Here is a 72,089-nt window from a genome sequence, read left to right as displayed (position 1 = left end):
CTGAGTATTCAGGGTGCGGATTACTGTCCAGTGACTGTGTATTCAGCGTGAGGGTTACTGTACAGTGACTGTGTGTTCGGGGTGAGGATTACTGTACACTGACTCTGTGTATTCAGGGTGAGGATTTTTGTGCAGTAACTGTGTATTCAGGGTGAGGATTACTGTACAATGACTGTGTATTCAGGGTGAGGATTACTGTACATTGTCTCTGTGTATTCAGGGTGAGGATTACTGTTCAGTGACTGTGTATTCAGGGTGAGTATTATTGTACACTGTCTCTGTGTATTGAGGGTGAAGATTATTGTACACTGTCTCTGTGTTTTCAGTGTGAAGAATACTGTACATTGCTTCTGTGTATTCAGGGTGAGGATTACTATACACAGTCTCTGTGCATCCAACGTTAAGATTACTGTACAGATTCTCTGTATATTCAGGGTGAGGATTACTGTACAGGGGCTGTGTGTATTCAGGGTGAGGATTACTGTATAGAGTCTCTGTGTATTCAAGTGAGGATTACTGTACAGTGTCTGTGTGGCTTCAGGGTAAGGATTACTGTTCACTGTCTCTGTATATTCATGGTGAGGATTACTGTACAGTGACTGTACATTCGGGGTAAGAATTACTGTACACTGTCCCGGTGTATTCAGGGTGAGGATTTCTGTACAGTGACTGTATATTCAGGGTGAGGATTACTGTACACAGTCTCTGTGTATTCAGGGTGCGGATTACTGTGCAGAGTCTTTGTGTAGTCAGGGTGAGGATTTCTGTACAGCGTGAGGGTTACTGTACGGTGACTGAGTATTCAGGGTGTGGATTACTGTCCAGTGACTGTGTATTCAAGGTGAGGATTACTGCACACTGTCTCTGTGTATTCAGGGTGAGGATTACTGTACACTGTCTCTGTGTATTCAGGGTCAGGATTGCTGTACACTGTGTGCATTCAGGGTGAGGGTTACTGTACAGTGACTGTGTATTCATGGTGAGGTTTACTGTACAGTGACTGTGTATTCAGGGTGAGGATTACTGTACACTGACTCTGTATTCAGGGTGAGGATTTCTGTGCAGTGACTGTGTATTCAGGGTGAGGATTACTGTACAGAGTCTCTGTGTATTCAGGGTGAGTGTTACTGTACAGTGACTGTGTATTCAGGATGAAGACTACTGTACACTGTCTCTATGTATTCAGGGTGAGTGTTACTGTACAGTGACTGTGTATTCAGGATGAAGACTACTGTACACTGTCCCTGTGTATTCAGGGTGAGGGTTACTGTACAGTGACAGTTTATTCGGGGTGTGTATTACTGTACAGTGACTGTGTATTCAGGGAGAGTATTACTGTACACTGTCTCTGTGTATTGAGGGTGGAGTATTGTACACTGTCTGTGTGTGTTTAGTGTGAAGAGTACTGTACATTGCTTCTGTGTATTCAGGGTGAGGATTACTGTACACAGTCTCTGTGCGTTAAACGTGAAGATTATTGTACAGATTCTCTGTGTATTCAGGGTGTGGATTACTGTACAGTGGCTGTGTATTCAGGGTGAGGATTACTGTACAGAGTCTCTGTGTATTCAGGGTGAGGATTACTGTACAGAGTCTCTGTGTATTCAGGGTGAGGATTACTGTACACTGTCTCTATGTATTCAGGGTGAGTGTTACTGTACAGTGACTGTGTATTCAGGATGAGGATTACTGTACACTGTCCCTGTGTATTCAGGGTGAGGGTTACTGTACAGTGACAGTTTATTCGGGGTGTGTATTACTGTACAGTGACTGTGTATTCAGGGAGAGTATTACTGTACACTGTCTCTGTGTATTGAGGGTGAAGATTATTGTACACTGTCTGTGTGTGTTCAGTGTGAAGAGTACTGTACATTGCTTCTGTGTATTCAGGGTGAGGATTGCTGTACACAGTCTCTGTGCGTTAAACGTGAAGATTATTGTACAGATTCTCTGTGTATTCAGGGTGTGGATTACTATACAGTGGCTGTGTATTCAGGGTGAGGATTACTGTACCGGAGCTATGTGTATTCAGGGTGAGGATTAATGTATCGGGGCTATGTGTATTCAGGGTGAGGATTACTGTACACTGTCTCTGTGAATTCAGGGTGAAGATTACTGGATAGAGACTCTGTGTATTCAGGGTGAGTGTTACTGTACAGGGTCTGTGTGTCTTCAGGGTGAGGGCTACTGTTCACTGTCTCTGTGTATTCATGGTGAGGTTTACTGTACACTGTCTCTGTGTATTCAGGGTGAAGATTATTGTACACTGTCTCTGTGTTTTCAGTGTGAAGAATACTGTACATTGCTTCTGTGTATTCAGGGTGAGGATTACTATACACAGTCTCTGTGCATCCAATGTTAAGTTTACTGTACAGATTCTCTGTATATTCAGGGTGAGGATTACTGTACAGGGGCTGTGTGTATTCAGGGTGAGGATTTATGTACAGAGTCTCTGTGTATTCAGGGTGAGGATTACTGTACACTGTCTCTGTGCATTCAGGGTGAAGATTACTGTATAGAGTCTCTGTGTATTCCGGTGAGGATTACTGTACAGTGTCTGTGTGGCTTCAGGGTGAGGATTACTGTTCACTGTCTCTGTATATTCATGGTGAGGATTACTGTACAGTGACTGTGAATTCGGGGTAAGAATTACTGTACACTGTCTCGGTGTATTCAGGGTGAGGATTACTGTACAGAGTCTCTGTGTATTCAGGGTGAGGATTACTGTACACTGTCTCTATGTATTCAGGGTGAGTGTTACGGTACAGTGACTGTGTATTCAGGATGAGGATTACTGTACACTGACCCTGTGTATTCAGGGTGAGGGTTACTGTGCAGAGTCTTTGAGTAGTCAGGGTGAGGATTTCTGTACAGCGTGAGGGTTACTGTACGGTGACTGAGTATTCAGGGTGCGGATTACTGTCCAGTGACTGTGTATTCAAGGTGAGGATTACTGCACACTGTCTCTGTGTATTCAGGGTGAGGATTACTGTACACTGTGTGTATTCAGGGTGAGGGTTACTGTACAGTGACTGTGTATTCATGGTGAGGTTTACTGTACAGTGACTGTGTATTCATGGTGAGGTTTACTGTGCAGTGACTGTGTATTCAGGGTGAGGATTACTGTACAGAGTCTCTGTGTATTCAGGATGAGGATTACTGTACAGAGTCTCTGTGTATTCAGGGTGAGGATTACTGTACACTGTCTCTATGTATTCAGGGTGAGTGTTACTGTACAGTGACTGTGTATTCAGGATGAGGATTACTGTACAGAGTCTCTGTGTATTCAGGGTGAGGATTACTGTACACTGTCTCTATGTATTCAGGGTGAGTGTTACTGTACAGTGACTGTGTATTCAGGATGAGGATTACTGTACACTGTCCCTGTGTATTCAGGGTGAGGGTTACTGTACAGTGACAGTTTATTCGGGGTGTGTATTACTGTACAGTGACTGTGTATTCAGGGAGAGTATTACTGTACACTGTCTCTGTGTATTGAGGGTGAAGATTATTGTACACTGTCTGTGTGTGTTCAGTGTGAAGAGTACTGTACATTGCTTCTGTGTATTCAGGGTGAGGATTACTGTACACAGTCTCTGTGCGTTAAACGTGAAGATTACTGTACAGATTCTCTGTGTATTCAGGGTGAGGATTACTGTACACTGTCTCTGTGTATTCAGGATGAGGATTACTGTATCGGGACTATGTGTATTCAGGGTGAGGATTACTGTATCGAGGCTATGTGTATTCAGGGTTTGGATTACTGTACACTGTCTCTGTGAATTCAGGGTGAAGATTACTGGATAGAGACTCTGTGTATTCAGGGTGAGGATTACTGTACACTGTCTCTGTGAATTCATGATGAAGATTACTGGATAGAGACTCTGTGTATTCAGGGTGAGTGTTACTGTACAGGGTCTGTGTGTCTTCAGGGTAAGGGCTACTGTTCACTGTCTCTGTGTATTCATAGTGAGGATTACTGTTTACTGTCTCTGTATATTCATGGTGAGGATTGCTGTACAGTGACTGTGCATTCAGGGTAAGACTTACTGTACAATGTCTCGGTGTATTCAGGGTGAGGATTTCTGTACAGTGACTGTGTATTCATTGGTGAGGATTACAGTACACGATCTCTATGTATTCAGGGTGAGGATTACTGTACAGAGTCTTTGTGTAGTCAGGGTGAGGATTTCTGTACAGCGTGAGGGTTACTGTACGGTGACTGAGTATTCAGGGTGCGGATTACTGTCCAGTGACTGTGTATTCAGGGTGAGGATTGCTGTACATTGTCTCTGTATATTCAGTGTGAAGAGTACTGTACAGTGACTGTGTATTCATGGAGGGGATTAATGTGCACAGTCTCTGTGTATTCAGGGTGAGGATTACTGTACAGAGACTCTGTGTATTCAGGGTGAGGATTACTGTACAGTGACTGTGCATTCAGGGTGATGATTACTGTACACAGTCTCTGTGTATTCAGGGTGAGGATTACTGTACAGAGACTCTGTGTATTCAGGGTGAGGATTACTGTACAGTGACTGTGCATTCAGGGTGATGATTACTGTACACAGTCTCTGTGTATTCAGTGTGAGGGGTACTGTACAGTGACTGTGTATTCATGCAAGGGATTGCTGTTCACTGTCTCTGTGTATTCAGGGTGAGGATTACTGTACACTGTTTCTGTGTATTCAGGGTGAGGATTACTGTTCATTGTCTCTGTGTCTTCAGTGTGAAGATTACTGTACACTGTCTCTGTGTATTCCGGGTGAGGATTACTGTACAGTGACTGTGTATTCTGGATTGAGGATTACTGTACACTGTTTCTGTGTATTCAGGGTAAAGAATACTGTACAGAATCTCTGAGTATTCAGGATGAGGATTGCTGTACCGTGACTGCTTATTCAGGGTGAAGTTTACTGTAAACGGTCTCTGTGTATTCAGGGTGAGGATTACTTTACAGTGACTGTGTATTCAGGGTGAAGATTACTGTACACGGTCTCTGGGTATTCAGGGTGAGGATTACTGTACAGAGTCTTTGTGTAGTCAGGGTGAGGATTACTGTACTGTGTGAGGGTTACTATATGGTGACTGAGTATTCAGGGTGTGGATTACTGTACAGTGACTGTGTATTCCGGGTGAGAATTAATGTACACTCTCTCCTTGTATTCAGGATGAGGAGTACTGAACAGTGACTGTGTATTCAGGGTGAGGATTAATGTACAGGGTCAGTGTGTATGCAGGGTGAGGATTACTGTACACTGTTTCTGTGTATTCAGGGTGACGATCACCGTTCATAGTGTCTGTGTATTCAGGGTGAAGATTACTGTACAGAGTCGGTGTTTTCAGGATGAAGATTACTGTACAGTGACTGTGTATTCAGGGTGAGGATTACTGTCCATTGTCTTTGTGTATTCAGGGTGAGGATTACTGTACAATGTCTCTGTGTATTCAGGCTGAGGATTACTGTACAGAGTCTCTGTGTATTCAGGGTGAGGATTACTGCACACTGTCTCTGTGTATTCATGGTGAGGATTACTGTACAGAGTCTCTGATTATTCAGGGTGAGGTTTGCTGTACAGTGACTGTGTATTCAGTGTGAAGCTTACTGTACAGAGTCTCTGTGTATTCAGGCTGAGGATTACTGTACAGTGACTGTATATTCAGGGTGAGGATTACTGTACACTGTCTCTGTATATTCAGCGTAAGGATTACTGTACAGTGTCTCTGTGCATTCAGGGTGCGGGTTACTGTACACTCTCTCTGTGTATTCAGGGTGAGGATTACTGTTCACTGTCTCTGTGTTTTCAGGGTGAGGATTACTGTTCACTGTCTTTGTGTTTTCAGGGTAAGGATTACTGTACACTGTCTCTGTGTATTCAGTGTGAAGATTACTCTACAGACTCTCTGTGTATTCAGAGTGAGGATTACTGTACAATGACTATGTATTCAGGGTGAGGATTACTGTACACTGTCTCTGTGTGTTCAGGGTAAGGATTAATGTACAGTGTCTCTGTGTATTCAGGGTGCAGGTTACTGTACAGTGACTGTGTATTCAGGGTGAGGATTACTGTTCACTGCCTCTGTGTATTCAGGGTGAGGATTACTGTACACTGTGTCTGTGTATTCAGGGTGAGGATTACTGTTCACTGTCTCTGTGTATTCAGGGTGAGGATTACTGTACACTGTTTCCGTGTATTCAGGGTGAGGATTACTGTACACTGCCTCTGTGTATTCAGGGTGAGGATTACTGTACAGTGTCTCTGAGTTTTCAGGGCGAGGATTACTGTTCACTGTCTCTGTGTCTTCAGTATGAAGATTACTGTACACTGTCTCTGTGTATTCAGGGTGAGGATAACTGCACACTGTCTCTGTGTATTCAGGGTGAGGATTACTGTACAGTGACTGTGTATTCAGGATTGAGGATTACTGTACACCGTTTCTGTGTATTCAGGGTAAAGATTCCTGTACAGAGTCTCTGAGTATTCAAGGTGAGGATTGCTGTACAGTGACTGTGTGTTTAGGGTGAGGATTTCTGCACACTGTCTCTGTGTATTCAGAGTGAGGATTGCTGTACAGTGACTGTGTATTCAGGGTGAGGATTGCTGTACAGTGACTGTGTATTTAGGGTGAGGATTACTGTGCACTGTCTCTGTGTATTCAGGGTGAGGATTACTGTACAGTGACTATGTATTCAGGGTGAGGATTACTGTGCACTGTCTCTGTGTATCTAGTGTGAGGATTACTGTACTGTGACTGTGTATTCAGGGTGAGGATTACTGTACAGTGTGTCTGTGCATTGATAGTGAGGACTACTGTACACTGTCTCTGTGTATTCAGGGCGAGGAATGCTGTACAGTGACTGTGTATTTAGGATGAGGGTTGCTGCATGCTGTCTCTGTGTAGTCAGCGTGTCGATTACTGTACAGATCCTCTGTGTATTTACAGTGAGGGTTCCTGTACAATTTTTTTGTGTGTGTGTGTGTGTGTGTGTGTGTGGGTTCACAGTTCTTGATTGGTTAAATCTGGGTGTTGATTCAGAGTTGAAGGAAATGGGTGGACCTAGAAGGTAGATTTGAGATAAACAGGAGAACTAGTGTCATTATTGCACACTCTGAGGCAAATCAAGAGCCACAATCCTGTTAAAATATGGGCCAATAATGTTCAACTTCCAGTGTTTGATTTTAATATTTGGATCTTTCATGGACTGAAATGGTTTCAATCAGAGGGAAAAGGAACAGTGACTTAAAAATGGCTCCTTCAATCATGTCATTACTCCTATGGAGGTTTCAATAAACAAGAACCAATCAGAAATTACATTAGATTCGATTACTTTACAGTGTGGAAACAGGCCCTTCAGCCCAACAAGTCCACACTGCCCCGCCGAAGCGCAACCCACCCATACCCCTAACCTAACACTACGGAAAATTTAGCACGCCCAAATCACCTGGCCTGCACATCTTTGGACTGTGGGAGGAAACCGGAGCACCCGGAGGAAACCCTCGCAGACACGGTGAGTTCGTGCAAACTCCACACAGTCAGTCGCCTGAGGCGGGAATTGAACCCGGGACTCTGGCGCTGTGAGGCAGCAGTACTAACCACTGTGCCACCTTGCCGCCCAACATCCGTGACGTCGACATCCTTATGACACGAGACTGCAGCCAATCAGCCAGACTGTAGTGGTTGGAATGAGGTCAGCCAGATGGACCTTATAGGATCTGAGTTCTCTGACCGGGGCTGTTAACCTGGTGCAATCAGGGAGTGCTGGCTGACAGGGATAAACAGGAGTGTCAACAAAACTGTTGACTGCCTGACTCTGTCTAAGGCAGTGCTTTCGTCAAGGAGTGTTCATGTGTAAATAAACGGTGATGGGATATCGGCCTCTGTGGGGTTATTTCACAGACCTGTGCCTCCTGTTTGATTCACACCATCACGAGAAGGTCATATGTTGGAGATTAAAATAAAGTCACTCTCAATTATCCAGCTTGAAATTTAGAAATCCGGACACTGGAATGCATAAACCAGCTGCATTTCAGGAACTGCTTTTGGTCAGAGTAGATGAGATGAGTTTGTGACTGGATCAACATTGGAGAAAGCTCTCTCTTTCAGCTTCTTGAAGGACAAAGTCCCCAGCGATATCGGAAACAGGGGAGAACCTCGGGCGAATGTTCTGGGGTGTCGATTCAAATCCCACCGTGAAATTTGAATTCAGTTTTTCTTTTCGACAGAAATGAAATGAAAAGCTATCCTGAGGCCACGTGACACAGAAACTAGGAGCAGGTTATGTGGACCTACAAGCCTGTTTCAGATCCATTTGCAGGAAAATCCGTCCGGCTCACTAATTTAGGGAAACAACTATAACTGCTGACTCCCAGCAATGTGGTTAACTCTTCACTGGCTTCTGAGAAATTAGTGTTTGAGTGTCACCAAAGACAGTCAGATCCAAAGAACGAGATAAGTTGCAAATGGCAACACTCCCATCCTGCTCTCTGGTGCAGTCGGGAACATCCTTATCTCTGGAGGGTGAGAAGTTGTGGGATCCAGGCCCCCCTCAGGAGGTCATTGGTATGGAAGGTCTATCAAAGCAGCTGATTATCAAACTGCCCATCTTTCTCAGACTCTCAGTCCATCAGGGCCACACAACAGTTGTAGTGTAGACATCCTCCTCAACTTCAAAGGATTCACAGGTAAGCTTTGTTATGAGCAAACTGCAACGCATTCACAGAATCCCAGAAGTGGCCATTCAGCCCGTCAGGTCTTCACCAATCCTCCAAAGAGAATGCTACGCAGACTCTCCACACCTTATAACCACAGCTCTGGGTGGAGAATGGCTAATCAACTCAACAATGCACGTCTTTGGACAGTGGGAGGGAAACCGGAGAACCCAGAGGGAACCCACGCAGACACAGGGAGAGCATGGAACCCCCACACAGACAGGGACCCGAGGGTGGGATTGAGAACATGGACACCCCACACAGACAGGCACCCGAGGGTGGGATTGAGAACATGGACACCCCACACAGAAAGGCACCCGAGGGTGGGATTGAGAACATGGAACCCCCACACAGACAGGCATCCGAGGGTGGGATTGAGAACATGGACACCTCACACAGACAGGCTCCCGAGGGTGGGATTGAGAACATGGACACCCCACACAGACAGGCACCCGAGAGTGGGATTGAGAACATGGAACCCCCACACAGACAGGCACCCGAGGGTGGGATTGAGAACATGGACACCCCACACAGACAGGCACCCGAGGGTGGGATTGAGAACATGGACACCCCACACAGACAGGCACCCGAGGGTGGAATTGAGAACAAGGACACCCCACACAGACAGGCACCCGAGGGTGGGATTGAGAACATGGACACCCCACACAGACAGGCACCCGAGGGTGGGATTGAGAACATGGACACCCCACACAGACAGGCACCCGAGGGTGCGATTGAGAACATGGAACCCCCACACAGACAGGCATCCGAGGGTGGGATTGGGATCATGGATACCCCACACAGACAAGGCATCCAAGGGTGGGATTGGGAACATGGAAACCTCACACAGACAGGCAACCGAGGTTGGGATTGGGATCATGGATCACCTCTAGCCAAGGCCCTAAAGGAGCCTTCCACATCCATCAAAGTTTTACCTGCACATTCACTAATATCATTTATTGTATCCGTTGCTCCCGATGCGGTCTCCTCTACACTGGGGAGACTGGGCGCCTCCTAGCAGAGCGCTTTAGGGAACATCTACGAGACACCCGCACCAATCAACCACACCGCCCCGTGGCCTTAAATTTCAACTCCCCCTCCCACTCTGCCGAGGACATGGAGGTCCTGGACCTCCTTCACCGCCGCTCCCTCACCACCAGACGCCTGGAGGAAGAACGCCTCATCTTCCGCCTCAGAACACTTCAACCCCAGGGCATCAATGTGGACTTCAACAGTTTCCTCATTTCCCCTTCCCCCACCTCACCCTAGTTCTAAACTTCCAGCTCAGTTACTGTCTCCTTGACTTGTCCAGACTTGGTAAAAACAATGACTGCAGATGCTGAAAACCAAATACTGGATTAGTGGAGCTGGAAGAGCACAGCAGTTCAGGCAGCATCCGAGGAGCAGTAAAATCAACGTTTCGGGCAAAAGCCCTTCATGTCCGGACTTGTCCTACCTGCCTATCTCCTTTTCCACCTATCTACTCCATCTCCTCCCTGACCTATCACCTTCATCCCCTCCCCCACTCACCCATTGTACTCTATGCTACTTTCTCCCCACCCCCACCCTCCTCTAGCTTATTTCTCCACGCTTCAGGCTCACTGCCTTTATTCCTGATAAAGGGCTTTTGCCCAAAATGTCAATTTCGAAGCTACTTGGATGCTGCCTGAACTGCTGTGCTCTTCCAGCACCACTAATCCAGAATCTGGTTTCCAGCATCTGCAGTCATTGTTTTTACCCCACACAGACAGGCACCCGAAGGTGGGATTGGGAACATGGACATCCCATAACGACAGGCACCCGAGGGTGGGATTGGGAACATGGACACCCCACACAGACAGGCACCCAAGGGTGGGATTGGGAACATGGACATCCCATACAGACAGGAACCCAAGGGTGGGATTGGGAACATGGACACCCCACACAGACAGGCACCCGAAGGTGGGATTGGGAACATGGACATCCCATTCAGACAGGAACCCAAGGGTGGGATTGGGAACATGTACACCCCACACAGACAGGCACCCGAGGGTGGGATAATGAACATGGAAACCCCACGCAGACAGGCACCCGAGGGTGGGATTGGGAACATGGACACCCCACACAGACAGGCACCCAAGGGTGGGATTGGGAACATGGACATCCCATTCAGACAGGAACCCAAGGGTGGGATTGGGAACATGTACACCCCACACAGACAGGCACCCGAGGGTGGGATTGAGAACATGGACACCTCACACAGACAGGCACCCGAGGGTGGGATTGAGAACATGGACACCCCACACAGACAGGCACCCGAGGGTGGAATTGAGAACATGGACACCCCACACAGACAGGCACCCGAGGGTGGGATTGAGAACATGGACACCTCACACAGACAGGCACCTGAGGGTGGGATTGAGAACATGGACACCCCACACAGACAGGAACCCAAGGGTGGGATTGGGAACATGTACACCCCACACAGACAGGCACCCGAGGGTGGGATAATGAACATGGGAACCCCACACAGACAGGCACCCAAGGGTGGGATTGAGAACATGGACATCCCATACAGACAGGAACCCAAGGGTGGGATTGGGAACATGAACATCCCATACAGACAGGCACCCAAGGGTGGGATTGGGAACATGTACACCCCATACAGACAGGCACCCGAGGGTGGGATTGAGAACATGGACACCCCACACAAACAGGCACCCGAGGGTGGGATAAGGAACATGGACACCTCACACAGGCAGGCACCTGAGGGTGGGATTGAGAACATGGACACCCCACACAGACAGGCACCCGAGGGTGGGATTGAGAACATGGGAACCCCACACAAACAGGCACCCGAGGGTGGGATAAGGAACATGGACACCTCACACAGGCAGGCACCCGAGGGTGGCATTGAGAACATGGATACCCCACACAGACAGGCACCCGAGGGTGGGATTGAGAACATGGACACCCCACACAGACAGGCACCCGAGGGTGGGATTGAGAACATGGAACCCCCACACAGACAGGCACCCGAGGGTGGGATTGAGAACATGGACACCTCACACAGACAGGCACCCGAGGGTGGGATTGAGAACATGGACACCTCACACAGACAGGCACCCGAGGGTGGGATTGAGAACAAGGACACCCCACACAGACAGGCACCCGAGAGTGGGATTGAGAACATGGACACCCCACACAGACAGGCACCCGAGGGTGGGATTGAGAACATGGGAACCCCACACAAACAGGCACCCGAGGGTGGGATAAGGAACATGGACACCTCACACAGGCAGGCACCCGAGGGTGGCATTGAGAACATGGATACCCCACACAGACAGGCACCCGAGGGTGGGATTGAGAACATGGACACCCCACACAGACAGGCACCCGAGGGTAGGATTGAGAACATGGACACCCCACACAGACAGGCACCCGAGGGTGGGATTGAGAACATGGAACCCCCACACAGACAGGCACCTGAGGGTGGGATTGAGAACATGGACACCTCACACAGACAGGCACCCGAGGGTGGGATTGAGAACATGGACACCTCACACAGACAGGCACCCGAGGGTGGGATTGAGAACAAGGACACCCCACACAGACAGGCACCCGAGAGTGGGATTGAGAACATGGACACCCCACACAGACAGGCACCCGAGGGTGGGATTGAGAACATGGACACCCCACACAGACAGGCACCCGAGGGTGGGATTGAACCTGGGTCTCTGAAGCTAAACACTGAGCCACCATTGCACCCTATAACTGAATGCAACTAATCATGGCTTGTTCTGAGGGACTTTCCCACATACACGCAGTTGTGGCCGTAACTCCAGCGCCCCTGGTCTGAAACTCCGACAATCCCCCCTGTTAAATACCTCTACCGCCCTCTCGTCCTTCTGGATGCTCCTGGTACACACAGCAGCTCCACTGGCCTCAGATCTTCTTTACTGGCTTAGCGCCAAATTCCTAATGGGCCGCACACCTTGGGGACATTCTCTCCATTAAAGGCACCCTAAAAACGTATGCACTTGTTGCATCTGACGCAAAAACCGACACCTCTGGAGAAGCTCAGCAGCATCCGTGAAGAGAAACGCGGCCTCAACACTTCGAGGCCAAATTGAGATGATCCAACCTTCTATTTTAAAAATTAATTCATGGGGAAAGGGCATGATTAGCTGGGCCAGCAACAAGTTTTCCATCTTTGAGAGGTGTGGACGGTGTGCTATCAATCAATGTGCTGCATTTCGGTGAAACACTCAAGGGCAGGGCTTGTGCAATTAAAACTAGGGCCTTGGGTAGTGTTGTAGGTCAAAGAGACCCAGGGGTTCAGGTACAAAGTTCTTTGAAGTTTGTGTCACATGTAAACTGGGTCACTCAGGAGCCATTTAGCATGCTTGCCTTCCTTGCTGAGACCCTTTCGTACCAGAGTTGGAATGTCATGTTGAGGTTGTACAGACAGTTGGTGATGCCTCATCTGGAGTAGATTAGATTCGATTAGATTAGATTCCCTACAGTCTGGAAACTTCGGCCCAACAAGTGCACACCGACCTTCAGTGTGTCTAGTTCTGGTCACCCTGCTACAGGAAGGATGTTATTGACTTGGAGAGGGTTCTGAAGAGATTTACCAGGACGTTGCCGGGAATGGAGGGGTTGAGTTATAAGCAGAGGCTGGATAAGCTGGGACTTTTTCGCAGGAGCGTGGGAGATTGAGGCGTCATCTTTTATAGAGGTTAATAAAATCATGAGGGGTATTGATAAGGTGAATGGCAGGTGTCTTTTCCCTAGGGTGGGGGATTTCAAATCTAGGGGGCATTTTTTTGGGTGAGAGGGGAAAGATTTAAAAAGGACACGAGGGCAACTTTTTTAAACAGAGAGTGATTTTTTGTGTGGAATGAAGAATCGGTGGGTGAGGATGCAGTTACAATGTTTAAAAGATATTTGGATAAGTACATGAATGAGAAATGTTTGGAGGGATATGGGCCCAGGACAGGGAGGTGGGATGAGTTTAGTTTGGGATTATGGTCAGCATGGACTAGTTGGACCAAATGGTCTGTTTCTGTGTTGTATTCAAAATACAACAATATAAAGATAAAATACAAACCGGGTAAAATGTAATCCTGATGACTTATTATTTCAGGAGTGGCATCTTGAAATAAATGCCTTCAAAACAAAAGACAGTTTTCGTGTCAGTTTTGGCTCAAAAGAAACTCAGTGAAGTTATTTTAAAATTAAATTCACACGCAATTCACCATGGGCAATGCATAGCTACTCCAGGTCATTAACGCGTCCGAGTAATGAATTGGAGAGAGTGAGGACTGGCAGATGCTGGAGATCAGAGTTGAAAAGTGAGACGCTGGAAAAGCACAGCAGGTCAGGCAGCATCCGAGAAGCAGGAGAGTCGACATTTCGGGCATAAGCCCTTCATCAGGAATGTCCCTTGTGTTTCTTTGAGGGCTAGTGCTTCTTGAAATGAGTTTGCCAAGGCAGATGGAGGGGCAGTGCAGGGAGTGTAATGAGCTCAGGCAGCTGGACCCTAGAGATTATGAGTTCCCTGATTGGGGCTGTTCATCTGGGATAAAGGGAGGACTGCAGATGCTAGAGATCAGAGTCGAGAGAGTGGCGCTGGGAAAGCACAGCTGGTCAGGCAGCATCAGAGGAGCAGGATGAAGGGCTTATGCTCGAAACATCGATTCTCCTGCTCCTCGGACGCTGCCTGACCTGTTGTGCTTTTCCAGCACCACACTCTCAACTGTTAATCTGGGATGCCTGGAGCCAGGTAAAAAGAGGAGTGTGAGGGATGCTGATGCTCTGATAATTGACTTTGAATAAGGCAGGACTAATGTCAAGGACTGTTCATGCATAAGTAAAGGATGACTCGGTGACAGGATACCAGCCTCTGTGGAGCTCTTTCAGGAGAGGGGAGTGGTGAAGGGAGTGGAGAGAGGGGGGAGGGACGAGAGGAGTGGTCAGGGGAGTGGAAAGGGAATTGACGAGGGGAGTGGAGAATGTGGTAATGAGGGAAGTGATGGGGGGAGTGGGAGTTGTGGAGGGAGAAGGGCTGGTAGGAGTTTTCCAGCTGGGACCAACACTGAAATCAGACGGGAAAGATGAGGCAGTATCTTTATAAAGGCCACTCCATGGCTACGGCATGTTGATGATGGACAGTGTAGGAAGCTCTGAGCAACAGGAAATCTACTAACCCTCATGTTCTAGATACTTGACCGAGGACATCACTGTATCAAAATATCTGCCTGTAAACACCTGCAGTGGTGCTTTCCTAAGGTTTTCCCACATTGGCACCATCTTGAGGCTTGGAATTTTTGTGATCCCTTTCTCAGGGAATGCTATGACAGTGGTGTGGGAGGGTGGGGTGGGTTATAGAAGGGATGGGGAGTGACTAAACATTATTCCTCTTGACATTCAATATGGTCACCGTCATTGAATCCCCCACTATCAACATCCTGGGGGTTACTATTGGCCAGACACTCAGCTGGACTCACCACATAAATGGAGTCATTACAAAAGCAGGTTGGAGGCAGGGAATACTGCAGTGAGTAACTCCTGACTCGCCAGGCTTATCCACCACCTCCAACGCACAGGTCAGGAGTGTGATGGCGTACTCCCCACATGCCCTGGATGGGCATAGCCCCAACAACACTCAAGATGCTCAACACCTTCCAGGATAAAGCATCCCACTTGATTGGCACCGCATCCACTCCCTCCACCACCGACGCTCAGTAGCAGCAGTGTGTTCCATCTACAAGATGCACTGCAGAAATTCACCAAAGATCCTCAGGCAGTACCTTCCAAACCCACAACCACTTCCATCTAGAGAGACAAGGGCAGCAGATACATGGGAAGACCACCCCCTACAATTTCCCCTCCAAGCCACTCGCCATCCTGACTTGGAAATGTATCGCCGTTCCTTCACTGTTGCTGGGTCAAAGTCCTGGAATTCCCATCCTAACAGCAGCGTGGGTCAACCCACAGCACATGGACTGCAGCACATGGTTCAAGAAGGCAGCTCACCCCCCCCACCTTCTCAAGGGGCAACTAGAGATGGACGATCAATGTCCACATCCCATGAGTGAATGACTTAAAACAAAAACCCTCAACCAACCTCCCACAAATGTGCTTCCACTAGGAGCCCATGGGGTTAGCAACTTGGAATGGAAACTTGGTCTAAATTTCCTTTATTAATCTAGTGAGGTTGAGGTTACGTGCAGGGACCTTATCAACAAAGCCAGCTGAGTTACCACACACACAGGGGATCGAGGCAGGGACATTTCCTGTGCCTCAGCTACCCTCTGGGTTACATCAATGCTGACTGCTCCTCCCTCAGACTGCTGATGACACCCACATGAATAATCAAACAGCAAATTAACTATTGTTTCGCTCTAAGAGGTTGGCAATCCTTTTAACTTCAAGACTATATATAACGATTACTCTTAATGACCCTGACAGAAGGTCTGAATCCTGCCAACACACAGATAGCTTCTCTTCTTAATTTAAACTTGCTTAATTTGCAGTTAATTAATTCACAACACAATAATGTGGCAACACCTCCTGCTCTGTTTTATTACCATTCCTTAATGTGAGCTGGGGGACATCAGACTTGTCTGAGGAAAACGATGTCAAACTACCAGCAGCCTGTTTAAAAGTTAATATTCCGCTGTAATGATGGAAAGAATTTGTATGAAGGAAAATTATGACAGACCTGATCGCCTCAGATGTTCTCCGTGCCCCTCCTCCAGATTACACCCCTTTAATAATCCCACAGCACACTTGAGAGTACAGTCTTGAAAGGTCTGAAAGACTGTGAAATCTCAATCACAAATACAGCGTTAACTTGGAGCCACTTCTGGAGGAGAGCATTGCCATCTAGGTTGCGCTGGTGGAAGTGCAGATCGTGGCAAAACTCAACATCATTTAGAGTTTCCAATGAAACACCAATGGGAATCTCAGGGAATGTCAGAAAACCCGCCGATTTGATTTTGTTGAGCTCCCATCAATGTGAAAATTCATTTTCTTTCAAAGGCTATGTTAAAGATAAGCCCATTGTTCATTGCGGGGAGATTTTAGAGGAACTTTGAAGGTGTTGTTAAGCCTGTGGAGTGAAATGGGTTTCAGAACAGGATTAGACTAGATTACTTACAGTGTGGAAACAGGCCCTTCGGCCCAACAAGTCCACACCACCCCGCCGAAGCGCAACCCACCCATACCCCTACATTTACCCCTTACCTAACACTACGGGCAATTTAGCATGGTCAATCCACCCTAACCTCCACATCTTTGGACTGTGGGAGGAAACCGGAGCACCCGGAGGAAACCCACGCAGACACAGGGAGAATGTGCAAACTCCACACAGTCAGTCGCCTGAGGCGGGAATTGAACCCGGGTCTCTGGTGCTGTGAGGTAGCAGTGCTAACCACTGTGCCACCGTGCCACCCACTACTGGGGGATTAGAGTGGTGCTGGAAAAGCACAGCAGTTCAGGCAGCATCCAAGGAGCAGGAAAATCGACGTTTCAGGTAAAAACCCTTCATCAGAAATAGAGGCAGAGTGCCTGAAGGGTGGAGAGAGAAATGAGAGGGACTGGATGGCAAATCCAGTTATTGACCAGAGAGTGAGGATAGCTATTACCTACCTACAGATGCTGCCAGAAATTTCTGGGTTTTTTTGCTTTAAATATTGCCTCCCTTTGTTGTATCACTGTTTTATGATTTTCATTCATTCATGTGGGCCCCCAACAGTTATTGCCCGTCCCTAGTTGCCCGTTGAGTAAGTGGTGGTGAGTTGCTTTCTTGAACTGCTGCAGCCAATGTGCTGTAGGGAGACCCACAATGCTATTAGAGAGGGAATTCCAGGATTTTGTCCCAGTGACTCTGAAGGAACGGCGATATATTTCCAAGTTGGGATGGGGAGTGGCTCGGAGTGGAACTTGCAGAGGTTGGTGTTCCTATTTATCTTTAGATTAGATTAGATTTCCCCTACAGTGTGGAAACAGGCCCTTCAGCCGAACAAGTCCACATCGACCCTTCGAAGAGTAACCCGCCCAGACCCATTTCCCTCTGACTAATGTACTTAACACTACGGGCGATTTAACATGGTCAATCCACCTGACCTGCACATCTTTAGGTCGTGGGAGTAAACCAGAGCACCCAGAGGGAACCCACGCAGACACTGGGAGAATGTGCAAACTTCACACAGTCGCCCGAGGCCGGAATCAAACCTGGGTCCCTGGCGCTGTGAGGCAGCAGTGCTAACCACTGAGCTACCTTGTCCTTCCAGATGGAGGTGGTTGTGGGTTTGAAAGGTGCTGTCTGAGGATCTTTAGTGAATTTCTGCAGGGCATCTTGTAGATAGTACACACTGCTGCTACTGAGCCTTGGTGGTGGAGGGAATGGAGGCTTGTGGATGTGGTGCCAGTGAAGCAGGCTGCTTTGTCCTGGATGGTGTCAAGCTTCTTGAGTGTTTTTTGGAACTTCCCCAATCCAGGACAAGTGGGGAGTAAATATGACCCTTTTTACTTGTGCCTTGAAGATGGTGGACAGGCTTTGGGGAGTCAGGAGGTGAGTTACTCACCACACTATCCCTAGCCTTTGACCTTTTCTTGTAGCCACAGAGTTTATGCGACTGGTCCAGTTGAGTTTCTGGTCAATGGTAACATCCAGGATGCTGATAGTGGGAGATTCAGTGATGGTAACACCATTGAATGTGAAGGGAAGGTCATTGCCTGGCAGATATGTGGCGTGAATGTTACTCACCACTAGTCAGGCTGAATCTGGATAGTGTGAAAGTCTTGTTGGAGATGGTTTCAGTAAAAGTCAGGGAATGACTATGGATGGGTTTGGTCACAATGATAAGAATTCAAAATTAAAATGTCACTGGCCTGAGAGTTCACGTAGATCAGCGAACAGCAGGTAATGGGACAGCAGGGGGTGGGATATGGGAATTTAGCGAGCAGAGCATTGGAATTGTCAAGTCTGGAAACAAGGGGAGCATCAATGTGGGTTTGAGCATCAGCTGAACTGAGACAGGTTGAAGGCATTATTAAAGAGTTGGCCATGGGCAGCGCTGATGGAGCAGAGGGAATGGAGTTCCACACTCACCTTACAATCCACTGATATCGTATTGAAGGAGTCAATGGTTACCACAAGAGTATTCATTTCACAGACTTTTAGAATGAGCTGTGGTCCTTTATCAAAAGGATGTGATACATCGTTGAGTGTAGTAATGAAATTTAATATTGGGGCAATGATACATCTCTAAGAAACCAGTGACATTTCTATTTTGCTTTCTGGTCAGGTTTCCAGTTTCAAAGGGGTGTCTGAGATGAGTGCAGATTGTTTTCAGTTGTTTGTTTATTTTTCTAACCCAGATGTGTTACCATCACCGGGAATGCGGCCAATTCAATATTCACATGGAAAACCCATTCTGGGCAATGCATGCCATCAGATGTTAAGGGGGTGGGGGCGGAGGTGGGTGAGAGAGAGACTGGGGAAAGGTTAAATCAAAATGGAGTTGGACGATGAAATAAGGGACTACACCAACCCCCCACCCCCAACCCACGATGCCCATGTCTCTCTATAGGCATCGAGAGTATTGACGGACACCACGCACTCCCTCTCCACAGACACCTGGGTACGAATGGAACCACGGAAGAGGAGCAGGCAGTTGGCAGAGATGAGTTTGACGTCTTATGCAATTAACTGAGGAAACAAAGCAATAAGCCCCACTGTTTAGAAATAACATGAATCTACATTGCCCAGCATTGTTGTAACAGCACCACCTTCATTGATCATTTGTGCAATTACGACATAATACTTCCCCATATGTAGCACCACGGGCCAGAATGGGGGACAATTACTTACAGAGTAAAGATTTCTTCACATCATGCACTCCAAAATGAGGTATAATAGGCTTGGTAGAAGGTGAATCAGCCGCACTCAGCCTCAACAGTAACCGCAAATGCAAAAAAACGGACTTGAATTAAGACAATGCTGGAATTATTTCTCTTCACCCAATCCAATCATTCTTAGGCTGTAGACATATCACATCAGCAACATTATTGTGAAGGTAGTTGTGCCCATTATTTAAAGTGAGAGGAGATCATTAGCAAGGCCAAGATTATTGGACTCAAAGAGGTAAGCAACTATGCCCTGAAGTGAGAGATATGATCTCTCAATGTCAAATTGGCCTTTTGCCACAGTCCTTATTAACGTACTGATCTATAATCCAGCTGTGTGGCCACTTTTTCCCCCATCATGCAATGTTAAATGCTCCCCCACAATTCCACATCAGGAAGATCTGAGAGACAAAATAAGGCCTGACTCATTGAAATACAGCTGCATTTGTTTTCACCCATGACTGTAGGAGAAATGCAGACAGCCCATGCAGCTGTCCCATTGCTGACAGACAGTGAACTTGCTCATAGAATAAATGCAAAGTATTGCAGTGTTGGAGATCTGAAATGAATATAGAAAGTACTGGGAAAAAACCTCACCTGGTCTGGCAGCATGCATGGAGACGGAAACTGAGTAATTAGTTAGAACCTCTTCATCAGAACTGACACGGGTTGGAAGGGTTGACAAAACTGGGGATGCAGATATTGAGGGTGTCCAGACCAAAAGGTAAACGAAGTGCTAATGAAAGTAGTTTCTCTCTACTCTCCCCCCTTCATCTCCCATCCCTCAACTCCATCTTCTTTCCTCTGCCATTCCCCACCCTTACCTCTCCCCTGACCTCCTTCTTGTCCTTCAAACCATTCGTATGCACCCTCTCTCCTCCCTCCCTACCCATCTTTTCTGATACCCCTTCTATTCCCTCGCTTTCCTTCCTTCCTTACCCACCCTCATTCCTTCTCCTGAATCACTCTCTCTTCTCCCACTTTGACCATCTCAGATTGATCATGATCTCATTATATGCTGGAGCCGACTCAACGGATCAATTTCTGCTCCTATGTCTTATTGACATTTCTGCTTCTATACTAACATGCACGTTAACCAATCATTGTGCTTTTATTGAATGTGTTTTATTTTTCATCATGCATGCACAATTGTGTTCATCAAGCAACCTTGTTCTTAGGTCTTTCAGTTTGAACCCTGATGTATATAAGTCACTTGGCATTTGGAAAATGTATTTTATTTTTATTTTATTTTGTTCACTCAAGGGGCAAGGGTGTTGCTGTCTGGGGCAGCATTTTTTATTGCTCATCCCTAGATGTCCTTGTGAGGTTGGTGGTGAGCTGTTTTCTTGAATTGTGGCAGTCCACCTGCTGTGGGTTGATCCATAATGCCCTTAGGGAGGGAATTCCAGGATTTTGACTCAGTAGCCTAGAAGCAATGGCTATATTGCCAACTCAGGGTGGTGAGTGGCTTGGAGGGGAGCTTGCAGGGGGTAGTGTTCTCATTTAGCTGTTACCCTTGTCCTTCTGGGTGGAAGCGGTTGTGAGTTTGAAAGGTGGTGTCTGTGAGAATCTTTGGTGAATTTCTGCAGTGCTTCTTGTACACAGTACACTGTTACTACTGAGTGTCGGTGGTGAGGGAATGGATGCTTGTGAATGCTGTGCCAAACAAGTGGGCAACTTTGCCCTTGGATGGTGTCAAGGTTGTTGAGTGTTTTTGGAGCTGCATTTATCCAAGCAAGTAGTGAGTATTCTATCACACTCCTGACCTGTGCCTTGTGGATGATGGACAGGCTTTCGGGAGTCAGGAGTGAGTTACTCGCTGCAAGATTCTCAGCTTCTGACCTGGTCTTGTAGCCACTGTGTTTATTTGGACAGGCAGGAGGCTGGAAGAACACAGCAAGCCAGGCAGCATCAGGAGGTGGAGAAGTCGACGTTTTGGGTGCTGTGTTTGACCAGCCCCCTGCCTGTCTACTTTGGATTCCAGCATCAGCAGGTTTCTTTTTGTCACCAACTGTGCTTATGAGGCCAGTCCAGTTGAGTTTCTGGTCAATAGTAACCACGAGGTTGTTGGTATTGACGGATTCAACGAAGATAACACCATTGAATGTCAAAGGATGGTAGTTAAATTGTCTTTTGGTGAAAGGGTCATTGTGTGGCATAAATGTTGGTCACCACTTGTCAGGCCAAGCCTGAATATTGTCCAGATCATGTTGCACTTGGACATGGATTGTTTATAATAATCATTATTATGGTACACATTGAGATTGAATGTCGTGTTCATTTCCTTCAAGCTTTGTGTTCACATTGGATAGGACACATGAGGGGCATTTCCGGTGCCATGGCCACGCCAACTTCCGGTTTGAGGGGGCGGCCATCTTGGTAGGGTGCATGACCCCTGACCCCTGACCCCCGGAAGCGGAAGCGGTGCCCCCAGTGGGTTGAGGGGGGGAAGGAGTCCGGAGATGGCGGATGGGCTGGAGCCGGCGGCGGCGGACTCGGAGCCCCCTCCCGGGGATGGTGAGGCGAAGCGGGGTCGCGGGCGGCCGAGGCTCAGTGACACTGACCGGCTGCAGCGGCGCCTCAACAGCCGCAAGAAGTACGACAACCGGCGGATCTACATCGGGGAGTCGTACGTGGTGTGGGCCGCCCTCCGTGAGCGATACGGCTGGTCCGACAAGAGGCTGGCGCTGCACCTGGTACAACTGGATCAGGGCGGACCCCGGGACCGCCGGCACAGGTAAGGGGCTTCCCGCACTGACCCGCAGGGGCGGGGGGTAAGGGGCTTCCCGCACTGACCCGCAGGGGCCGGGGGTAAGGGGCTTCCCGCACTGACCCGCAGGGGCTTCCCGCACTGACCCGCAGGGGCCGGGGGTAAGGGCCTTCCGGCACTGACCTGCAGGGGCCGGGGGTAAGGGGCTTCCCGCACTGACCCGCAGGGGCTGGGGGTAAGGGGATTCCCGCACTGACCCGCAGGGGCTGGGGGTAAGGGGCTTCCCGCACTGACCCGCAGGGGCTGGGGGTAAGGGGCTTCCCGCACTGACCCGCAGGGGCTGGGGGTAAGGGGCTTCCCGCACTGACCCGCAGGGGCGGGGGGTAAGGGGCTTCCCGCACTGACCCGCAGGGGCGGGGGGTAAGGGGCTTCCCGCACTGACCCGCAGGGGCCGGGGGTAAGGGGCTTCCCGCACTGACCCGCAGGGGCCGGGGGTAAGGGGCTTCCCGCACTGACCCGCAGGGGCCGGGGGTAAGGGGCTTCCCGCACTGACCCGCAGGGGCCGGGGGTAAGGGGCTTCCCGCACTGACCCGCAGGGGCCGGGGGTAAGGGGCTTCCCGCACTGACCCGCAGGGGCCGGGGGTAAGGGGCTTCCCGCACTGACCCGCAGGGGCCGGGGGTAAGGGGCTTCCCGCACTGACCCGCAGGGGCCGGGGGTAAGGGGCTTCCCGCACTGACCCGCAGGGGCCGGGGGTAAGGGGCTTCCCGCACTGACCCGCAGGGGCCGGGGGTAAGGGGCTTCCCGCACTGACCCGCAGGGGCCGGGGGTAAGGGGCTTCCCACAGTGACGCGCAGGGGTGGGGGGTAAGGGGCTTCCCGCACTGACCTGCAGGGGCGGGGGGTAAGGGGCTTCCCGCACTGACCCACAGGGGCTTCCCGCACTGACCCGCAGGGGCGGGGGGTAAGGGGCTTCCCGCACTGACCCGCAGGGGCGGGGGGTAAGGGGCTTCCCGCACTGACCCGCAGGGGCGGGGGACAAGGGGTTTCCCGCACTGACCCGCAGGGGCGGGGGACAAGGGGCTTCCCGCACTGACCCGCAGGGGCGGGGGACAAGGGGCTTCCCGCACTGACCCGCAGGGGCGGGGGACAAGGGGCTTCCCGCACTGACCCGCAGGGGCGGGGGACAAGGGGCTTCCCGCACTGACCCGCAGGGGCGGGGGACAAGGGGCTTCCCGCACTGACCCGCAGGGGCGGGGGACAAGGGGCTTCCCGCACTGACCCGCAGGGGCGGGGGACAAGGGGCTTCCCGCACTGACCCGCAGGGGCGGGGGACAAGGGGCTTCCCGCACTGACCCGCAGGGGCGGGGGGTAAGGGGCTTCCCGCACTGACCCGCAGGGGCGGGGGGTAAGGGGCTTCCCGCACTGACCCGCAGGGGCGGGGGGTAAGGGGCTTCCCGCACTGACCCGCAGGGGCGGGGGGTAAGGGGCTTCCCGCACTGACCCGCAGGGGCGGGGGGTAAGGGGCTTCCCGCACTGACCCGCAGGGGCGGGGGGTAAGGGGCTTCCCGCACTGACCCGCAGGGGCGGGGGGTAAGGGGCTTCCCGCACTGACCCGCAGGGGCGGGGGGTAAGGGGCTTCCCGCACTGACCCGCAGGGGCGGAGGGTAAGGGGCTTCCCGCACTGACCCGCAGGGGCAGGGGACAAGGGGCAAGGGGCTTCCCGCACTGACCCGCAGGGGCAGGGGACAAGGGGCAAGGGGCTTCCCGCACTGACCCGCAGGGGCAGGGGACAAGGGGCAAGGGGCTTCCCGCACTGACCCGCAGGGGCAGGGGACAAGGGGCACGGGGCTTCCCGCACTGATCCGCAGGGGCAGGGGACAAGGGGCTTCCCGCACTGACCCGCAGGGGCAGGGGGTAAGGGGCAAGGGGCTTCCCGCACTGATCCGCAGGGGCAGGGGACAAGGGGCTTCCCGCACTGACCCGCAGGGGCAGGGGGTAAGGGGCAAGGGGCTTCCCGCACTGCCCCGCAGGGGCTGGGGCTAGGGGGCTTCCCGCACTGCCCCGCAGGGGCTGGGGGTAAGGGGCTTCCCGCGCGCCCCCGCAAGGGCGAGGGGCTCCCCGCACTGACCCACAGGGGTAAGGGGCTGTCCATAAAGGGCTTCCTGCACTGACCGGCAGGGGCTGGGAGTAAGGGGTTTCCCGCACTGACCCGCAGGGGCGGGGGACAAGGGATTTCCCGCACTGACCCGCAGGGGCTGGGGGTCATGGGCTTCCCGCACTGACCCGCAGGGGCTGGGGGTAAGGGGCTTCCCGCACTGACCCGCAGGGGCTGGGGGTAAGGGGCTTCCCGCACTGACCCGCAGGGGCTGGGGGTAAGGGGCTTCCCGCACTGACCCGCAGGGGGTAAGGGGCTTCCCACACTGACCCGCAGGGGCAGGGGGTAAGGGGCTTCCCGCACTGACTCGCAGGGGCAGGGGACAAGGAGTTTCCCGCACTGACCCGCAGGGGCAGGGGGTAAGGGGCAAGGGGCTTCCCGCACTGACCCGCAGGGGCAGGGGACAAGGGGCTTCCCGCACTGACCCGCAGGGGCAGGGGACAAGGGGCTTCCCGCACTGACCCGCAGGGGCAGGGGACAAGGGGCTTCCCGCACTGACCCGCAGGGGCAGGGGGTAAGGGGCTTCCCGCACTGACCTGCAGGGGCAGGGGGTAAGGGGCTTCCCGCACTGACCTGCAGGGGCAGGGGGTAAGGGGCTTCCTGCACTGACCCGCAGGGGGTAAGGGGCTTCCCGCACTGACTCGCAGGGGCTGGGGGTAAGGGGTTTCCCGCACTGACCCGCAGGGGCAGGGGGTAAGGGGCTTCCCGCACTGAATCGCAGGGGCGGGGGATAAGGGGCTTCCCGCACTGACCCGCAGGGGCTGGGGGGCGAGGAGCTCCCCGCACTGACTCACAGGGGTAAGGGGCTGTCCATAAAGGCCTTCCCGCTGTCACCCGCAGGGGTAAGGGTCTTTCCCCACTGACCCGCAGGGTTTGGGGTTAAGGGGCTTACTGCACTGACCGGCAGGGGCTGGGGGTAAGGGGCTTCCTGCAATCACCCGTAGGGTCAGGGTTAAGGGGCTTCCCGCACTGACCCGCAGGGGCGGGGGTGATGGGCTTCCCGCACTGAATCGCAGGGGCGGGGGATAAGGGGCTTCCCGCACTGAATCGCAGGGGCGGGGGATAAGGGGCTTCCCGCACTGACCCGCAGGGGCGGGGGGACAAGGGGTTTCCCGCACTGACCCGCAGGGGCGGGGGGACAAGGGGTTTCCCGCACTGACCCGCAGGGGCGGGGGACAAGGGGTTTCCCGCACTGACCCGCAGGGGCGGGGGACAAGGGGTTTCCCGCACTGACCCGCAGGGGCGGGGGTAATGGGCTCCCCGCCCTGACCGCAGGGGCAGTGTAAAGGGTTCCCTGCCCTGACGCGCAGGGGCGTGGGGCGATAGCCTCCCCGCGCTGACCAGCAGGGGTAAGGGGCTGTGCATAAAGAGTTTCCCGCTGTCACCTGCAGGGGTAGGGGGCTTCCTGCTCTCACCCACAGGGGTAAGGGTAAGGGGCTTACCCGATCCCCTCTCCCAAACGGGCACAGATGAGGGGCTTCCCAACTCCCTTGTACTTAATTGAAGCACTCCCCCATTCCTTCCTTCGTCTGCATACTTATTTTCCAGCATCCATCTTTGTTTCCCCCCATCCCCCCCCCCCCCCATCACGCCCAACTTTTAGCCATAGATTCAAGCTCTCCCTAGGAGTGAGAGGCCATTTATATTGACTTTTAAGCTATGTAAACTATTTAGAGATTTGTAATACTTGCAACAGTAGCTACATTTTGCTTTCACTTCGTATGGACCAGCATCTCAGACTTATACTTTTTCTGTAGCTAACCTTTACATGGGTAGTGCCCGGGCTGACCTGCTGCAAGATTCCATATGCATGTGTAACCTTGTTAAACTAATAATCTAAAGTTGATGCTAAGTGACAAGAGAAAAGTGAGACAGCTGGCTAGCATAAGTTCAGAATGATGCCAACGGTGTGGGATCAAAGCCAGTTGTGGTTGCAGTGGGCCTGTATCTGTACCAGTTGGGCACCCCAATGAGAGGGACACACCATGTATTGAAGCAATCGTTAGAGTTGGCAAGAAAATCCAGCACTCATGCAACCATCAGGAGTGGTTGGCACTCTGCTGTTGATAAGGAATTAAGCAAGACAAGTGAACATTTGAGTTTACTCACTGTGACTCAGTACAGTGAAGTCTGATTCTTATCAGTTGCACAAACGCAACTACATCACTGTATCACCATTCCCTAAGTCTCTGATTATGCTACATCTTATCAACCTTGTTTTGAATATTTGCATTGACTGAGCACGCACACTTTAACATCTCTAAACATCCATTCATGATACATATGTATAAAAAATGTATGTGCTAAATTACGCAGTTGTTAGAAATAACGATGAATTGCTAACTGTTTGGGTTGTCTGTCCATGGAGAGATCTGCATTGATCAGTGTATAATGAACTCTTAATGTGGGTGCTTTATGTATAAATTGGGAGCAGGAATAAACTGTTTGCCCCCTTGAGCCTTCTCCACCATTAGTAAGTCCACGGCTGATCTGATTGTGCAATTGTTGTGCTGGATATGGAATGTATAAACTTTTATTTAGATTTTAAATGGGATGGTGTGTTTTTGTAAGGCACATCTTTATTGATGGTGTCATGCAGCTCCCTAAGCAATAATATGGAGGACAGTTCAGCATATTGGTGGTAGATAGTACATTGACGGGAGTGACAAAAGCACCACTGATTGGAAATCTAAAAATCAGAAATTGTTGTCAAGTCTCAGGTCTAGCAGCATCTGTAGATAGAAACCAGAGTTAACGTTTTGGGTTCAGTAACCCCTCGAGCTGATGGTAGCTAGGAAAATGTTATTTTTAACGCAGAAGATTGGGTGGGGGTGAAGGGGTTAAGGAGTAAATGATAGGTGGAGGTACTGCCCGAAGAGAGGGAAGAGCAATTGAACAGGCAAAGGAGTGGATAACAGTCAGCCTGGGAGAATGAATTGCTGCTGATGGGGACAATTAGGGCCTTACGATGGGTTGTTTGTAATAGCAGACTGTGATAATAAAGCCAAACCAAAAGCAGAAATTGGTGGGAAAACTCAGCAGGTCTGGCAGCATCTGTGCAGAGAAAGCGCGGTCAATGTTTCAGGTCCAGTGAGCCGCCTTCAGAACTGATTGTCACTGGGATAATGTTGGAATATATGATGAAAGTGGGTTGGGGAATGGGGAAGGTATAAACAGGTGGAGATGGAGCCCAGAGAGACAGAGAACAGTTGGGCAGACAAAGGAACGAGTAAATGTCCATTAGTAGCTGACAATGGTTTGGTTGCGGTAGCAGTCCACGTGCTGACAGGGCCTGCTGTATGTGGGTGTGGTGGGGTGGGGTGGTGAGAAAGGCATGGAAGAAGGTGCGAGACCCTCACTTTATTGAACTCAATGTGGAGTCATGAAGGTGGCAAGGTCCCCAAGTGCATTGGAGTGACATGTTTGCTGGACTTCTAGCCATTTTAGCAAAGCTCTTCTGAAAACAGAACAAGGCATGAGTTTTAGATGTCGGTTAAGGGCTGAATGATGGGCAGAATGTTGGAGAGTTCCCCTGTTTGTTTTGGAACTACCTGTGCCCATCTCAATAGGCACATTATGCTTCAGGTTAAAAACTTATAAGATAATGTGGAACACCTTAGTGCCAGACTGGTATACCAACTTGGGTTAACTCTTGAAATCTAGGCTGAAACCTTGGTATGCTATGAATAAAAATGATAATTATAATTAAATTATAGATATTTATTCATGTATTGGTGATGTGGTCTGGGTCTTCTGTCCTTCACATTTTTGTTGTTGAATGCATTGTTTGGGGTTTTAATTGTCCTTTATGATTGAATTCAGTAAATTCAGTAAATAATCAGACACCTTGTGGATGGTTGGAAGACTTTGACTCTGCCAAAGATGTAACAAAAATGCAAACTCTATCATGTTCCCTATGCAATTAACGTCACCAAAGTGATACTTACTCCTTATCACTTTACAAGAATAAAATACTGTGGATACTGCACAATTATGCATAAATAAACGTCCATGTACAGACCCTAAAACAATTTAACTTGAAGGCCATAAAAAAAACACTCAAAAAGATGACATCCTTCTGAAGAGAATGTCAGTATTCTGACCATGTGATCAAAACTGAGAAGCTAAAAGAGCTGTCTTCTGGAGGGTAGAGTGGAGGGCATCGTGAAGGGAAATCGACCTGGGTGTAGTTGGATGTAACCGAGCAGTTGCAGGTGAGCTACTACAGATGGCACAAGGGCAAATGACCCTGGCAACAGACCTCCTGGCAGAAGCAGCTACAAGCAGGGCAAACAGACTGGCTGAGATTGAAGAGTTAGCCCAATACTTGAGAGTTTAGAAGGACTTTAGAGGAGATCTAGTTGCGGGATTATAAGATGCTATAGGGAATTGACAAAACAGACAATGGGGCTGTTTCCCCCGGCTTGCTCATCTAGAATGAGAGAATCTGTGGCATTCACGACCCTGTTGTGCAGTGGATGGCTGGGCACACTACTTTTGAGGGGAGAGAGAGAGAGAGTTTTAATTAGTAAAATGGGTCAAAAGGTTATGGAGCGTGGGCAGTCAAGTGGTGATGAGACCAAGATGAAATCAGCCAAGATCGTATTAAATGGAGGCTTGAGGGGCTGAATGGCCTACTCCTATTTCCTAGTTCTTATGTTCTTAAACTGGTTAAAGGCAGAAAAGTCTGGAAATACTCTGCAGTTCTGCAGCCCTTATAGACTGAGAAATCAAGTTAACTTCTTGAGTCAATTATGACTGTCAGACTATGCCGGATTTTGGATTTTCCTAGATTTTGGATGGAACAGGCAGCTTTGTGCCTGGAGATATGGGAAGACTTTGGGAAGGGGTGATACAGATGTTAAAGCATTGCAGTAGATTCTGATTCAGTCCGTAGACAGTGCATCCTGCTTGTCCTTTTTTTACCTTCCCCCATACTTAGTCTTCTGGGACCAGCAGACAGGTCATCCTTGACAATAATATCTGTTTTTCAGATTGCCAAACTTTGGCAATCAACTAATATTGATACTTTTAGAGAAAACATTTGATATTGGTTTGTTGGTGCTGCCTGTTGGAGTGGAGGTGGGTTTGCCTCATGCAGTACTTTGGGAATCACTGTACTTAGGCTATGTTTGAAACAAAAGTGAGCCTGTTCTTGTCCCCTCGATCTGTACTGTCTGCCAACTCCATCCATACATGATCTGTTTGCAGATATTGAATGTAAGATGAATAGGTAAATTTTGCAGCTGTCAAAGTTGTAAAAGGTAATTTACATTGGCTGCTGAAGTTTATGGAAATCTTGTCGCCAATTAATAACATCAATGCCAACACTGGCATATGGCTTGAGCTGATATCTTTGCAGGGCATTTGAAATTTTCATTACATCTGTTTAATGTTTTGAGTATTCCGCAATGACTCAAACAGCACTGATGTAATGGTGAGATTGGCATGGTTTTCCAGGGCCATTGATTTCCCTCCAGACAATCACTGTACTTGATGTGTAGTTGGTATTCTTTGACATTGTTCATAGAAACCCTATGGAGTGGGAATCAAGTCCACACTCACCCCCTGAACACACCCTACCCCACCCCCCCAAAACAAATCCCTGTAACCCTGCATTTCTCAGGCTAATCTACTTAGCCTGCACATCCCTGGACACTGTGGGTAATTTAGCATGGCCAATCCACCCTAACCCACACATCCCTGGACACTGTGGGTAATTTAGCATGGCCAATCCACCCTAATGTGCACATCTTTAGACAGTGGGAGGAAATCAGAGCACCTGGAGGAAACCCACGCTGACATGGGAACATTTGTGAGGAGATCTCAGTTACCTGAGGGTGGAATCGAACCCGTGTCCTTGATGCTGTGCGGCAGCACCACTAATCACTGTGCCATCAAGTTGTGTGGTAACGTCCCCACACTTGTTTAGCTCAACGATGTAATCATTACACAATATGTGAGGCGAAATCTTTTAAGAGCGAGAATATATTGGGCATTACTGAGGTCTGAGTATCTGCAGGATGAAGAACAGGATTAACATTTCTGCTTGATGACCTTGGATCAGAACAGGCCATTGGTCTGAAGTGTTAACTCTGTAAATGCTCCCTCATCTGCTGAGTGTTTGGATTGTATCTCAGATTTTTAGTGTGCACAATATCTGCATTGCTGTAGTCGGGATAATGAATTACAACGTGCAAGAACAGTGAAAGATGCTCTGCCTTCATAACCATTTTTATTTCATTATAGCAAATCCGGTGCAGAGGAACAGAACTCGAAAATTAATTCCTCACAAAAAGGTAAGCCTGTTGATTAGCTGTGGGAGGATGTTTCTCAGTGATATCAATGCAAATTGGAGCTCAATATAGCTACTTAGCATGGCATTTGCAGCATTAATCGCCGGGGGTATATCTTTTTACTTCAGTTAATTTTTACTGAAATTGGCATGTATATAAAGTTGAGAAAATCAATTTTATACTTCCATTGGCACTCACTGGCAATAAATCGAGGAATGTTTAGCACCAGTTTTCTGCCTGCATTTAAAATATTCTGAGCAGAGTTTCCAGACCTTCATACAAATTTTGCAAAAATGCAGCATTTTCCAACTTTGAGTTTTCATTCAGTCAGTTTACAATGTTTTAACCACCAGACTAGAATATCTCAGATGGGATTTCCCAAATCCAGATGTGTTAGCGTATCATGTTAACTCAAACAAATTGGTATGAAACATTCTGGAAGTTGGTAAACTGGTCACCCTGTAGAATTCTTGTATCTTTGGCTCCGTAATTTGCACTGCTGCCTCACAGTGCCAGGGACCTGGGTTTGAATCCAGTCTTGGGCGACTGACTGTATGGAGTTTGCACATTCCCCCCGTGTCTGTCTGTTTTTCCTCTGGGTGCTCCAGTTTCCTCCCACAGTCAAAGATGTGCAGGTCAGGTAGATTGGCCGTGGGAAATTGCCTAGTATCTAGGGATGTGCAGGCTAGGTGTTAACCATGGGAAACGTGGGGTTACAGGGAGAAGGTAAGGGGGTGTGGGTCGACGTGAGATGCTCTTTAGAGGGTCGGTGAAACTTAATGTGCTGAGTGGCCTGTTTCCAATGGGATTCTGTGATTCTACCCTTGGCAGGGTCTCTTTCTGATATTATCTGCTATGTGCATAATTTTTCTTTTATTCATCAATGGGGTGTGAGCATTGCTGGCGAAGCCAACAATTATTCCCCATTCCTAATTACTTTAGTAAACTGTTAGCAGTCAGTGTCATTGTTGTGGGTCTTGAATAGCATGTAGACCAGATGGGTTTCATGAATGCCATTACTGAAAATGATCTACCATCCAAACTTTTTAAAAATTAATTCTGTTTAAACTTTAAGATTTGAACCTCTCTTTCCAGAGCATTGGCTTGTGTGGCTGGATCACTAGTCTAGTGACCATTACCGCTAATTCACTGCATCCCCCATAACACACATGCACCTAATTCAGGTGTGTGTGTTATGGTTGCATTCAAAATGTGCCCATGTGTTACATGACCTGTTTTCCAGCCTGTTGTGGCTTATCAACATTGGGTGTTAAAGGATATCGGTATGGTGCTATCATAGAAAGAAGGGAGGAGTATTAACATTGCAGTCAGAAATGTTATAATCGATTGCACAACATTGCCATATTTCGTTTTCACAATAAAATGCCACTCTTTGCTCAGCCGACGCAGCTGATGTCGGTCAGTGCTTGTGTGAGGCCAGTTTTTTCAGCTCTTCTTCTCTGTAATGGAGGCGGAGGAGCCTGCTCATAAAAGTGACAATCTTCCTTTGAGAAAATTGGCCAGGCCCAAGGTGCACTTTGGGTGAAATGGCCACCCCACTTAAGCTGATAATGCCACATAGAAAATGGCAATCCTCCTGAGAAGAGGATGTGAAACGATAACTCTATCCATGTGATTTTCTCCAGCTGCTTCTGCGAAGGCATGGAACAAACTATTTATTTCCCAACTATTCATGACATGTGGCTGGGCTGGAGGACGGTTAAGAGTCAGCCGCACTGCTGTGGTTCTGAGTAAGGATGGCAGATTTCCTCGTCTAAAAGACGTTAATGAACCCAATGGGATTTTGTAAGAATTGACAGTGGTTATACGGTCATCATTGACTCAGCTTTTTATTCCAGATTTCTATTGGATTCAGATTTCCCCATTTGTGCTGGCAGGATTTCAACCTGTATTGCCATGATATTAGCCTTTTGTTCTGGATTCCTAGGTCAGTGACATTAACACTTTTGCACCGCCTCTGTGTGAGGAAATTTACCTGAGTAATTTCCAGCAATGTTAGCGTGTCTTGGGATTCTCGTGAACAGTAGAGGTGAAAGAAGTTCTGCTGCTGAACATAATGACTGGAGCAAATCCCACTGATCTGTTTCTATAAAACTTGCTCAACTCATCGTGTTTTCCTTTGCACAGCTTGAGGCTTTCACGTTGCTGTTTTGGTCCTGAACACCATCCCATTCTGTGAAGGAAATGATGAATTCACAAGCCACACAATTTTAGTCCTTCGATATTGTTTGTTTAACTGCTTGTCTCTGGCATTATGCAGTAGTGTTTCACCAAATCCTCACTTGCATATCTGTGTCTTTCTGATGTGAATTTGTGACATGAGAGAACTGAGTAAATCCTCCTCTCCGTAAGTAAAGACAAGAATAGCTCTGTGTGGAGGCTAGAGTATCACATTAGAAAGGGCGCAAGTGAGGACTGTAGATGCTGGAATCAGAGTCAAGATTAGGGTTGTGCTGGTTTAGAGTGATTCCTGATGAAGGGCTTTTGCCTGAAACGTCGATTTTTTCCTCCTCCTTGGATGGTGCCTGACCTGCCGTGCTTTTCCAGCACCACTCTAATCTATCACATTAGAAATCTTGCCCTTCATTATGTTCTTAAACACATATTGTTGCAGAAGTCTAGATTCTTAAGTTTGTTAAGTTGAGGCCCAGTTGTCCATTTCAGAACCTTTGCTAAAGTGCTTTGCTACATTTTAGACAATTTCTAGAAATCACCTTGCATTGTTGGGGTTTGCATGGGGGCTTAATGTATTAGCAGAGTTGAAAAATGTGGTGCTGGAAAAACACAGCAGGCCAGGCAGCATCCGTGGAGCAGGAAAATTGATGTTTTGGGCATAAGCCCTCTTTGCTGAAGAAGGGCTTATGCCCGAAACATCGACTCTCCTGCTGCTCGGATGCTGCCTGGCCAGCTGTGTTTTTCCAGCACCACATTTTTCAACTCTGGTACTCCAGCATCTGCAGTCCTCACTTTCGCCTTAATGTGTTAGCATGCTACCTCACAGCGCCAGGTTGGATTCCAGCCTGTTTGTATAAAGTTGGTACATTCTCCCCACGTTTACATGGGTTTCCTCTGGGTGCTGTGGTTTCCTCCTGCAGATTAGGTGGATTGGCCATGCTAAAGATGCCCTGTAGTGACCAGGGATATGCAGGCTAGGTGGATTAGCCATGGGCAGTGCAGGGTTACAGGGAGAGGGGGTGGGGGGGGGGGGGGGGGGGGGGATGGTCTGCGTGGGATGCTCCTCGGAGGGTTGGTATGGACTCAATGGGCCGAATGACCTGCTTCCAGACTGTAGCGATTTTGTGATTCAGTGATTCTTGGGTACTTTTTGGAAATATATACAAGTGAAGATTGTGCTCACAGCTGTGAGGGAATCGATGGTGGGAAATGAAACACGTTCTCACTCGTTTGTATCCCTTGTTGGGTGTAGACTGCCAGTCTGTTTACCTCGAGACCCAGTGGGAAAAAGGAAGACTTATTTTCTTTAAAATTCTCATTTAACTTCAAATGACCAGGGTACAGGTCATTCTGCTATAACGCAACAATTGTATTCCTCGTGCTATAGAAAATCACCCTGTAGAAAGTCGCTAAATCCGTTGAGTAGAAAGTTCCTATTACCCAAACAATTTCCACATTTCGTCAGTTGCTTCATATTCAATTCACAATGATGAGATGCGTGTTATAGCAGAACAACTTGTAACTGCATATAATAAATTAAGCTTGAAGATATTTGGTTATTAAACTCATGTAATAACTTTGGCTTTAAAAGTTTGGGGTTGAAAAACCTGAAGTGAGGGTGAGTTTAGAACCTTGCACTGTGTGAACATAGCTGAGCATACTTTGTTTAGTTATGATGCACCATTACAAAACTGTGGTTGATTCCTCTCTCCTTTCACAGGCTTAATTAGCTTTGACGTAGAAATGGGAAGTCCTGGGTCCGATCCCGACACTTCTTTTCTGAATCGTGTAATTGCTCTCTGCATGATTCTGTGCTGCTGGTTGGGGGCACACTAAATTGGTCATGGTTATTGTTTCTGATTACTGTGCAGCAGCCTGTCTTTGACCGTTGAGTAAGAGCAGAATTTTGGCTGAGTTGTGAAATGGTGACTTGGGCCAAGTTCTGCAGGAGTGATGTTATGAAACTGCCTCACAGCAGATATCCGGGTCTTCAAGAGAAGTTGGGGATACCACTTCTATGAATTAAGAATGTTACTTAGGCTGAATACTTCAATGATACCAACTCTTAGTTTCCTCTTGTCAGAATTGTTCATCACAGTTTCCTGTCAGCCTTTATTGTTGTATGTGATTTAGCAAGTTTTGAGATTTGTAGCTCAAGTTGAGGTTTTGGATGTAGGTTTGCTCGCTGAGCTGGAAGGTTCATTTCCAGGCGTTTCGTCACCCTATTAGGTAACATCTTCAGTGGGCCTGAGGCGAAGCACTACTGATGGTGCCTGCTTTGTATTTATACATTTGGGTTTCTTTGGGTTGGTGATGTCACTTCCTATGGTGCTGCCATTTCCTGTTCTTTTTCTTGGGGTGGTAGATACGATCTAACTCGATGTGTTTGTTGATAAGAGTTCCAGTTGGAATGCTATGCTTTGAGGAATTCTCGTGCGTGTCTCTGTTTGGCTTGTCCTAGGATGGATGTGTTGTTCCAGTCGATTTATTTCGGCTTTTCTTTGCGGTTGTAGGCTTGAGCAATCAGTGGCTCTGTGGAGCAACTTTGTGGGGGTCTCCTAATTTGTCATTATGTAGGAAAATGATTTTCATCTACTTAACTATGGGCAATGCCACAGGCAACTTGGGTTTAACTGTGAAGTTATAACAACTTTTCTGTTTCACCCACAGTCAAGAGACAAGCAGTTAGTTCACTGAAGACTCTGGTGGTGTGGTACGAGCATCATAAGCAGACGTGCAAACAGGAGCCTGTACTCTACGAACTGCAGCGAGTGTGTGAGTGCTCAGTGGCCATTGTGTGGCAGTGTGAAGCAGGTCACCAGTACCTGCAGTGCTTAGAGCCCGTCCAGAAGAACTGCCACAGCCCAGGAGCTGAACCTGCCGCCAAGGACAGTGTGGCGGAGGAAACCCAGAGTCAACAGCACCATCCAGCGACCAAAAAGGGGAGGAAGGGGAAGAGAGGCACAGCCAGACGGAAGCCGGGGCAGTCTAATGAATTGTACATGAAGTGCGAATCGGACACTTCCACCTGTGACGGGTCTGACTCCGAGCAGAAGTTTGAGGAATATTTCAACGTGAAGCTCATTGATGTTGATGCCAGTGACTCCGTTTATGACACTGCAAACAAAGAAGGTGGCGTGAGCGCCAAAGTCTTGAGTTCAGGGGGCAAACCTAACGAAGCGGCAGACAAAAATGAAGACAGCCACGATACTGAGGTTGGCGAGCTGGCCTCTCCATGTCGAGTGCAGTCACCGTGCAAGAGCTCTAATGGGGAAGACCATCTGGCATTGCCAGCAGAGCTGCCAGCGCTGGCTAATGTACCGCAGCCCGTTGAGAAAGATGCACTGAGCTCCTTAACTGCCAACTGTCCTGTGACTGTGCAGCTTTCCACAGTGCAGAGTTCGGAGATCACCAGCATCACAGAGTCCGAGTTCGGGCAAGTACCTTTGGACACTGCGCAGCCAGTAAACCCCGCTGAGTATGAGGAGATGACGTGTACTTTTTCGGAGCAATTGACTTACGTGAATCCAGTGGGTGAATGTTATACCATTACGGGACAGGCTGAAGGCACAGAATGGAGCGAGCATCCAGGTAAGGGTTTTTTGTGTTTCTCTGGGGTTTCGTTCTTTGGCCTTCCCTTTCTCCCAACCCAACCAAGTAATTTGTCCTGCCGGTTACAGGAATTGCTGGTGACTTTCCTCTTCCTGATATTGCTGAATATGTTTGGGAGCGTTTAATGTTTTTTTCTCTCTACTAAAATCATGAGTTATGCAAATTGTTTTGTTAATAAGTCAAATCATTGCAAAGGCGTTGCAGACTTGGGTACCTCGTAGTGTTGAAAGACTAGATGTGTCTATGCTTTAAGGTTTTGTAGCTTAATGTTAATTCTTAATTGAACTATCACAACCCAATTGAATGGTGTTCCTGTTCTGGGAGTGCATAATGGAATAGTGTGAAGGGAGTCATTACATGTTGGACCATAGTCTACCCAACATTGCTGCAACTCGATGGGTTTTGTTAGAGGCAGATTCACAGTCGAACCTGCACTAGTGATGTAAAATGAACATTGCTTCACATTTAACTCTGGGAGTGTTTTCATTTGTACGTGACAGTGCTAAACAATTTTTGGTTAGAAAGGTTCCAAATCTTAGTGGTCTTGAGCTGGTCAAACCCTGAAATTCTGTACTGCTGCCTGTTTCACATGAGTGCAGTTTCTAAAAACATGAGCACCCCGGTGATGCAAAAAAAGAGGAGGAATACCAGTCTCCACCCAACCTCTTCTCATCTTCAGTTTCTTGTTTGGAATAAAAATGGGTTGCTTGCCATTCACATGTTGCACTAACCTCCTGATCTGACTTGCAGACATTGCATTGCATATCATGTAGATGGTCCATTGCAAGGTCAGGCCAAAATTATGAAGTGCTCAGTCTATTGTTTATAGCTTACTATCTTGCCAAGGACTAACTTTTAACTTGCTGCATTGAAGCAGCAGGAATAGCATAAAACATTCAGGGAAAACTTGCTGAGTGCAGTTTGTGGCCTCACACTCGGCATGCGCTCACCCTCTCTTAGAAGTGTAGTTTAAGTTCATAGCAAAATGCTATCTTGCCATGTGCATTTGACTCTGCTGTTACTAGCCTCAAACTATTAGCACGGTTATACTCCACTGCAGTCTGCAGAGGATGCAGCAGCTTATCAGTTAACATTGCCGAACAGTGACCCCAGGTTGCAGGTGCACAGTTCCTTGAAAGGAGAGCTGCAGGTAGGCAGGGTGCTGAAGAAGGCATTTGGCATGCTTGCCTACATTGGTCAGAACGATGTGTAGAGTCATAGAATTCACAGTCATAGAGATGTACAGCATGGAAACAGACCGCAGGGCCTGAAGTCTGCTGAACTCTGGACCAATAAGACTTTCTCCTTTGGGCCAATGGGCTGAGAAGTGGCAGATGGAGTTTAATTCAAATAAATGCGAGGTGCTGCATTTTGGGAAAGCAAATCTTAGCAGGATTTATGCACTTAATGGTAAGGTCCTAGGGAGTGTTGCTGAGCAAAGAGACCTTGGAGTGCAGGTTCATAGCTCCTTGAAAGTGGAGTCGCAGGTAGATAGGATAGTGAAGAAGGCGTTTGGTATGCTTTCCTTTATTGGTCAGAGTATTGAGTACAGGATTGGGAGGTCATGTTGCGGCCGTACAGGACATTGGTTAGGCCACAGTTGGAATATTGCATGCAATTCTGGTCTCCTTCCTATCAGAAAGATGTTGTGAAACTTGAAAGGGTTCAGAAAAGATTTACAAGGATGTTGCCAGGGTTGGAGGATCTGAGCTACAGGGAGAGGCTGAACAGGCTGGGGCTGTTTTCCCTGGAGCGTCAAAGGCTGAGGGGTGACCTTATAGAGGTTTACAAAATTATGAGGGACATGGATAGGATAAATAGACAAAGTCTTTTCCCTGCGGGTCGGGGAGTCCAGAACTAGAGGCCATAGGTTTAGGGTGAGAGGGGAAAGATATAAAAGAGACCTAAGGGGCAACATTTTCACGCAGAGGGTGGTATGTGTATGGAATGAGCTGCCAGAGGAAGTGGTGGAGGCTGGTACAATTGTAACATTGAAAAGGCACTTGGATGGGTATATGAATAGGAAGGGTTTGGAGGGATATGGGGCGGGTGCTGGCAGGTGGGACGAGATTGGGTTGGGATATCTGGTCGACATGGACGGGTTGGACCGAAGGGTCTGTTTCCGTGCTGTACATCTCTGTGACTCTGACTGGATAGTAGTACCTCATTGCCGTAACAACAAATTATTTTCAGTGGCCTCTTGAATGCACTTCTGCTTTCCGATTGAATTGGTGGCAGTTCACGGTGACAGAAGCTTTGTTCTTTACTGATGCAGGTGTGATAGGAGAGAGAACAGTCATTGATGACTCTGCGTTGCCGGCGACTGAACCAAAGGAAGCTGCAGAGAAAACGCCACACAAGTGAGTGTTTGGTTAAAGCTTGTGTGGTGGGACATGGGATTTAGCCTTCATACTGAAGACCCCTGATTCCCAATAATCTCCTGTGCTTCTATCTGTCGGCTGGTACTACTTTCTAAAGTATTTGTTTGTATCTTCCAAGGTAAGGCAGGTTGAAGTGGCATGAATTGCTATTCTAAGAATTCAGGAATATGTTGGTAATCTTTGCTTGTGATTCATTGAGTCACAGTTGTACAGCACAAAATTAGACCCTTCAGTCCAACTCATCCATGCTGACCAGATGTCCTAAATTAATCTTTGGAATGATCTGCCAAAGGAAGTGGTGGAGGCTGGTACAATTACAACATTTAAAAGGCATCTGGATGGGTATATGAATAGGAAGGGTTGAGGGGGATATGGGCCAAGTGCTGGCAAATGGAACTGGTTTAGGTTAGGATTTCTGATCAGCATGGACGAGTTGGACCAAAGGGTCTCTTTCTGTGCCGTACATCTGTGTGACTCTATTTGGCCCATAGCCTTTAAACCTTCCTTATTCATATACCCATCCAGATGCCTTTTAAATGTTGTAATTGTACCAGCCTCCACCACTTCCTCTGGCAGCTCATTCCATACACGTACCACCCTCTGTGTGAAAAAGTTATCCCTCAGGTTCCTTTTAAATATTTCCCCCTCACCTTCAACCTATGTTATCTCATTTTGGACTCCCCTACCCTGGGAAAAAGACCTTGGCTATTCACCCTATCTGTGCTCCTCATGATTTTATAAACCTCTGTGGTCATCCCTCAGGCTCCATGGAAAGTAGCCCCAGCCGATTCGGCCTCTCCCTGTGGCTCAAACTCTCCAACCCTGGCAACATCCTTGTAACTCTTTTCTGAGCCCTGTCAAGTTTCATAAAATCTTTGATGTAGTTGGGAGACCAGAGGTAAATGCAGTATTCTGAATTGAGCAGGTAGCAGGAGGGCAGTGGATCCCGCTGTCTTGGGGATGTGAAGCTCCGAAACAAATATCAATTGTACATTGTTGTACCATGTGGTGTGGAATCGCCCACTGGACGTCAGAGCAACATGAGTACCTTTCGTGAAGCCCTTTATACACAGCATTGTGCCCCTCTTACCTAAAGGTGATGGTGAGCATAGGTTCAGAATAGGTAGGTATGCGGAAGATTCTGCAGACCGATAGACAGTAGGACTTGATGCTCTCAAATGTTGCGTGAACGTCTTCCTGGCTAGGGTCCTCCTGTTTATCCCTGATGTTGCCACTACTTGTGCATACCATTTGTCCTGCCTTTGTAAAGGTATATGTAGCTCAGCGCCCGACGCTCCTATTACTTCAGTAAGTCCTTAACCTCTGAAAGGTGACCAGTCTTCACCAAGAATCAGTTACAGTATTGTCCTGCTTTGTGAGTTTTTCACTGTGTCCTTGCAGCGCCCTCGCTTCCTGCTGTGTTTTCTTCTGCCATCTATTTCTCTATAAAGCACCTGCTTTGTATTTGCGTGTTGTCTATCCCAACGAGTCTAGTCCCACAAAGTTGGATGTTAATTATTGAACCCTTAATGCAGATGCTGTTCTCATGTACTTTGTATTGGTACAGGTACAAAGTATAACTGTAGAAGTGTCTACAGTGAATCTTATCCAACTTGAGTGTGCCTTGATAGATTGTCCACGCTTCATGCTCATACTGAAATCAGTAAGGACGGCAGCCAGTTTAGATAATGTGTATGAATCACTGCAACCTGCTGAGCTCCATCCTGTGGCCCTGAAATGCACCTACAGGAGAAACTATACCCGAATTATAGAATGGGAATTATGTCGCATTTGTAGCGTGCAGGCCATTCAGCCAGTCTGCGCAGCAGTTTATTCTCCACGTGATCCTCCTCATCTTCTATTTACTTGATCTCAGCTCATCGAAAAGGTCCTTCTATTTTCCTTTCTCCCTCTTGCTTTCCTTTAACTTCATCAATGCTACTTCTCTCAACCGATTGATGTGGCAGTAAGTTCCACGCCCTCCCCACTCTCAGAATAAAGAAGCTTCTCCTCAGTCCCCTTTGCATTTGTGGGCAATTGGTTTTCATTTCTAAAGTCTCCTCGTCCATAGTGATCAGGCCTCGGTCCTCAGGAATAGTCGTATCTGGTTGTCGGATCATGAAGGCCATTCTTTCTAAACCTAGTGTTTAGTACTTTGACTCCATGTCCACAATTGGAGGAGGCGGTGTGAAAAGGTGAGATTAGGTGTGAAAATTTTGTGGCTGACTATGATGCAATTCTGTTGTCAACAACTTGAGATCAGTAGGGTTCAGAGCAGAGCTCCAACCTGGGCTCTTCTGACTTAACCTGGCTTAATTGCTCACCACAGTACATTGATGCTGAAATACGGAGATAACTCATGTTACAGGTTTCTCCATTGCATCACTGAAATGGACCAAATTTAAATTCTGTATCCTCTCCACAGACCAAAGAGGAAAAAGGGCGGCTACATTATTGATGCTGACGGGATGTTTCAGCTATTTCACTGTCCGCATGAGGGATGCAGCCAGGTGTACATCACTTTGAACAGCTTCCAGGCAAGTACTGACTCTCAGCAATAAGCCAAACCTGTTGGAAAGATTAAGTTGTAAAATACAGAGGAGCCTAGATTATCCGAATACCAGTTACCCGAAAATCGGATTATCTGAAGGAGATCTCGAGGTCCCGATGGAATCATTACATCAAAGACTTGTTTCCAGCAATGATCGCGTCTTTTGTTTTCAGTGATCAAACAGGCTTCATCTCCAAATGACCAACCTCCCACGCTCACTCTCCCCCCACACATTCCCTGGAGTTCTACACAAGGGTGTACCCTAAACCACACCCCCCCCAGATAATCTCTCCAACATTGTCCTGTGCAGGACAAACGTGGAACCTGCCAAAAAGTTGCAGTAGAAAGGTTTGTGTATGTGTATGCGCTGTTTGGAGACTTACCCCACAAAGGCAGCAGCAGCAGCCTTGTTGGTGTACAATGCAGCTGCCCCAGAGAGGGAGCGGTGTTGGCGGGGGCTCGCGTACAGTGTCTTGCTGCAGTCTCTTGAACGGGGAGCAGATTTAAAAATCGTCGAGCTCCAGAGAAAAGGCATCTAATCGATTAACCGAATAATCGATTATCCGATCGAAATAGTGCCTGCCCATCACATTCGGATAATCGTGGTTCCCCTGTATTTGTCATTAATTCAAGGGGAGGCGGAAGAGCAAGTTCTCACTGACCTTTGAAGCTCAAGGCAAATGTGAGCAAAATCGTTCCCAAAATTTGACACACGTACCCTGGTATCTTTGCCATATCCGTGAAATCTGAAATGCCTCAATAAATTAGTGTGCACAAACTGACAATTTAATGCCCACAGCAACAAAATCTGATAATTTAATCTCTCTTTTCCATACAGAGAGAATTGGTAGAGGTTTACTGACAAGCTAAACACTTCCTTTTTTCATTTCTAACCAAGAAAGAAACTTCCAACAATTTACATTCTGTAATCCAAGTAACACAGCAAAGTAGGAATCTGGTTCCCAAATTAATTTGAGTGGTTTGATTTGAGACAAGATACTTTTAGACGAAGGTGTTATGGCAGTGATTTATTTTTCCCTTCTTCTCTTTGGTCACAACCCCCCATTACTTAGGCCGAGTGTTTTAAGTTTGGAAAATTGTTCAGAGAATTCAAGAGTGCTCACCACTCACTGTCTTTCTGAAGAATTAGTTAGGGAAGGGCATCCCAAACATTAGTGATTTTAAAAATTGCTGCCATGATGGTTATTGTGCCTGCAACCCATTGCAAAACCTTCTCCAGATAGCTCAGAATCCTCCTCGGGCTGCAAATTGAAAATGAGCAATCTTATCATTTATAACTCGTTCAAAAACAACGCCATTCTTTAATTTTAAATCATTTAATCCCTCAACCAGCTTAACTAAAATAGATTATCTAGTGATTATTGCATTGCTGTTTGTGGGAGCTTCCTCTGTACAAATTCTGTATTTTCCATCTTGCAACAGTGACTAAATGTCAAAAGCACTTTGGGCTTTGAGATCATGAGAGATACTGTGTAAAAGCTAGTTGGTTATATTCACAATTATGCCATCGGTTTTCACTCGTGATTTCAAAAGTGCATGGACTAATGCGAAGTTTGCTTCTATGACTTGAAAAACGACAACTCAGGACAACAGATCTGCAGAGATGAAGCACAAGTCCTGTTCCGGATCTAATATGAGATTCAGGGAAATAAAATCATTTTTTAAACAGAATTTAGTGCATAATGTAATTAAAATACATTGTAAATTTGCAGGGAGAAAAGCTGAATTTGAATCAGAGCCACAATAGTACATTGACTTGCAGTCAGTACGCTGAAAGTAACTCAATGGATCAAATACAGGAAAATGAATGTGAACTCTACAGTGACGCAGTAGTTAGCACTGCTTTTTCACCATCCCAAGGAACTGGGTTCAATTCTAGCCTTGGGTGACTGTCTGTATGGAGATTGCACGCTCCCCCCTTGGGTTTCTGCCAGGTCCTCCGGTTTCCTTCAAAGATGTGCAGGTTAGGTGGATTAGCCATGGGAAATGCAGAGTTGAAGGGATTTGGGGGGGGGGGTGGGGATGGGGATGGGGAGGTTGCACGGTCTTTGGAAGTTAGTGAAAGCACGATGGGCCAGATACACTGTGGAGATTCTATCGTTTCATATTATAAGAAAAGGATATAGAATGTCAAATCTAAGATCCCAAATCTATCTTGTTTATCTGGATGCCTCATTTAATAAAAATAAATTTCCTTCTGATCAGAATCATGTCAACCTTGTGCACAGAAAGGGGAAAACGAAAGTTTGTTCTCATCCAGGTTGTGGCAAGAGGTTTTACTTATCGAATCATCTCCGGCGGCACATGATCATTCACTCGGGTAAGTTCCTGATAAAACTCTTCAGCCGTTACTTTATTTAATGTTTTTGATCACCCTGTTCAGACACTGTATGACTGACTCCTGTGTCAGGAGGAACCTGAGTCTGGACCTTCTGTCCCAGAGGTGGGAGATACCACCGCTGCACCACAAGACCTTTGAATTTCGCAGCCATTAGATCAGAGATTTAAGTTACCACATCTGACTAGCCCTTTTTGCAGGTTACAGACTGCTCGTTTAGGGTGAAGCCACGCAAACGAATTCTTTAAGCTTGCAATTTACTTGAATAATGCAGAATACCATCAATGAGAAGCTCTTGTGAGCTTTTGATCTCTGTTCACCAGCTGCACTCTCTTCTGACTGATGAGCTGATTTGTATGTAGTGCCAGTTTATTGCACATGAAGGTAATTTGAGCCCTTTCCAGCATGGTTAAACTAGAAAGCTCAATTGGGTAATTAGGCCCTTGTAACACTCTCTGCATGTTTTTAGTCTTCAGATGGCCAGTAGTGAGGTTTTAGAGAAAATTATGGAACGGGTTCAGACCAGGAGCATATTATCTACACTTTTAAGTGTCAAATTATTAAACTACTAAACAGATCCTGATGGGCCCTGATTAGGAAAAAAACACCTGCTGAAGGAGCAGCGCTCCGAACGCTAGTGCTTCCAAATAAATTTGTTAGACTATAACGTGGTGTTACAGAGTCATAGAGGTGTTCAGCATGGAAACAGACCCTTCGGTCCAACTGGTTGGGAATGGAAATTCTGAGGAGGAAGTAAATAGGGTTCAAGTGGAGTTGGATGGGTTACACAAATTGGCCAGGTAAATGTGAAATTATTTATTTTGATCGAGAAAACAAGCTGAGAACTGCTTAAGTAGAGAAGGGTTGGAGACTAAGGTATCCTCCTTTGAGTCACGTAGGTCAGCATTCAGGTGAGCAAGCATTTAGGAAGACAAATGGTGTGTTGGCCTTCATTGCAAGGGAATTTGAGGACAGGAGTAAAGATGTGTACGGCGGAATCTTGATTATCTAGCATTCGATTATGCAAATTGCAGATTATCTGGTAAGATCATAAGGTGCTTAGCTAAATTGTGTTATCCGGCATTTGTCTATGTTGTTTGAGTAGTTGAGATTCCTCTGTAGTTCCCTGCTGAGACCATCTGGAATATTGTTATCTAAGGATGAGCGTACACTCACCATACTGGGTTGCAAGAAAGGTTCGATAGATTACTCCCGAGGATGACCATATTGTCTTATTGAGGTGACCTGACTGAAACTTAGAGAATTTGTGTCAGCGTGGAGCTAGACTGTTTTAAGTATTTCAAGATAAGGGGCAGAGCATTTGAGAAAGAGATGCGGAATTTGTTCACTCTGAGGGCAGTGAATCTTTAGAATTCTCTACTCCAGCGGCCTGTGGAAGCTTAGTCATTGAACATGTTCAAGATAGCGATTGATAGATGCCTGAAGACCAGTGACATGGAGGAATGTGAGAGTAGCATGAGGAAATGGTATTGGTGTAGATAATCAGCAACCGTGTAATTCAGGGCTTCAGCTGGAACAGCACGAGTGGTTGTAATATCGTGGGTCCCAGAGTTCAGTCTGTGGGTCATGCTCTGACTCTGATAGCCGCTGCTGCATGAAACAAGAGGCCACTCTCTCCATGATCTGCCTTGGTGTGGCTGAGGGTAGTCGAAGGCTTCCATGAAAGGTTGTGTTGTGTGTGCCACACTATTTAAATTCTTATATTCAGCAAAAGGGCTGTGAGTCGACTCTTGATAATGATAGACTATAACACCTTGTACATTTGATATTAGAGCAATAAAGTATACTATAATCTAATAAACATTACAAAATATCTTGCGCTTTAAGTTAACTTTGTACGATGGTATACTGCCACGCTAGATCTTGGGGCTACACTCGGTGATATCGTGTGGTCTTCTTCCAAGGGTCTCTGCAACGTCCTCTCTTTTAGCGGTTATTCTCGAGTTAGCACCCTGAGTGGGGTTTTACAGCAATTCCTATCCTTCAAAACCTTTGTACCTTTTTAGCAGGGTCTTAAAGATCTACCAACGGATTGATCAGTTTTGGTTCCCATGATCGATCAGACCCAACCAGGGCTGGATGCATTAATGGCAGGGTGGCCCTTAGGTGTCCATTATGGTAGGTGCACATAGCTGCTTCCAGTCAAGGTGCTAGGGGCCTCTGTGGCTGGCGAATGACTCGATATTCCTGATTGTTCCAAGGGCAGCATTCCATTGTCCTATTCAAGTCCAACTTCAGATGTGTATTGCAGAGTCTGCAGCTGTCAGGTTTGTTTGCAAACTGTCTGTGGGCAGCTGCAGCCTGTCTGGATTCTGCAGCGTGGGGATTGATGTGGTCACTTTAGTCAAGGCTGGCTTCCACTTCCCAGCATGCTTTACTTTATGACCACTTTATCAAAGTTCACCATAAATCGGGTAGGCCACAGTTGAAACTGGGCACTCTGCTGTTCGGGTTCAGTCACCACATCATGGTGGGTGATGTTTTGCTTTTCGACTGCAGGCGCTCCATCAAGCAGTGAGGCTGTCACTAGTTTGTAGGGCAGGGGGTGTGCTCCAGTAGGGACTGTGGGGTTCTGCCTAATTGCATGGATATATTTTCCCCACCCACCTGAGCTTTGTTCACTGTTGGCCAGTAGTGTTTTTTTGAGGAGGATGGTTTCCTGCAGTCAACCATACGTGCAGCCTTCTAGACTTCCTGCCCCAGTCTGGCTCGTGGCCAGTACCGAGTGAGAGAACAAATGGACTCACATAGCAGCTCTCAGTAACATGAAAGGTCAGTCCCAATGACACTATTGATTGGAACGAAGTCCCTCAAAACATAATGCGCCCGGGGAGAGATGAGGATCTGTAACCGAACAGTGGGATTAAAACTCTATTTGGGGTCAATTTGTATCAGACTTGAGACTGCAGTGTATAAGCAGCAGAGCCCTTTGACAAAATGAGACTGACAGCTCGGTAACTTGCTCCTGGTCGCAGCATTACATAAAGCAATGTTTTCAGCAAATGTAAATAACATTAAAACCTACTTCTTCACTTCAGCTGTTGCCGCTTGCAGAATGGACTGCAGGGTATTAACAAGTGCGACTGGTCGGACCCTGTGATTCATGGAAATGGACACAGGCCTCAAGTTTTAAGCATGTAGTTTTAACCGACTTTGCAGAGTAGTCCTTCTACCTTTTGGCAAACATCTGACTGCAGGGGCATTTTAAGAAACTTAACACCTGGGCAGGTACAACCTGCTGCGCTGAGTCTGAACATTGCGGACACTGTAGTCGCAGTGAAAGAAAAGAGTTTGCACTTTCTGAAACCGGTCTAGGGCAAATGATTTTGCTCAGTGCAGCACCTGCTACCTGTTCAACTGTTTTCTACGCTATGTGTGGATGCAGAATCTTTCTCTAAAGTTCCATCCAAGTCAGAATGCTGGTACCTCAGCAGTGACAAATGTCATGTTTCATCTGTGTCAGAATTTGATTAAAGATAAAATGATCAGTCTGTCCTCATCAGGACTTGTGTGAAGAATACAACTGTTTTTCTAATCGACCTGTTCAGAGATGTTATTACACATCGTCTAGGCAGGTGGAACTTGAACCTGGGTGTCTCGGTTCAGAGGTAGGGACACTACCACTGCACCATTGGATAAGGTATGAGCTGCAGCTGTGTACCATTATTGACTTCAGAAGAGGAATGAATTGAGTAGCCTAATGATGAAATTCTTTAATATGCTTGGTAGTACAGCCTGATCTTAGACACAACGATGCCATGGTTATAACACCAGATTGCAGTGTATAAATCCCATTGTGATAAGCTATAAAAGGGAATTGAATAAATCTGGTCATCTACAGGTTTGGACCACAGCAAAATGTCCATGAAAGGAGTCTGCTGTTCGCAAGAAAAATCTCATTTAATTATATCCTTCAGTGGAGGTAATGTGTCAGTGAAAGTAAACATGGTTTAATGCCTTCTAAAGTGAGCTATCATATCATGTGCTTGCAGTGGACAAGCTCCGCAAATTGGGGTTGTTGAACATGGGCAGCAAGTGCAACTTCTTGGAGTTCAACAATGTCCCAAGAGTTCAGTCAAAAAAAAATTCTACCAGTAATATCTAATGGTGCAGTTTTAACCCTGTGCCAATCTTTCTGCCATGATTAGCCACAGAAATGCAAATCATGTAGCATCCAGAAGTTTGAATGTAATTTGCTGTTAATTTGCATTAATTTCTGATATAACTAGTAGTGATGCAGCCAAAGTTAAATACTATGCTTGGCAAATTCCTCCAATACTGAAAAATAACACGGACTGAGTTACTTTGAAGGACACGGCTGAGATCTCCATTTCAGGATACCCTATTGGAAATTCAGCTGTGTGCAGTTGGGTATGTTGGGATAAGGTTTATTTTGGGCTGTGATGAGGAGCAGTTTCTTCATTGTGTTGTGAATCTTCAATATCGTTGGCTTCAAAAGATTGAATATATTCAGGATTGGGGTTGATAGATTCTTGGGCACTGATGGTAGTTCTTGAGTGCTGATACTGTGGCTTTAAAAGGTGTATTTTGTCCTGGTTTTAATTTTGAAGAGAGGTTTTATGGCAGAGGTGTCAAGCAATCTGCTCTAACCACTCGAAGCTTGTGAGGCCCTGGGGTTTTTTAAAAGCTGGAGCAATAGAAGCAGCCTGAATGGGTGTCATCAAGCTCTGACAGAGCCAGGAGTTTTGGTTTTAGCTTTAGCTTTCAGCAGTTACTGTTAGGGGTCTTGAAGAAGTGGAAGTTATTTCTTCCCCTCTCAGTTACAGCCGAAAGCAGGGAGTTCTCTTCCTACTACTGGAGTTGTGTGTGAGACTCAGTCTGTTTTTTGAAGTTGTCTTTTGTTATGCGTGTGTTAATGGGGTGTTACCATATTGGAAGAGTTACTTACTAATAGTTACACGCTATTATTCTTCAGTCATTCCAATTCCTTTGTTGTACTTTAACCACAGTGGGTGAATAAAGTGTGTTTTGCTTTACGTCCGGTAGCTTGACCAATCGAATTGCATCAGGAACGCAACACCTTACATTAATCTTGAAAATAAGAAAAGGTTAGAGTCTGGACTACGGAATATTTGGATGTGGTTTGGTCTGGTCCATAACACCAGGAGTATTTAGGAAAGGGTGGGGAAGAGTTGAAACAGAAGATTACTTATAATTGCATTGACTGAAGATGCAGGCACAAAGGGTAGAGTGATTTAGTCTTGTTTCTTGTATCATGTTCTGACCTGATGCAGTGTCCTCACCGAAGCAGACTTTGCTTACTGCTTTTCCAGGTGATCTTTCTTTTAAGCTGTCCCTTGTGTTTGAGTGGGGAACTGCCAAGTGGGATGGGGAGAAGCTTGTGTAATCCAAAAATATTGACTTGTCAGCATCTAGCCTGGGTTTTAAAAGACTAGACTGAATGCAGGTGGTGTGACTGAGGGTGGCCTTTAAAACAAAAAATAGCTCCAGAGTTTGGAGTCCAGCGAAAGAACGAGTTAGGTTTGATTTTTGTGCTGTGAATGTGCAGCTCCGCAGGATGAGCATGTGGGATTTTCGGGAAGAGAAGTGGATCATCTCACCTCACAGTGGCTCAGTGATTAGCACTGCTGCCTCGCAGCGCCAGGGATCGATTCCAGCCTCAGGCGACTGCCTGTCTATGCGGAATTTGCACATTCTTCCTGTGTCTGTGTGGGTTTCCTTCGGGTGCTCCGGTTGCCACCCACAGTCCAAAGATTCCCAATTCAGGTGAATTGACCATGCTAAATTGTCCATTAGTAGGGAGTAGGGGAATAGGTCTGGGTGGGTTAGTCTTCGGAGGGTCGGTGTGGACTTGTTGGGCAGAAGGGCCTGTTTCCACACTGTAGGGAATCTAATCTCATCTGAATTAATCAGACACCTCTATCTAGGACTGCGAAGATTGTGTTGGTGTCTCAGCTGTGTTCGACCCTTCGAATTAATAAAGTTAAATGCGTGAATGTTCTTGGTTTTCGCAAGCTAGTTTCATGCATGTAGTTGGTTTCAATCTGATTTGACTTAAAAATGAACTCAAAACTGCTGGTTCTGATTTCAGTTTTCTGCTGTCTAGGTGTGCGGGATTTTATTTGTGAAACATGCGGGAAGTCATTCAAAAGGAAAAACCACCTTGAAGTTCACCGAAGGATGCACACGGGGGAGACTCCACTCCAGTAGGTCCTTTGTTGCATTACAGCTCTCTTTAAGGAAGGCAGGTTGATGAATTGAGGTTGTATGTTTGCTTTGTGTTCACTTCACTGGGCACTTTTTGAACCTCATCAGGCAACTAAGCTGCGCGGCTTCAGATTTGTTAAATATTTCATTCATCTGGCGTTAAATCTGTCACTAGGAAAAGGAACTTTTTTTTTGCTCACAAAATATCGATGCCCTTCCAAACCATTTGCAGTGTAGAAGGAATGGCCATTCGGCGAACGTCTGACTTACGAACGCTCATATTGCTAAATGCGATCCCAAACAGGTTTAATTCTAAAGACGCAACATAAGGACGTTTCCATCGTCCTGCATTGTCTTCTGACTTGCACACAAATTGCCTTGCAAATGGACGTCAACAGAATTCATTTGCATTGGGCATTGTCTGTTGCCATTGACAGAGTCAAGCTCTATATTTTCCCAGGGATAGTGATTTACGAAATTACATTTGGTTTTTGCGAAACTCCACCTTGCTCATTAATGTCCTTCAGGGAAGGAAATCTGTCACCCCTTGCCATATGCATGATAATTCTGTAATTTTGTCCCGCCTGTGATTACTCTTAGTGCCTAAGTTTTATTGTACTTGGACCTTTAGTATAAACTTTACAATTTAAGTTTTTTGGATTTTTTTTGTGCAATGTGGGTGTCACTGGGAAGGCCAGGGTTCATAGCCCATTCGTTGAGGTAAGTGGCCGTTGTTAAGTCATTTCAGAGAGCATAAGAGTCAATGTTGTGGGTCTGGAACCATGCATATGGCAAGGGGTGACAGATTTCCTTCCCTGAAGATATTAATGAGCAAGGAGGATTTTCGCAAAAATCAAATGTAATTTCGTAAGTCACTATTCCTGGGATATCTTTCAACTCCTGATTTAATTGAATTTAAATGCCACAGTGGAATTTGACTCCAGCAGGGCCTTCGGCATTGGCCTCTGAGTTAGTAGCATCACTGTTATGGTGCTATTATCCTACCAGCTCCCAGACATGAGGGATTACTACAGTATGGTTTGGTTCCCTGAAAAGTGGTACTTTATAACCGAGAATTAGCGAGATGTTAATACTGGAAAACATTAACGTAAACCCTAAAACTTCAGAAGGCCCGGTTTCTCATGACTAAAAATATACCTGACAGGGTAATCGTTCTAATCATCAAAGAAAAGCAATGATAACAGAGAAGGTCAAATTGCTGAGCTTGTAAACCATGGTAATGTTCATTTCTAAATTGAGAAAGGAAGCATCTATATATGTTATGCTCTGTTCATCCAACTGTGCAATAATTCGTCTGAGCAGATAAATAGGATTAAAAGGGAAACGTTGTCAACGTAAGAGCCAAGTACTACGGATGCTGGAAATCTGGAATGAAAATAGAAAATGCTGGAGAAACTCAAGACTGGCAACATCTGTGAAGCAGGGTTAACATTTCAAGTCTGAAATTATTTCTGCAAAATGTTGAATTACTCCAGCAATTTGCTTTTATTTAATATGTCAGCCTTCTACCTTTCCTGTTTTTCCAAATTACCTTCCTTTTACCTGTATGAAATATGGTATAAGAAAGACTGTGTACATGGTAACTTGTAGCTTATCTTTATGCTTCTGTGAGTAAAGGATAAATTTGAAGAGGTCGGAGAATGCTTTTGGTTTTGTAGAATTTCTGCTGTAGAACCCATTGGTAGAGATGGATTATTTTTTCCATTAGGGACTCAACGAGGCTAGAATACTCGTGAGGCTTCCCTCTGGGAGTAAATGTGCTGTATTTTAATGTGGGTGAGGTGTTGCTGAGTCCAGTGAGCCCGGAGGTTTCCTGTTCAAGTTCCAGTCAGTGTTGATCTGGGCAGTCTCAGTTGGGAGTCCTGAAATTGACGCTACCTCCCCTGAGCTAGGGAAGGAAGTCATATTAGCTCTGGTCTGTTTCTGATGACCCTTCGGGAGGGGGTTCTCGCAGAAGGATTTGGGCAGTTGGCTGAAGTGAACAGAAAAGGTGGGTGGGGAAGCAAGATCTATTGTGATTGGTTGATCTGTCTAATTTGAGCTCTGTTTGAGTTGAATGTCAGCCCCCCCCCATCTGTTGGTTCACCCTTTCCTTCAGCTTTGGCATATAGAATCTTACTTTGTCACCAGCAACCTGGTGGTCACCTCCAAGAGTTGATAGCAAAGAGAACGCATTGTAATGACACAAGACAAAAAAACTGAAAGAACTGCGGATGCTGGAAATCTGAAGCAGAAACAGAATTTGCTGGAAAATGTCGGCTGGTCTGGCAGCATCTGTGGAGAGAAATCAGAGTTAACGTATCAGGCCCAGTGATCCTTCTACAGAGCTGAAGATTTTGTATCGTTCCGCTTCAAACGTGAACTCTGATGCTGCCAGACCTGATATTTTCCAGCAATTTCTGTGTTTATTGCACTGTAATGGCCCAGATTTGTTTCCTAGCCAGCCTAACCATAGGGAGGAGAGTGAAGAAGGCGTTTGGTATGCTATATGAATAGGACGGGTTTGGAGGAATATGGGACGGGTGCTGGCAGGTGGGACTAGATTGGGTTGGGATATCTGGTCACTATGGACGGGTTGGATCGAAGGGTCTGTTTCCATGCTGTACATCACTATGACTTTGAGTGACAGCTGATCGGGGGGGGGGGGGGTTGGGGATCAGTCTTTTCAGTTTGAACTGGAGATGTTCAAGAAGTAATTGTTAACACGAGATAGATAACAGGGGCGGGGACATTAAATTGGCTCAATTGAAAATTGGGGACACTGTTTCAAGCTGATAAAATGTATACTTGCAAAAAAAGAGGAAAAATAAGTTAAAGGTTTAAAAAAAAATGACATGCAGGATGCTAGAAATCTGGGAGAAAGAAACCGGAAAATGCTGGGAATACTCAGGTCTGGCAACATTTGCATCCGTTTCAGGCCTGTGACTTGTAGTCCTGTCGAGCTTCAACCACCTTGCGATGTCCCACGCACCTTGATGACTAAATTACTGTTGAAGTATAGTCACTGACATAAAACAGGTAGCACAGCAACCAATTTATGTGCAGCAAGCTCCTGCAAACACTGGGCTTATCATGGCATGATGATTGAAGACTGATTATCAATCTCTGTGGATTCACTAGCTCCTTTACAGCGTAGCAAAAGCAAAAAACTCATCATGTAATTTTACGCCCAATTGATTGTTGCAACACAAGGAGAGTTCTCCACACAAGCTCAGTCCTTGACGCGGGAAAGAGTCTTGGCTTGGCAGTGATCTTTTGACTGGTATTGATAATTGCTTTCCCCCTTGGTATTTGAAGGTGTGAAATCTGTGGCTATCAGTGTCGGCAGAGGGCGTCGCTAAACTGGCACATGAAGAAGCACGACACCGAGATACAGTACAACTTCACCTGTGAATACTGTGGCAAGAAGTTCGAGAAAATGGAAAGTGTCAAATTTCACAAGTTAAAAAGCCACCCCGAATGTCAAACCATGTGACGCTACTGGACTTAAATCACCGTGATACTTGAGGAATGTGTACAAACCGTCTTTGACTCCATGTAAATTCTGTGCAAGTACTGTGACTATATGGAAAATGAAATTTTATATTATTTTCAGCTTTCTCTCTGTCATGTATTTTCAGGCAAGGGACAGTGAAGTTGCGGGTGGTGAATACCGTGAGTTTACTTGAATCTTGGGCCAGTGCAATCACTGTGCTGAGGGGGATGTTGTCACTTCCGCAAAGCACTCTGAACCGACTGCTGATGAAGCCAAAGGTGGATTTGATGCTGAACTTGCGATTAAATGGCATCGTTCCTGACTTCCCATGTGCCTGCGCTTGGCATGCTGCAGGGTAGATGGGGCACAGTGGTTGTTGGTGGCAGTAACACTGCCTTTAGTCAGCATCCTTCTGCCTCAGTGCTCTGGTGAATTATCTCATGGGGCTGCCGTGCAGCAGTGACAGTCAATAATGTGACCCGATCAAGCTCCAGTCGCCTAACCTCCAAGAGGTTGGTAAAGGCTAGCCTTTTGGGAACCGTCTAGGCCACTGTAAGACAACTCTTTTAATGGGACAGTGTTGTGCCCAGCTCAACATGTGCAGCAGGTTAGCAAGCAGGAAAAAGGGTCATCGTTTACAATTTCGAAACAGCTACGAATGGCAATAAAAGAAACCGTGCACCCAGAACATCATTTTTTTTTCTTTAATTCGACAGGTGTTTTTTTTTCAGTGCGGTTCCATGCTCAAATGATCATGATTTATATGTGGTCTTTACTGTTGACTACCAAGCACATGTGACAAGGCAGGTGGCCCAGTCTCTCCTCAGCTGGGGTCTGTTGATCAGCGGGTTTCCAGTTTGTGCACTGGATAGACAAGTCTGTGCGGTCATTGGGAAGTCAACGGCTGCCGTTGCAAAGATGTTCAAGTGAAAAATATGGAGGATGGCAGGACAAGGAGAAGGAGGACTTATACACTTAATGGTAAGGTCTTAGAGAGTATTTCTGAACAGGGACCTTGGAGTGCAGGTTCATAGCTCCTTGAAAGTGGAGTCGCAGGTGGATAGGATAGTGAAGGCAGCGTTTGGTATGCTTTCCTTTATTGGTCAGAGTACTGAGTACAGGAGTTGGGAGGTCATGTTGCAGCTGTACAGGACATTGATTAGGCCACTGTTGGAATATTGAATGCAGTTCTGGTCTCCTTCCTATCAGAAAGATGTTGTGAAACTTGAAAGGGTTCAGCAAAGATTTACAAGGATGTTGCCAGGGTTGGAGGATCTGAGCTACAGGGAGAGGCTGAACAGGCTGGGGCTGTTTTCCCTGGAGCGTCAAAGGCTGAGGGGTGACCTTACAGAGATTTACAAAATCATGAGGGGCATGGATAGGGTAAGTAGGCAAAGTCTTTTCCCTGGGGTGGGGGAGTCCAGAACTAGAGGGCATAGGTTTAGGGTGAGAGGGGAAAGAGACTGAAGGGGCAACCTTCTTCACGCCAGAGGATGTGGTGGAGGCTGGTACAATTGCAACATTTAAAAGGCATTTGGGTGGGTATATGAATAGGAAGGGTTTGGAGGGATATGGGCCGGGTGCTGGCAGGTGGGACTAGATTGGGTTGGGATATCTGGTCAGCATGGACGGGTTGGACCGAAGGGTCTGTTTCTGTGCTGTACATCTCTGTAACTAAATGTAGATTTAGTGTCAGAATGTTTACACTGTGGTCATTAGCGTGTAACTGTTTTCTGTATCCCCACTGTGTGTGAGATACTCTCAAAGGTTTGGTGAATCCCCTTCTGTTTAAACCTTTCAAAACCTAATCGAAGCCTTCCACAATGGCTGTTGGTTTCGAAAGCAATGTCCCTGTCAACTGCATGACATATAATCCTGCCACGTACCGTGTTTGCCAATCTTGGCTGGGTTGACACTAGAGATGCAGTTTGACCTTGGCACCTCTGAGCCGCTAACAGGAATAATCACCAGGACCATAATATGTAAGAGCAAATATTTGGTGAGTGCAGGGTGAAGATTAGCTGTGTTGTTCCTCCCATTCACTGATTGGAAAGGACTGAGGAAGCAGCTGAGATGTCAGCTGTGCCCAAAGTGGGCAGTTTAGGTCCTGGCAAAGGTTTGTGTCTGGAGATGAGGTTTGGAGCAGGAAACAAAATCACATGATACCTTCTAAACATTAAAAATAACTGCAGGTGCTGAAAATTGAACTGAATTTATTGTCACGTGTACCGAGGCACAGTACAAAGCTTGGTCTTGCGAGCAATACAGGCAGATCGCAGTTAGGTAGCGTAGATCAGTAAATAATAGGTAAACAGCAGCAAAAACTGAAACACAGATACAGGTGAATGTTAAGAGTTTGTGAGTCCATTCAGTATCCTAACAACAGTAGGGTTGAAACTGGCTGGTGCGTGTGTTCGGGTTTCTGTACCTTCTCCCCGATGGTAGAGGTTGAATTTGAAACAAAAACAAATTGCTGGGATAACTTAGCAGGTTTGGCAGCATCTGTGGAGAGAAAAGAGTGAACAGTTCTGGTCCAGTGACCTTTCCTCAGAATTTGTTGTAGCTGTGGCAAAGGTTGGTATATGGGCTCAAGGTGGGGTGGGGGAAGGAGCAACGGTAGCGATGTAACCCAGATGGAAGAAATGTGGAATGGTCAGCCTTTTTTGGGGTGGGGTGGAATCAGTAGCTGCTAATGGGGACCATTAGTGACTGACAATGGGATGGTTGTAGAAGCAGCCCATGTGACAACAAGGCCTGGCGTGTGGGATTTGGGGAAAGCATGTAGAAAAGCGTGCTCAGGATCTGGAATTATTGAGTCCTGAAGAGTTCCCAAGTGGAAAATGAGTTGCTGTTCTTCCAGCTTGTGCTGAGCTTCACTGGAGCACTGCAGCAAGTCTGATCTTGGCTGGGGGGGGGGGGGGAGCATGGTAGTATGTTGAAGTGGCAGGCAACAGGAAGCTTAACATTATTTTTGCAGGCAAAAGTTCGATGTTCTGCAAAGCTGTCACCCAGCCAGTGTTTCGATTTCCCCAGTGTGGAGTTCTGTTTGGCTACTTACATAGGGTCGTAGAGACGTACAGTCCCACCTGCCAGCACCCAGCCTATATCCCTCCAAACCCTTCCTCTTCATATACCCATCCAGATGCCTTTTAAATGTTGTAATTGTACCAGCCTCCACCACATCCTCTGGCAGCTCATAGCACACACGTACCACCCTCTGCATGAAAAAGTTTCCTCTTAGGTCTCTCATATCTTTCCCCTCTCACCCTAAACCTATGCCCTCTAGTTCTGGACTCCCCCACCCCAGGGAAAAGACTTTGTCTATTTATCCTATCCATGCTCCGCATAATTTTGTAAACCTCTGTAAGGTCACCCCTCAGCCTCCGACGCTGCAGGGAAAACAGCCCCAGCCTGTTCAGCCTCTCCCTGTAGCTCAAATTGATCCTGTTTACATTGACCTTTCCATCGGAAAGAGATCACAGTGGCAGAGTGTGATTCAGTAGACAGCTGGGAGGAGAGTTGAGAGTAAGCAGCCTATGGCTGGAGTTGGAAACTCTAGTTAAATCTTTGAACATGACAGTTAAGAAGCTCTTTGCTATTAGTAACTTGTAGGTGTTGGGTTTGTTCTTTCTATTTCAAGTGCAATTTAATTTCTCCCCCTCACACCAGCATAAAGGAGAACTCGAGTGCTGGAATTTTGTGGTCTTTTCCTCTTGGCCTCATGCTCGTTATGTATGTGTTGCTCATGTTTTTGATATCAACACCCTTCAATAGTAATTATTTGAATGGCGAGAGATTGGCAAAGCGAGTCATTACTGGGTTTGCAGTTAGCTCTGTGAGCATGGGTCTAGGCAGCTAACAAAGCTGGAAAGTACATGGGCTCACTTGAATGCATCAGTAACTGTTGACATTCCCTGTGTTTAGAGTTTCAGGTAGAAAGACAATTTGACAAAGTGCTAGAGAGAGAGAGAGAGACAAGTATCTGTGGAATTCTACTCCCAAGAGTAGACAGTACCTTTAGGCTGGACTGAGAGTAATGGGATACTGCATTTGTACAAAGGGCCGTGTACTATTGCAATTTAATTTACCTGTCGCATGTACTGCCAGCAAACGCACGTTTGTCAGATCAGTTCATCAGTTCAGCTGGCAAATCATGAGGTCTCAGATGGATGAACTCCCACTTCAGAGTCCCTTTCTGTTTTTCACTTGCCTTTCCTTGAGGGCGCTGACAGCGGCTGTGTAACCATTCCCCACGCACCAGCCGTCTACACACTGGGCAGTTTTAACCCCACAGTGCGTTAAGGTCTCGCCTTCTCTGGCTCCTGCAGTTTGAGGCTGAATTAACTGTGGGCCTCTGATGACTCCAGGGAGGCTGGAGGATCAGACTGTGGGGCACTGTGTGAATGTGAGGGTAATGCCCAGCCCTGTCACTTTAGCATAGAACATTACAGCGCAGTGCAGGCCCTCGATGTTGCGCTGACCTGTGAATCCAATCTGAAGGCCATCTAACCTACAGTATTACATTGTTATCCATATATTTATCCAATGACCATTTAAGGGCCCTTAATGTTGGCATTATCTGTTACTGTTGTAGGCAGTGTATTTCACTCCCCTGCTACTGTGAGTAAACAAAATACCTCTGAACATCTGTCCTAAATCTATCACCCCTCACCTTAAAGCTACGTTCCCTTCTGCTAGCCATCACCATCTTAACAAACATGCTCCCACCGCCCACCCTATCAAAACCTTTGATCATCTTCTATGTCTCTGTTCGGTCTCCTCTTAACCTTCTTTAACAAAAACAGCCTCAAGTACTTCAGCCTCCGTTGAAAGCTGAGTGATGTTGACACAACACGGACTGTTGGCATACCGAGCGAGGACAGTGGCGGTGTTTGAATGTATGTCGAGAGATTGTATTTTTGTGGCCTTTTGTGTTCATAAAGGTTTAATATTTTTACAAAGAAAGTACACTTTGTTGTTTCATACTGACAGTTACCAGGAGCGGCTCTTGTCGTGGTGCTCCGGTTTGGCCCCAAGTCTCTGTCCGCTGTTTCCCAAATGTGTGGGAGAAGTGCAGCGATGGGATGTGGTTCAGCATAGTCCAGGAGAAACAATCCATAAGATCAGAAAACGTGCGAGCATAGGTAGCCATTCAGCCCGTCGATGAGGATTCTTGATGAAGGGCTTTTACCCGAAACATCAATTCTCCTGCTCCTCTGCTTCTGAACTGCTGTACTTTTCCAGCAACACACGCACTATTCAGCCCATCAAGTCTACTCAGAGAGATCATGTCTGATCTGATCACCTTCCACTCCACTTTATCTCTCTAATCCTTACAGATTACAAATCTGTCCATTTCAACCGTGACTATATTTAATGATCCAGCCTTCTGTGGCAAAGAATTCCACAGATTCACTACCTTTTGAGAAGGAGAAAAGATTCCTCCTTGTTTCTGTCTTATGTGGTTGATCGCATATTCTAAGATTTATGACTTCATGTTCTGGACTCTTCCACAAATAGAAATAAGCTTTCCCATCTGCCCTGTCAAGTCCTCTACAAATCTTCTATGTATCAATAAGATTGCCTCTCATTCTTAATTCTAGTTGAGTACAAAGTTCCAAATGAGAGAGTCCCTCCACACCCAGAATCAATCTGGTGAACCTGCTGTGGACTGCCTCCAATGTCCCCTCCATTTGAGTACGTGCCATCACATTTATGAACGTTAATTTTTTTTTTACCATCGCAAATATAACAGTAGGGCATCTTAATTGGCGATTGAAGAAATCTTGGGTTAATCTTCTACGATGATTTCACAAGCGATCATTTTATTTCCAATCCTTCCTTGTGATTTTTTTTGTGTGAATTTTCTCCCTTTTGCAGTGTCTGCAGTGCACCAGCAGATGGAGGCGACAGCTCAGAAGTTGAAAACCCGACTGATTCTCATTTGTCATGACCATCTTTAAATGACGGGTTTCCAGGGGCGGAATTAGATGGATGATCTCTTCCAAGGTTTAGCAGTTTGACTAGATATCCGTTTTAAAACTGCTCGATGCCCACTTGCGAAGCTGTAATCATGGCAATAAAAAACACACAATAAGAATCAGTTGACAAGTAGCTGAACTGGTAATCCATGGGATCTCGGCTGGGTTATGTTCCACCTCTTCTGTTTTGCCTGTCCCTTGCTGTTTCTCGCTTGCCTTCCCTGAGAGTACCAACAGGGACTGTGTAATCGTTCCACAGACGCAAAGCTGTGTGTGTATTCTGCCCGACTTTAGAACCACACAGTGCATCCCTCCCTTGCCATGACCCTGCCCTAGCCTGGCTGGAGCATGCTGTTTCCAGGCAGAGAGTCAGGCATGGAAACCTCTGCTGATCTCTGTCTCCTCCCGAGCTGAGCTCACTGAGGCTGGGCAAGTGCAGTGCCTGCACGCCCTTGAGCAGGCCGGTGGCTCAGGTTGTGTGCGTATTGTGCGCTGCTAAAGAAACAAGATTGGTTGCTCCTTTCTAGCTCAGCAGTGGATGACTCGGGGAAGGAACTGCAGGATGAGTGGTGGTGTGTTACGGTCAACTTAGAGCCCAAGCTGCTGTTGTCGCATGCATTTTTCCCCTCTGTGTTGCATTTGAGTATGTGCCATCACATTTATGAACGTTAAATTTTTTTTTAACCAATGTGGTACAAATCTCACGTGTGAGGTGATGAACTCTCTTGATTTTGAGACAGCCCGTGCATGATCGGGTCAGTTCTATTACAGTTGAGAAAATTAGGCCATTACCCAATAGTACCCAAGACCCTGCCTGACATCTTCACTGGATAATGAGCTGTACGTTACCCACACAGGCACTTGGGCCTTGCAGCACAGTCAAATACGCCAGTGTTTTGTAACAGTTGATTTAGACTCCCTACAGTGTGGAAACAGGCCCTTCGGCCCAACCAGTCCATACCAACCCTGCAAAGAGTAACCCACCCAGACCCATTTCCCTCTGACTAATGCACTTTAACACTATTGGCAATTTAGCATGGCCAATCTACCTATCCTGCATATCTTTGGACTGAGGGGAAACCGGCGCACCATGAGGAAGCCCACACAGGCTGGGAAGAATGTGCAAACTTCACACAGACAGTTGCCTGAAGCTGGAATCGAACCCAGGTCCCTGACGCTGAGGCTGCAGTGCTAACCACTGAACCACCTTCTTTGATAGTAACTTTTTTCCCATTTTCTGGATGCAAGCTCATTTTTTCCTTTAAAAGGTGGCAATTAACAATTGATTTATTTGGCCAGCACCTCTGTGTTTCCAGTGTGAACGGGTGGTGCACAAAAAGGGATATTCTTTTTTCTCTGTCTCTCTCTCTCTCTCTGTCTCCGTCCGTCTCTCTCTCTCTCTCTCTCCCCCTCTCTCTGTCTGTCTCTGTCTCTCTCTCTCTCTGTCTCTCTCTCTCTCTCTCTCTGTCTCTCTCTGTCTCTCTCTGTCTCTCTCTGTCTCTCTCTGTCTCTCTCTGTCTCTCTCTCTCTCTCTCTCTCTCTCTCTGTCTCTCTCTGTCTCTCTCTCTCTCTCTCTCTGTCTCTCTGTCTCTCTCTCTCTCTCTGTCTCTCTCTCTCTCTCTCTCTCTCTGTCTCTCTCTGTCTCTCTCTGTCTCTCTCTGTCTCTCTCTGTCTCTCTCTGTCTCTCTCTGTCTCTCTCTGTCTCTCTCTGTCTCTCTCTGTCTGTCTCTGTCTCTCTCTGTCTGTCTCTGTCTCTCTCTGTCTCTCTCTGTCTGTCTCTGTCTCTCTCTGTCTCTCTCTGTCTGTCTCTGTCTGTCTCTGTCTCTCTCTGTCTCTCTCTGTCTCTCTCTGTCTCTCTCTGTCTCTCTCTGTCTCTCTCTGTCTCTCTCTGTCTCTCTCTGTCTGTCTCTGTCTGTCTCTGTCTGTCTCTGTCTGTCTCTGTCTGTCTCTGTCTGTCTCTCTGTCTCTCTCTGTCTCTCTCTGTCTCTCTCTGTCTCTCTCTGTCTCTCTCTGTCTCTCTCTGTCTCTCTCTGTCTCTCTCTGTCTGTCTCTGTCTGTCTCTGTCTGTCTCTGTCTGTCTCTGTCTGTCTCTGTCTGTCTCTGTCTGTCTCTGTCTGTCTCTGTCTGTCTCTGTCTGTCTCTGTCTGTCTCTGTCTGTCTCTGTCTGTCTCTGTCTGTCTCTGTCTGTCTCTGTCTGTCTCTGTCTGTCTCTGTCTGTCTCTGTCTGTCTCTGTCTGTCTCTGTCTGTCTCTGTCTGTCTCTGTCTGTCTCTGTCTGTCTCTGTCTGTCTCTGTCTGTCTCTGTCTGTCTCTGTCTGTCTCTGTCTGTCTCTGTCTGTCTCTGTCTGTCTCTGTCTGTCTCTCTCTCTGTCTGTCTGTTTCAGAGCCAGTAACTGTTTTCCCAGTACTGTGATGCTGTCATAAAAGCCTCCGTTAGCTCCACTGGGCGTATCATAGTCATACCTGACTCTTCCCCATTCTCATCAGGTGATCTCCAACTTGGTGACAGTTTTCCCAATACAGCCTGTATGGGAAAACCTGGAGAGCAACTTCAGGCTGTTTCGCATAATGTTGCCTGGTCAAATACCGATCTGAAACTTTGGGAGGTCAGAGAGTGGGCATGGAGGAGTGTGCTGCATCCAACTAGGAGGAAGCGTTCCTCAGTAACTGAGGAGCTTCAGTCTGTTTGAACTTGGTGTGTTCTGAACAAGTACCTGTCAGAAATAATTGTCTCATTCCTTAAGATTTTCACTAGAGCACTGAAGCTGCTGGATGACATCGGTTAGATCTCAGCAGGGACTTGCAGCAGTGTTTCCATTTATCCCTGTTTTCTCCTGCGGGCCTTCGGTGGTTGTCACGCAGTTGGCGTCTTGTTTGCTTGACCCGGCTGCATCCCTCTCACAGCTGAGTCAGCAGGTCGGTGGGGGAGGGGGAGGGGGGTCCAACCCAACCTCAGGACTTGAGAGTGTAACCGCGACTGACACTTCAGTACTGAGGCAGTTGTGGTGTTAGAAATCGGATAGGTGACAGCCTGTTTTCCCAAGGCCGAAAATGACAAGATAATCTTTTGTGCACGCTTGTTGAGGGTTAAATATTGGCCAGGATCTGGGGCAAAACACTACTCATTTTCAAATAATGTTATGCAAGCTTTGGTGAGAGGGTAGATAAAGCCCTCTGGCTGGTCTCCTCTGAAAGACAGCATCTCCAACAGTGCACATATCTTGATTACTGCAAGCCTAATTTATGTACTCTGAAGCCATCTATGCCATAACCAAGTGATTAATTCTGTGCGATGAATTGCTGTTGGTATCCCTCTGGTTTTGTAGCTGCTGTTTTTTTATTGTGTTCACTGGCTGGTTCCAGTACGGTACAGATTCACATTTAGGAGCAGCTACGTTTCTGACTGAGGCCGGGCTGCTACTCGCTGAGCCAGAGGTGACGCTTTCCAGTTGGAGCTGGTTGAACTTCACAAATGTTGCTGGATGGGGCGACAATGCTGATGAAGCTTTACATCTTGCACTTAGGAGGCCAAACGTTTGCAACAATGTTTACTCACGGGGGGGGGGGGGGGGGAGGGGGGAAAGGTCGGTTGGCAGATCAAATGATTTGCTTCCCTGAAGAAAATGCCTTGACCGAAGACCATAAGACATAAGAGCAGGCTATTCAGCCCTTTGAGCCCGCTCTGCCATTCAGTAACGTGGCTGATCTAACTCTGCTTGTCCACTTTTCCAACCTTTCCCTTGATTCCCCGACTGATTGAGAGTCTATCCATCTCGATCTTAAACGTACATAAGGGCTCTGCCCCCCGCCCCCCCCCCCCCCCCCCCCCCCCCCCTTCAGCTTTCTGTAGCAAAGAGTTCCAAAGACCGTTGACCCTCTGAGAGAAGAAATTCCTGCTCACCTCAGTTAATTCTGAGCTTGTTTCCTTTGGTCCTAGACTGAGGAACAGTAGGCTTCTTAAAAATCACAGAATACAGCACCTTTGTCCACCATGTTTGCACTGACTATGGTGCCAATTCTAAACCCATCCCGTCTGCCTGTGCATGGTCTGCGTACCTCTACATCCTACCTGCTTGTGTGTCTGTCTAACTGCCTCTTAAACCTGGCTGTCACATCAGCTACCACCTTCCCTAGCAGTGCTTTTCAGGCACCTACCACCTTCTGTGCAAAACCCTTGCCTCACCCATCTGCTTTAAACTCCGCCACCCCATGCCCACCTTAAACCTATGTATCCCTTGTATTTGACATTTCCCTCCCTGGGGGAAAAAGACTCGATTAACCACTCTATCCATGCCACTTGTAATTTTTTAAACTGTCAGGTTGCCCCTCAGCTTCTGATGTTCTAGCGAAAGCAATCCAAGTTTCTCCAATCAGTCCTTACAGCTAACATGCCCCAGTCCCGGTCAACCTCTTCTGGACTGAGTGCAAAGGACTCCACATCTTTCCTATGACATGGCGACCAGAACTACACCCAATACTCTTAAGTGTGGCAAACTAAAGCTTTAATCAGCTGTCACATGACTTGTTAATTTTTATAATCCGTGCTCCAACAGATCAGGACACGCATGTGGTAAACTATCTTTATGACTTTATCCACTTGTGTCTCTGTTTTCAGGGAGCTATGGACTTGTACCCCAATATCCCTCTGCATATCAATGTTCCTAAGAGTCCTGCCATTTACTGTATGCTTTGCTCTTGTCTCACCTTACATTGCTGGGAGTTGACTCAATCTGCCATCTCTCCGCCCAACTTTCCAACTGATTTGTATCCTGTCGTATCTTTTGACAACATTCCTCACTATCCACAATTCCACAAATCTTTTTGTCATCTGCAAACTTACATATCATACCACCTACATTTTCATCCAAATTAATATATATTACAAACAGCAGAAGTCCCAGCACTGGTCCTGTGGAACACCACTAGTCACAGACGTAGTCAGAAAACCACACGTCCACAACTACCTATGTCTTTTAAGTCTGAACCAATTTTGTATCCAACTTACCAACTCACTGTGGATCCCGTGAGTTAATCTTCTGGACCAGCCTGCAATGAAGGACCTTGTCGAATGCTTTAGTAAACTCTTTCTAGACTATATCGACTGCTCTACTCTCAAATACCATTGTCATTTTCTCAAAGATTTTAATCAAATCTGTGGGACACACTCCCCCTTTTAAAGCCGTGCTGACTATCCCTAATACATCCACTCTTTCCCAAATGAGTAATTCAGCAAATGCATAAGACTTCAAGCTATCTCTTATACAGAAAACATTTTTGCTTCTAACCAGCATAAATGAGCCACTGTATGTGCTTAATTAATCATCTTTATTTGCTACTGTAGGTGTTGGCGCACTCCAGATTGGGTAGCACTCAGTGAACAATTGTGTAATTGTGTCTAGTAGACCTTTTGTTTCAAAATTTTCCTGTGCTGTGCCAATTGGGAGTGAGCTAAGGAACAAACTGGTCAACTTTGTTGGGATGTCCGCCTCATACAACTGGATTGCACCAGCACTGACATTGAGTGCTCTCCCCATCTCCAGCTTCCTCATTTCCCCTCCCTCCACCTTATCTCAGTCCCAACCCTCTGACTCAGCACCGCCTTCTTGACCTGCAATCTTCTTCCCGACCTCTCCGCCCCCACCCCCACTCCGGCCTATCACTTTAACCTCCTTCCACCTATCGCATTCCCAACGCCCCTCCCCCAAGTCCCTCCTCCCTACCTTTTATCTTAGCCTGCTTGGCACACCCTCCTCATTCCTGAAGAAGGGTTTATGCCTGAAACATGGATTCTCCTGCTCCTCGGACGCTGCCTGACCTGCTGCGCTTTTCCAGCAACACATTTTTCAGCTCTGCTCTCCCCATCTGGCTAACTTCAACTTTTCATGGCAGGCAGGCATAGCTAACTCGGCCACCATTTATTGTCCACCCTACTTTCTCTGGTTGCTCGGGTCATGTCAGAGGGCAGTTCATTGTCAACCACGTTGCTGTGGGTCTGGAGTCGCAGATAAACCAGACTAGATTACCATCCTCAAAGGGTGAGATGGTTACTTACAGCACTCCAAGTTCTTACTTGGCTACCAACGTTTTGTCCCAGTATTTTCTATTTAATAAATCGAATTCATTTCGCCGCCTGCTGTGGTGAGATTCGAACTCTCAAGTCTCTCAGACATTAGCCGGGGGTTCTGAATTACTAATCCAATGTCGTTTCTGCTGCTCTATCGAGCTGTCAACCAGGTATGTAACTCATAAACCACAACAGTGGTCTGTAGAGAGAAGAATCATGACGTTGAAGCTCTATGAATTGCTCGTCTAAGGTTAGAGAATTATGTTGAAAAGAAACATTATGCGTATAGTCTGTACGACCTTTGCTGTACCTTACATCAGAGTGCTTGTTGTAAAAGGGGCACGTGGAACTAACTTCTCATACCTCCAGACCATTGCACAATGCAACAATCATGTACTTGCAGCTTCACTTTATTTTTCTGTGCCTTACACCGTGAGAAATTTGTTTCTTAATAAAGATTCAGGTCAACTGCTTATCAATTTTGTCTAGTGAATGCACCAATTGAGACTTTTCATCAATTATATCAAAAGTACAGAGGTGATGAGCAGGGCTAATGTTGGTCAAAATCTCTCGCTGAAGTTTGTATATTCTGTGACATAAACAGAAAACAACGGAAGCAGGTCAGCCAGAACTCTTGGAGTGAGAAACGTGGTTAACAGCTCAGGTCAACCCACGCTTTTTTATTAATTCTCAGAATGTAGGTGTCGGGGTCAAAATTAATTGTCCATCCCTAATTGTCCTGAGGACAGTTAAGAATCAATGACATTGCTGTGGGTCTGGAGACATGTGGAGGCCAGACCAGGTCAGGATGGCAGTTTCCTTCCTAAAGGGCGGTAGTGAATCAGATGGCAATAGTCATCATTAGATGCTTCATTTCAGATTTTTATTGATTTCAAATGTCACCATCTGCAGGGGGCCATTCTTTTGGTCTAGTGTTGTTACTGGGCCATCAGCACTTGCGGAAAATGACCTGGCAGTGAAATAGGAATTTCCAACTGGAGATTCTCTGCTCCGTCTGCTTCTTTTACTCTTTATTTTGTCCCCTCGTTTTTTTTTACTTTTTCATTCCTTTTCCTCTCAGCAATGTCCTGATCAGTTGATCTCAGTGTGGTCACAGTGTGGACTGCTGACCTTATGGTGTAGCCGAGTGCGGTGTGGTGGCTAGCTGTCATGGAGTCACAGATGTACAACACGCAAACAGACCCTTCAGTCCAACCCATCCATGCCGACCAGATATCCCAACCCAATCTAGTCCCATCTGCCAGCACCTGGCCCCTATCCCTCCAAACCCTTCCTATTCATATACCTATCCAAATGCCTCTTAAATGTTGCAATTGTACCAGCCTCCACCACATCCTCTGACAGCTCATTCCATACACGTACCACCCTCTGCATGAAAAGGTTGCCCCTTAGGTCTCTTTTATATCTTTCCCCTCTCACCCTAAACCTATGCCCTCTAGTTCTGGACTCCCCGACCCCAGTGAAAAGAGTTTGCCTATTTACCCTATCCATGTCCCTCATAATTTTGTAAACCTCTATAAGGTCACCTCTCAGCCTCCAATGCTCCAGGGAAAACAGCCCCAGCCTGTTCAACCTCTCCCTATAGATCAAATCCTCCAACCCTGGCAACATTTTTGTAAATCTTTTCTGAACCTTTTCAAATTTCACAACATAGGAAGGAGACCAGAATTGCATGCAATATTCTAACAGTGGTCTAGCCAATGTCCTGTACAGCCACAACATGACCTCCCAACTCCTGTACTCAATACTCTGACCAATAAAGGAAAGCATACCAAATGCCGCCTTCACTATCCTATCTACCTGCGACTCCACTTTCAAGGAGCTTTGAACCTGCACTCCCAAGTTTCCTTTGTTAGCAACACTCCCTAGAACCTTACCATTAATTGTATAAGTCCTGCTAAGATTTGCTTTCCCAAAATGCAGCACCTCGCATTTATCTGAATTAAACTCCATCTGCCACTTCTCAGCCCACTGGCCCATCTGGTCCAGATCCTGTTATAATCTGAGGTAATCTTCTTCGCTGTCTACTACACCTCCAATTTTGGTGACATCTGCAAACTCCTTAGCACAACCAGAGTGAGAATTTCAAGATCTGCACTTATTTGAGATAATTAAATATTTATCCAGTGTGAGCCCCATTTTATGTCAAATATTTTCAGTGAAAAAGGAATGATGGTTTGTTTATGAGGAGAAACAGGAGGAATTGTTATTTTCATTACGGTAAAGAAAGACAGGAAGGTCATAGAATTGCAGGATAATCTTACATCGAAGAGACCATTCCGATTATCATGCTAGTACCACTTTGATGGGCTGGAGGTGTTCATGATTAATTGTTAGAGAGTCCTAGAGATGTACAGCACAGAAACAGACCCTTTGGTCCAACTCGTTCAGGTCAACCAAATATGCTAAATTATTGTTGACTAAGTGAAGTTCCTCTGGTGCACATGTTCCAATTATGGTCCTCTTGTCATGAGAATTGAGGCAATAATACCATGGTGTGGCAGAGTGAATGGGCTAGTGATTGAAAATAATGGCCCTAGGGATGTCGTGTCAAATGCCGCCCCAGGACCTGGTGGAATTTAAATCAAAGCAATTCGATAAAAGTGGTTGTGCTAAGGATTAATATGAAGCTGCCATCATAAACCCAGCTGGCTCACTAATGTCCTCCAGGGAAGGAAATCAGCCATCTTTACCTGGTTTGGCCCGTATATGACACCATCGTCACATTGTAGTGGGGTTGTCTCCTAGTTGTCCTCTAAGCAGCCACTTAGCTCAAAGATACTGAGCAAATGCTGGTCTTGTCAGTGATTTCCACATCTTGTAAGTGAAAAAAGGAGATTAGATATGGTCGTTTATTGACTTTGTGAGAAATGAGATTAACACATCCCAGTTTAGTGAGGCTAAATGTATGGTTATCCACTTTGGTGGCAAGAACAGGAGGGCAGATTACTACCTAAATGGAATCAATTTAGATAAAGGGGCAGTACAAAGAGATCTGCGTGTTCTTGTACACCAGTCAATGAAGGTAGGCATGCAGGTACAGCAGGTAGTGAAGAAGGCTAATAGCATGCTGGCCTTCATAACAAGAGGGATTGAGTAAAGAAGCGAAGAGGTTCTCCTGCAGCTGCACAGGGCCCTGGTGAGACCACACCTGGAGTACTGTGTGCAGTTCTGGTCTCCAAATTTGAGGAAAGACATTCTGGCTATTGAGGGAGTGCAGCGTAGGTTCACGAGGTCAATTCCTGGAATGGCAGGACTATCTTACGCTGAAAGACTGGAGCGACTGGGCTTGTATACCCTTGAGTTTAGAAGACTGAGAGGGGATCTGATTGAGACAAAAAAGATTATTAGAGGATTGGACACTCTGGAGGCAGGAAACATGTTTCCACTGATGGGTGAGTCCTGAACCAGAGGACACAGCTTAAAAATACGGGGTAGACCATACATTTAGCCACACTAAACTGGGATGTGTTAATCAGCTAGAGATGAGGAGAAACTTCTTCACCCAGAGAGTGGTGGCTGTGTGGAATGCTCTGCCCCAGAGGACAGTGGAGGCCCAGTCTCTGGATTCATTTAAGAAAGAGTTGGATAGAGCTCTCAAGGATAGTGGAATCAAGGGTTATGGAGATAAGGCAGGAAGAGGATACTGATTAAGGATGATCAGCCATGATCATATTGAATGGTGGTGCAGGCTCGAAGGGCAGAATGGCCTACTCCTACACCTATTGTCTATTGTTTTCCTTACTTTAACTCTGAGCAAATAAATAGCTTAGTGGAGCTGTCTGCCTGTAAAGTTGGGGAGGTTAAGAATTGGTGGGTGTGTGCTCAGGGACTGTAATCCTGAATCTTGGGTTGAATTCCGGGTTGTGCCCGCTCGTGCATGAAGTGAAGGTGGAAGAGATCCAACTGGAGTATTCCCCATTGCTAGCAGTTAGTCTGACTCCTCAGGAGCGCAGTCAGCAGTTCAGCCAAATGTAGGGATAGTGCCCTGAATCCTGAAGAATATATTATGAAAAGGTGGCGGCCCCTCGTTTCCAGGGAAATACTTCGTGAAATAAACTCGGGCAGCTTCAACATTGATACCTGAACTGAAGAAGGACTGATCGCAACCCCATAATCTATAGCCTTGCGCCTCTCACCAAAGCTCTGCATCTCTCCAATTCTATCTTGTTCTGCTTTCCTGATTTTTGTTTTGACTGCAGTGTTGGTAGCTGAGACTTTCTAGCTGTCATCTCTCCACCACCTTTAAACTTTACAGCTTCTTAAGGGTTACTCTGACCAAGCAGTTGTCAAACTATTGCCGAACGAGACGTGGTATTGTCTCACGAGAGTCCCATGCTCTAATTATATTGAGGTTGTACAGGATATTGATGAGGCTTCATCTGGAGTAGTCCGACCCGTTCTGGTCGCCCTGTTAAAAGAAGGATATTGGAAAGGATTAACCAGGTTGTTTCTGGGAATGGAGGGTTTGAGTTATGAGAGGTCGGATAGGCTGGGATTTTTTTTTCACTGGAGCTCAGGAGGTTGAGGGGTGACCGTAGAGGTTTGGAAAATCATGAGGGACAGAGATAAGTTGAATGGCAGATTTTATTTTCCCCCCGAGGGTTGGCAATTTCAAGACTAGGAGACTTTTTTTTTTAAGGCGTGAGGGGAAAGATTTTAAAAAGACACGAGGGGCAATTTTTGTTTTACACAGTGGTTTGTGTGTGGAATGAACTTCCGGAGGAAGTGGATGTGGGTACAGTCATGACTTTTAAAAGACGTTTGGAGTTTCTCTGCTGTAGGAAGGATGTTGTGAAACTTGAAAGGCTTTAGAAAAGATTTACAGGGATGTTGCCAGGGTTGGAGGGTTTGAGCTACAGGGAGAGGCTGAACAGACTGGGGCTGTTTTCCCTGGAGCGTCGGGGGGTGACACTATAGAGGTTTATAAAATCATGAGGGACATGGATAGGGTAAATAGCCAGGGTCTTTTTCCCAGGGTAGTAGAGTCTAAAATTGGAGGGAATAGGTTTAAGGGGTGAGGGGAAAGATTTAAAAGGGACCTAAAGGGCAACTTTTTCATACAGAGATTGGTGGGTGTATGGAATAAGCTGCCAGAGGAAGGGGTGGAGGCTGGTACAATCGCAACATTTAAAAGGCATCTGGATGGGTATATGAATAGGAAGGGTTTGGAAGGATATGGGCCAAATGCTGGCAAATGGGACTAGATTAATTTAGGATATCTGGCTGACATGGACCAAAGGATTTGTTTCTGTGCTGTACAGCTCAATGACTCTTAAGTACATAAGTCAGAAATGTTTGGAAAGGTGTGGGCCAAACACAGATAGGTGGCACTTGTTTGGGATTATGATTGGCATGGACTGGTTGGACTGAAGGGTCTGTTTCCATGCTGTATGACTCAATTATGTTGGTTTATTCTAAGGCCACTATGTCTCAGGTCTTCATGGCAACCTCCAGACAGTGCAGGAATTGAACCCAAGCTGTTGCCTCCACATAGCATCCAGCCAATTGAACTACAATTCTGGAGAGGATTGATTAGCTGGCGTTCAGGGGTTCCTGCACCAGGTAAGATTACCCTTCTCAGAGTCTTTCGTCACAAGAGGTATGATGACCATCAGGTTAAACTACCACCAGGTCAAGTCTCTCGTTCTCTCCCGCGCGCTCTCTCTCGCTCTCTCTCTCATCCTCACGTGACAGCAGCTGTTTGGAAATATGGAAACTTTACTACATTTCTGTGACGTGCCATGGGATATTCAGCTGCGCAAAAGTGACCATGCAAGTGCAGTGAAGTCAAAATATGGAGGATGCTGGAAATCTGAAACGTAGGACAGAAAGTGCTGGAGAAATTCTGCAGATCTGGCAGCAACTGTGAAGGGAGGAACAGCTAATGCTTTGAGACCATTCATCCAAAGAAGATGATTTCAATCTCAAGCTTATACAAATGGTGATTTATTGTCACTTGTGCTCCACCATGAACAACACAGTTAAATACAGTGAAAAGCTTCAGCTGTCGCCACAATCTGCCACCATTTTGAATAGTTTAAGAACAAAAGGACATCGCTGAAAGAGAAAGTCAATCTTCATTACACTACGCCCTGAGCCCGCTAACCAATGATTCCTGTGCTGCCATCCCTCTGTCACCTGTGCCATACCTGCTAGCGTCGGAGTCACCACTCTTCAGGTGCCACCACCCCTGTGTCACTGGGCCCACCTCACCGATGCCAGATGCCAGGCTGGACCCACACTCGCCACTGCCAACCAGCAGACCCTGGCTCTCGGCCTACCACAGTCAGGAGCTGTTGCCAATGCTACACCAATAGCCAGAAGTGCCTAGGTTTGCTGCCCAAGTCATCAAGAGACCCACTCCAGCCGCTCTCCTCCGCGATGTCGCACACTCTGGCACCACCGGCAGGCAGACGCTGAAGGAAAGGAGGATGAAAAGGGTAGG

General features: G+C 46.9%; 1 protein-coding gene across 3 annotated transcripts; it reads left to right on the top strand.

Annotated features, from left to right (window-relative positions):
* Positions 1-22,045: 22,045 nt before the first annotated feature.
* On the top strand, positions 22,046-53,695 carry znf653 (zinc finger protein 653). 3 transcript variants are annotated; one of them, XM_072564234.1, is made up of 8 exons: positions 22,046-22,347; positions 30,725-30,774; positions 35,638-36,558; positions 38,855-38,939; positions 41,386-41,497; positions 43,738-43,852; positions 49,980-50,079; positions 53,399-53,695. In XM_072564234.1, the coding sequence occupies exons 1-8, from the start codon at positions 22,073-22,075 to the stop codon at positions 53,574-53,576; spliced, it is 1,836 nt and encodes a 611-aa protein (XP_072420335.1). In that variant the 5' UTR covers positions 22,046-22,072; the 3' UTR covers positions 53,577-53,695. The 3 variants fall into 3 exon arrangements, with proteins under 3 accessions (XP_072420335.1, XP_072420334.1, XP_072420336.1); XM_072564233.1 differs by having other exon boundaries at positions 49,965-50,079; XM_072564235.1 differs by lacking the exon at positions 30,725-30,774 and having other exon boundaries at positions 49,965-50,079.
* The last annotated feature ends 18,394 nt before the right edge of the window (positions 53,696-72,089 follow it).

This window comes from Chiloscyllium punctatum, chromosome 46 (genome assembly GCF_047496795.1).
Source record: "Chiloscyllium punctatum isolate Juve2018m chromosome 46, sChiPun1.3, whole genome shotgun sequence".
Lineage (NCBI taxonomy): Eukaryota > Metazoa > Chordata > Chondrichthyes > Orectolobiformes > Hemiscylliidae > Chiloscyllium > Chiloscyllium punctatum.
Note: the sequence above shows the minus strand (reverse complement) of the source record. Positions and strands in the feature narration are given on the sequence as shown.

What these genes read in the sequence shown, in the direction of transcription:
- znf653 (XM_072564233.1), top strand. Translation starts at nt 22,073, where the DNA reads ATGGCGGATGGGCTGGAGCCGGCGGCGGCGGACTCGGAGCCCCCTCCC. An exon ending in CCCCGGGACCGCCGGCACAG is followed by an intron (nt 22,348 to 30,724) that starts GTAAGGGGCTTC and finishes ATTTCATTATAG; the next exon opens with CAAATCCGGTGCAGAGGAAC. An exon ending in TCACTTTGAACAGCTTCCAG is followed by an intron (nt 41,498 to 43,737) that starts GCAAGTACTGAC and finishes CCTTCTGATCAG; the next exon opens with AATCATGTCAACCTTGTGCA.